Raw genomic sequence first — 70,299 nt, 5'->3', positions numbered from 1 at the left:
ATAAAAAAGAATTAATGCTTTGTTTGGTTGCTGAGAATACGAAGAAAGAAATACGGAATTTAGAATTTTTTTCATAGGTTTAATTTAGCACTTCGAGATCATTCATTTACTTATGATGCGGGAAACAGAAGCCTCCATCCAATTGAGCCTATTTCAAATAATTGGCCCAAGTTCTGAAAACCACGAGGATATTAACTATAAAGTTCAAACTACATATTCGTCCCTTTCTTCAGCTTTCTTAGTAACCAACCAGCAGGCGATAATTATGTAATAGATTCTATACTGGTGGAGGAAAAAGCATGTTCTTTTTCTATTATATCATTGAGGTTATGAGGAAATCCCAAACCCAAAAAAAAAATCCAACTAATAATCCAGAGAGAACAAAGATACCCACCACCGCAATTAACATCATCTGCCTGAAAATCCTCAGTTTTGCTCTTGATATTGAACCACTTCCTGACCATTTTCTTTGACCATGAGAGCTTCAACAAACAAAAAACAGATAATCAGCTGACATCATCCAATGATTAGAAATGAAAGGGATGACAGAAACAAATTTATATAATTTTCCCAAACATTAATTTCTTTTCTAGCAGAAGAAAGTGAAAAACCTTGCTTTTCTTGGAATTACCATCTCTCATTGTTTCACTACCACTTCATACAGCTCTCCTAGTATTCTCTGCTATTCTGGATATCCGGGTTTTACTTAGAATCGACCAAAGATGTCAGGAATACAAGGAATGGGACCTTGGTACCGGAGATTCTCCTTCCCCAGTTCCCGGTTTTTCTCTATATTGAGCTTTGAAAGGAGAACAAGCACAGTTGAACCTCAGTAGACTGTGCGGTTCCCAGAACTACCAAAAAAAGCTCAAGAGCTCAAGCAAAAAGACCAAGCAACAAAAGGGTTTTATGGTTTCCTTCTTATGGCTCTATTAAATGCACCATATGAAAGTTTTATGGCGCAAAGAAGCAAAATGCCAAAAACAGGGGCAATACCAAATCACCTCGACTGGAAAGAGAGAGAACGAGAGACAACGCTTTAACGCGTGGGAGTGAGATGAGATTCTGAAGCATAACAAGACAATGCGGCAGAGAGAGAGAGAGAGAGAGAGAGAAGGGATAGAACTAAGTATAGCCTGAGGTCCTCTTTCTCTCTCTCCTTGAAAGGGTCTCGGTCTGAGTAACAACAGCAAAGTATCGCATTTGAACAGAATAAAGTGCAGGAGAGAGAGAGAGAGAGAGAGAGAGAGTTCAGTCTTAAGGACTTTTATGTTTTTATTTTTGATTATTTTTGTTAGATTGTTAATTTTACTCCAAAGCACAAGACATGCCAAAGCATGAAAGGGCAACGGGCAGGCTGTTTGGCCATTAACTTCTGCACCTAAAACGACCCGGCCGGGCAGCCGGACAAAGACTGCTCTTGGTCAGCAAAGTGGAGGTAAGGATGAGAGAACTGTAGCAGACCGACCCTATTACTGTGCACCTGTGTCCTCCTTCCCCCGTTTTATGGTCTTCCTTCAAAGTAAAAGCAGTTTAAAGAAAGGGAAAAAAAAAAAAAAAAGAGAGAGAGAGAGAGAGAGATAAAGGGAATGTATATGTGTGTTGTAGTACAAGATTTTATTTTTATTTTGTTTCTTCTTCCGTTGGACAAAGAATGTTTGCAGGAGAGGAGGGTACAGTGTTGGGTTTTGTGAGGCTTTAACTTGTTATGTCCTCTGGGATTTTGCATTTCGAGTTTTTTCTTTTTTAATCTTTAGTAGTAATGAATAATTCATATATATTATATGGCCTCAAGATCTTCTTTTTTGTCATTTTTTCCCCCTCTTACCAACTTGGGTATTGTGAAGCAATGTGTAGATTAGTCAAACTTTTGTATATGTTTAGTGAAGGACAAAAATAATGAGCTGACGGCGGAGCTGTCCAAGTTGGGGCCGGGGTACCACATTGACCCAATTAGAGATGATTGAGATTTTCTCTTTTGATTTTTCTCATTATTTAAAGAGTTTTACTATAAATTAGTCATTGTTTAAATCACATACTCTACATCTATAACTTTTTATAGAGTATGCGTAGGGGCGGACCTACCTTGATGATTGCTCCAAAAATTTTCAAAATGTTGCTTAGTTTGGATAGTAAGATGAGAATTTTTTATTTTAGATGAAAGTTTAAAATATTATTTTTTTAATATTATTATTGTTTTGTGATTCGAAAGTTGAATTGGAATTTGAAAAAATTGAATTCTTTATTATATTTTATGTAAAAATTTGAAAAAATTGTAATGATGAAATGAGATGAGAATTATGTGTCTCATCCCACTTGCCAAACATACTTTTTAAAAATATCCTAATATAAAGATAATTTGCCCTCCAAAACATTTTTAAAAATCTCATTTGGTACTTAGTTGTCTAGATTTCTTTTAGTTTTTTAATAATTTTTTCATACAGCTTACACCTATTTTTTGTCATTAATAAAATCTCACATTCTCATTTTTATTTTTTTTACATCTCATAAGAGGCAAGAAAATATCTTGGTCTCTTTTTATAAGCTATTTGGTAAATTTACAACCTCATTTTTCCTATTTATTTACATTTTTCCTTTCAAGTCTTCCACTAGCTAGCTTGTTTAGATTAGTTTTGTTAGTAAGCATATATATAATACCATCGAGTTAACAATTAGGAGTGAATGTAACAAATTTTACATAACTATTTCTATCTATATTATAAAGACTTTACAATATTCAATTTTAGATTCAACAAAAAAATTTATTTTTATTTACTTAATTTTTATCATTTCCTTTAAAAAATCTTACATGGTTATTTCTACTTAATTTTTATCATTCACTTGAGACTAATGGAGCTCAAGTAATAGGTTTAGATGGGTGGCTGTAATAATTTAGTTTGTCCCTAGATAACAATCTTATATGATTAATGTTAAATGTTGGTGACACACTTTACTTCCTTAAATGTCAGCTACTGTTCACCCCTACATACGACACACTTTGCTAATCCTCCCCACACACCAAATCCCAATTACGTCATTAGGTGTGAGGGTATTTTTTATAAGGTGTATGACTATTTTTCATAGAGTGTGAGTGTGATATGTTAAATAGTGACTGATGAGAATAATTTTTCTTATTTAAAAAAATAAGAAAAAAATACAAGAGTTCTATTGTCTAGTTTTACTATATTTTTCTAATAAAAAAACTCATGTGTTACGAGTTCAAATTATCTGAAAGTTAAAATGCTAACATTTTTTTATATATTAATTGACAGTGGTCATGTATTCATGATCATAGGCTTGCAAATAAAACTTTTTTTTTTTTTAATGGAATTCAAGGCTTTCTGAAAAATACCACTTGGTAGACATGAGGATCATTTTGCACATGATGTACGTATAGATAAGTAGTGTTGATGAACAAAAATCTTTGAAGAATATCCTTTGGAGGTGACAACTGATCACTCGTACGTCCAGAAAAATGTATGTGCGCCTGCATATTGGTATATTCTGATATTCTCCATGGTCATGGGGGTTGAAGTATATACACAGAGAGGACAAGATCAGCTCAGAATATGGGAGACCGATTAAAATGCTTTGCCTCGTGTCTATTTTCTGTACATCATGTATAGACGTGAGTGGACTTCCATGATCTTCTTCAAATCAACCCTATCTAATCAGCATCAATATCAAATGATTTTCCTTGAATTCGTGAAAAAAATATATATATTATTGTTTGGTGACGACGTCGTTTTCCAAATTTTTGTATTGATCACGAGTTTACTAATTATGTGGACGAGTAGTACTACATGGCTACATGATTTTAATTTGTTTCATCTAATGTGGGTCGACTTTTATTTCATTTTGGTAATGATTTGAAGCATTAATAAAGGGAAAGAAATTAATAAAGTGATGAACATTGAATAATACAAAGAAACTTGTAAAGTTGGGAATTGTACCAAAGACTAAAGAGCAAGCTGAGCAAATAATGCGGGCCATATTTAGGTATATTTGGATATAAATCTAAAGGGCACAAATTAAAGATGTGGACCTACACATATGATCTTGGAAATTCTTTTAATTTTCTCTCTCCCCATGACCTCTTTTGACATTAACCTTGATATATGCAGCATTTCATGGCCGGATGGCATTAGTGCATGCAACCCAATGTGTTTGGATTCAACGAGTTCATGATGAAGCTGAAGGATGCGGTTTGGATGCGCATCAAGTGTCAATATTGTAAGGAGGGGATCAGAATCTGTCATACGAGAATGCTTTCCTCTTTATTAATTTGGTTTGTTTGTATGCATATAAATAAATAAAACAAAAATTCGGGAAAAAAATATCTAGAAATATATAGTACTACTTTTCTTACAAATGAAAAAATAGCTTAGAGAAAGAATAAATAAATAAATCAGAAGTTGCACATAAAAGAAAATAAGAGTTTATTGTCATGGAATTTTATCATCTGCATGTGTAAATTAATTAATAAAAACATATAAAATTTGATTATAAAAAAAACTAATGGATTTTGAAAAAATAGAATTTAAGATTTGTTTTGATATTTAGGGGAAAATGTAAGTATTTATTGAGTTAGATAAAAAAAAAGGCTTTTTTGAAAAATGGGAAGTTCTTTCAAATCTAGAGGCCGGTGATGGGGTCCGTTTGAGAAATGAATATGACATGATCCAAATTGCAAGGGATGCAAAGACAGAGGGAAGAGCCACCTTGAATTGAAAACTGATGAATTTTCAACGGAACACTAGTAGTCCAATATCAGAGTGGGTATCAAAGGGAACACCGCCGGCCATGGATTCAACCAATCCATTATGAGTTTTGGAATCTAATTATTTTCTCTAAGAAAAATAAAAGATTTAAATGGTATCTAGCTAGCTAGAATTTAGCGACGTCTATCATCCTTGTCTTTACAAGTTGACTATCAATAATATATATATATATATATATATATATATTATAAACTCTTTGGAACGGAAGCTCCATTCTCATGAGTTTAATTAACAGCCACAAATAAACTAATGACACGTCAGCAATGCACATAGAAGTGGTGTCTACGTGACACACCTCCATTGGAGGGTGTTATTTGGGAGCGATCGATTCAACCGGCTATAAGTTATTCTATATATATATATATATATAAAAATTAATGTGACAAATTTTAAGTAATTTTATAAATTGACGACTTAATTCAAATGTTGTTTAAAACACGATACATTATTCGACTCAGACTAGATCAAGATGAAGATTCAACATGATTTCTCTTATTTCGAAATATAAAAAATTTTCTTGCCCTCTCAAACACAATACCAAACATGCATGCAGTAGTACTTATAATTCCCTGAGAATGAGTTCAAATTACATCATATTCCGGAAAAGCATCAAGCTGCATGGTTTCTTGTCTTTTAAAGATCCTAACTACAGCTGTAATGTTTCAGCACATGCAAGTACTACTGGATGACTAAGATTGCGTGATTAATGAAAGGGACACAATCATGGACCATTAATGGATCATCCCTCACAGAATAAGAGACAAACACATCATTAATTAAGTAGGTCAAAAACATAAAGAACTCCCAAGAAGATTTGTTTGTTGCTTTTACTTTTTCTTCCCCCCGAAACCAGCCACCTTTGGTGAATCTAATAGGGCAAGCTAGCGCCTAAACATGATTTACGAGGCATGCAGTCAAAGGAAACAGCAAGCCAGCCAACTGCAATTTATTTATTTATTTATTTTTTCTTCTCAGATACTTTATTGCCAGCTTTTTCCGGCTTGGAGAGACCCCATTGTTTGATCTTTTTCTTTACAGAGGTATTGTATCGGTTTCAAGGCATGGTTTTGGGGTCCTTTGGTTTTTCAAAATGCGACAAAAGCTTTGCTCACTTGTCCTTATCTTTAGCATCTACCACAGTAAAGTGAATTATATATGTGCCTATGATCTATTGATGTAGACCACTCTCTCACATGCACATATGCATGATCTGCTGATATTTCTTCTAGGGTTTGTGTGTTTTTATTTATTTTTCCCCAGAATGTTGAACCCTAAATATTTGACATGCATCGATCCCACGTACAAATTAAAGACCGGATCATTAAATCATAGAACTAAATGATCAAATTACAAGACTAGTACTAAAAAAAGCTGCTTGGATGTGAGTTTTGGTAGCAATATATATAATATATCTAGGTTTTACCATGCATGATGATGATGATGATGTTGTTGTGCTCGAGCCAGTAGTACTACGTTAGGGATGACGTCCAAGGTGAAAAACGTTGTTATAACTTATATATAGTAGAACATTTTGAAGTAATTGATCATGTCGTTGTAATGTTTGCTTGAATATGAAAATACAAGGGAGTTCTCAAAGTTTTAAGGAGGGAATATCTTTTCTGTGATAATATTGTAGGACGGACAGGTGACCTAAATATATATTATGGGTAGCACATGAACCAACGATCGAGATCGAATATATTGTAGCCATCTGATCTTTTTAACTCCAGTACTTGAAGTTTGAGTACTCTATTATTTTGAATTATGAATTTTTATTTGATTTGGTTGGGTGAGATCAGTCATGATTTCATGAGTATTATTTTCTTGTTTATCAGTACGTATGCTCTTTTAGATTGATCATTTTCAGAATTTACTTCTTTAACTCGTGAACTTAAGACTGATTAATGCCTAATAAATTACAGGGTCCCTAGTGGATCGATTTTAAGCTCTAGATCAAGATTTTGAAAGTACTTGCCAACTATCGTTTATATGTTCTATATAGCTCAATAAAATAAAAATAAAAACAAAAGTCAAATAATTGCTAAAATCGAAGAAATTAATAAGGTGTCGATTCCCACATATTAATTGACCTTAATTTCCAAAGTATATTGGGATCACTTGTCAGCTGAGATCATCATGGTTTATGCTCGAGATTCAAGCCCGGACCACAATTTTTTTTCCTTTTTAAAAAGAAAGTTGGGATTGAAGAAAGAGATTTTGACCCGATGCTCCCAGCTTTTGATTGAGAAATAAATCTTAAGTTTATGATAGGGACTTGATCAATCTTATAATGAATATATACTGCATCTCAAGGAATTTTTGTTTTCGATCCACTCCCCCCCATTACAATCAAAAGAAACTAGCTAGCTAGGGAGCCAATATTAATATTTCAACCTCCTGATCATCCCATTAAGAGGATCAGAATATATAATTTGGAATAAATTTCAGGACCTTCTATATATATATATATGCTGCTTCCTGTCCAATATAAGCAGTTCGCAAAACCCATTCCAATTAAAAAGAAAAAAAAACAAAACGTCGATAAATTTTAATAATTTTATCGATACGATAAATTTGTCAATAAACAGACTTACAAGTTGATTTTTTTTTTCATTAATATTGGGAGGAGAGATCTCTCCTTTTTCATCATCATATCCCTTGAATATATATTTGAACTCATTGGATTCACCTCATAATTATCTGCACCAAAGCAATTCAACCAAGTATATATAGGCCAGATTCTGCTACTGAGTTCATGATGGGTGTGGGTCAATTTAACATGAAATGGGATAAAACTTGATATATATATATATTGAATGATTTTATTCTCAGCTAATTTTTTGTTTTTCTTTCTCAAGCCATGCAATTGAACCGAGTACTAGTACCTACAATGAATTCAAATTCTAAAATTACCTAATTTTTTAGACTCTAGCTGTAAATCAAGATCATATCAAAGTCCCTTATTAAGAAAAGAATGGGTGGTTGGATGGTTGAGTGTTCAATTGGCAAAGCCTAGCTCTTATTGCTGGATACAAACCTAGCTAGAAAGGCTAGAATCGAATCTTAATTACATAAAACAGACAAGAATTAATTCAAAGAATAAAAGCTGTTAACTACATGTTTGGAAAGCTTTTATATATATATAGGAGGGCCAGCATGATGGATCTATCTGCAGTGAAACAAGAAGGGAGTTTTCATATCAGAATGGATTCATTTACGATGTGAATAAATGCTGGATGTAGATATGGAGGGATGTTTGGTCCAGAAAACCAGAGGAGAAGAAAACCCACCCACAATTCGTTTCAAATATATATTTTTCTGTGGTGGTGATGATTTTCAAATTCAAGGCATTTTATACAATCACCTTCCATATTGCCTTTCAAATCATGAGGTGTCCGTTTCAGTGTCTTGTCCTCCATGAAAGCTCTCAAGTTAGCATTAAAGAAGAGGTGGGGCCAAAGGTCATGGTGGATATGAACAAGGTTTTGCTTTGGAACTTATTTCAAACATAAATGTCAATGTCATATTCTCTTGATCAGTACGTACAACCAACCAGTAAAAGTTGCATTAAATCCCCCATGCTATCTAATCTAATCTAATTAGCCCAACCCATGTAATTATTGGGGCTTAATTATGTTTATAATGGCATCAAATTAATACTCGTCATCCGGGTTATGGTCCGAAAATTTCGATATACCTAAACTGGAACTCGAGCTTCAAAATCGGACTGAAATTCGATTAAAACAGATTTTTAAAAATCCGAAATGCAGGTTCAAGGTTACAGCCGATTTTTTTATTTTTATTTTTATTATTAATCAAAGTAGGGTTTTTAAAGACTAGGGCAAGTGAAAAAAAATTGAATCCCAAGATTGAGATTCATTAGCTCCCCACACTTTCTAAACAGTACTGTGAATGTGATATGATTGGGCTTCATTTCCGTCACCATGAACTCGTAAAATAGTATTGCAATTTCTCTTGTATCCCCTTCCAGAGTGAAGCCTCCAAATACAGTATTCTATGATATGGCATCTTTGTTTTGGATGCCATTGAAAACTTTTAGAGCCGAGTCACTTTTATCTTTCTTGAAATACATATCCATGATAGCATTTGCCACTGATGAGCTAAATAGCATCTCACTCCTGATGATCAATCCAAGAAGCTGTTCACCATATTCCAAATTTCCCATAATCAAGCACCCTTTAAAAGCATTAACCCAGGTTTTAAACATTCAAACCGAAAAAAAACAAAAACTTGGTTTCAGGTTTAAAACCCGGTACCTAGACAATGTGTATTTGGGTTTTGCAACCAGAACTCAAAACCGAAATCCTGTTTTCTGAGTTCTGGACCAGGCCCAGAAAAAACCTCGCTCGGATAAACAGTCCTAATCAGGATTTGGTTTGTTCTGAAGCTAGCTCCATACCAACAGATCAAGCATGGGCATATATTTGTAGTACACACTAATATAAAACTAAAGCATTTCCATGTCTACATTAAAAAGAAATTGGAAAACAAACCACACATGTTCCTGCACAATTTCCTCAACATATGGGAGCTATTTAAGAAAAATATACACTTGGCATTCTTAATCTGTTAAGAGGTTTGCATTTTACACTTTAATTTACTAAAAATGATATATTGCACCATCCAACTATTAAAAATGAACACTTTTCACTCTCAAAATGTCGATTTTTAATAATTTGAGGATGTAATGTGTCGATTTTGATTAATTAAGGAGTAGAATTTAAAATTCATAATAATTTGATACAACTATTTAATAAACAAAATTAGTTGTCCGTTGAAAATTGCAATACCTTGAAATTGGGATGCTAGGCTTAGCTACCAAGCGAAGACATTGTGTAGAACAGGCCTTGCTGCCTTCTCAATTGGGCCATCTTGTTTCGATGGAGTGTAATTTGAGTGGGCTGGACTTGAGAACAGCCCAAACTGGGAAATACTTTCTTCTGCCTCCTAAACGACTCGTAGCACGGTTCTTCTGTTTTCGACTCCCCTCCGTCCCCATCCTCTCCGACTGTCGCCCCCAAAATATGGCGCTAGAAGCGAAGTCCACGAACCCTGAGAGAGCGGAGTGAGGGGGCACCGCTTGTTTCCCTTGGAGCACGATGTCTTGCATTAACCCCTATTTCTCATACTCGGGTTCCCTCTGAAATTATTGTCTCCAAAAAAGAAAGAAAAAGACTTTTCAAGTCCAGAAACAATGGCCTCGTTTTTACTTCGTCGAAGAGTTTTGTCTCTGGGCGTTTCTCGCACTCTCCGCGGTTCGTCCTCCAGACACTCTCTTTATTTTCCTTGATATATCTTCTGTTTCGTGTTAAATTCTTTTTAGTTTGTTTTGGTTAAGAGATGAAGAAGTCCAGGAAATTGATAATCGTGAGCTTTGTTGAGCGTATCTTATTGTTTTCTGAGCTTACTGCTACATGGAGCCAGTTGGAAGGGGGGGAGGATGTTGAATGTATGGTTGTTCTATCCTCGAAAAAGTAAAAGCAATTATAATCATTTGGATCTGGTGGCTTGACTTTTTTCGGGTTGAAGTAAAAGATAAAGAAAGCATAGATTTCAAAATTTTGTTCTTTTAAGGCTGTATAGGTTGTTTACCATTCCCTTGTTTTGTAATAGGTATAAATAACAAACATACACTGAACATGTGAACTATCCATAAAATTGCCCCAATCATCTATGTTTTTACTTTCGTAAGTTTTCTTGTAAATGGAAATTGGAAGATGACTTGTTTGAGTATATGTTCATTTAATCTATCTCTGCGCATTAATTACTTAGAGATATTCAATGTTTCATCAGGTGGCGCATGTAAGGTGCGTAATTCCGTTGTTGTGCTCATGACATGTTGGTTGCTTTTTGGATCGATACTTTGCTTTTTGTTAGTATGAGAATCCGTCACTGTTCATATCGATATCACTATCAATTAAAGGGTTTCAATGGATACATTGGAGTTTGTAGTTGTGGTTTCGAATTAATTGTATTGTTTTGGTGTTCTCTCACTACCTTTTCTCCCCAATATTTATCAGGAAATATGGAGCCCATTTGGCTGCCCATGGAATTGAGGATTGCAGCTTTAGCTACCATTTCTGATACAACGAGAAAGTACAGCGGTTGCACTGGTACCACAAAGTTTGACTTTACAGATCTCACGTAAGAAATGTGGCTCACAAGTTTTTTCTGGAAGACTTTGTTTTTGTGGGTCATTGCTCTTGATTTGAATGATCTCAGCTTCCATGATTTCCTTGTCAGTTGTCACTGTTTCTAGTTCTTAAATAGGTTTATTCACATGTATACTTCCAATGTATCTGGGCTATACCTATCTTTATATCAATAAAATAACTTATTACTTATCAAAAAAAAAAAATGTGGCTCACAGTTACTGAAGTAGTGTTGTCTTCATTTGGTGAAAATTACATTGACTGAAACTACATAGTACACGTCTGGATGCTTGGATATCATGACCTTTTCTTTTGTTTTAGCATTAGCATACCCTTTCTTTTGATCTACTTTTAACATTATTGAAATAGAACTCTCATGTTACTTGGTAGAGCTAACTATTCTATGTTTAGTTTTTGGTTATATGAATAGAAATTATGGGGCTTGAAACTATAATGGACTTAACTAGCTGGTCTTTAAATCTCCTGATAAATCTGACATTCTTCAGAGTTAGGTTAGTCATGTTATAGAATTTACACCACTGAAATCAAAACTGTGAATTTACCAAAAATAATCTCCTTGCTCTGGTATCAGCTTGCATTGAACTTTATTACAAAATATTTTCAGCTAGACAAAATGACCGAACACTCTCTCTCTCTCTCTCTCTCTGTGTTGTGTGTGTGTCCTCACATATGTGTTTGTGCATACATGTGCAGATGGTTTTTTGAGTATCTCTTTTTCCTTTTTTTGGGGCAGTGGCAGGGGGGAAGCTTTATTTTGAAAGTGAATCTGTTACTTGGTGTATTCACTCCTTACTAGTTTGGACTTGATCAGCATTTTTCTAATTATCCATCAAGTGTCACTCATCAAAAAGGAAAAAAAAAATCCAGCAAGCATATTGCTCCCATACTCAAATTCTTAGGATCTTGGATGATTCTTGCTGTAATGCTTATGCTAATTGTGAATGCCATAGTTTCTTTTACCATCTTCTTAGAATCCTCACCACCGATGCTTTTTTATTTATTTCAGTCGTCCTCATACATGGTACCCAAATGCTCGAAGGAAACATCGCAAGGTTATCCTGCATATGGGTCCCACAAATAGTGGTAAAACATACCATGCTTTGAAGCAACTTGAGTCAAGTTCGTCTGGTAAATTTCTTATTTTTAAATCCTCTTAGTCAAAGGAGGGGAGAATTATTGCTGTGAGTAGAAATTGTTTCAAGTATTTATCGTTACTCCAGGCATATACTGTGGTCCATTGAGATTGTTGGCATGGGAGGTGGCAAAACGGTTGAACAAGGCAAAAGTTCCTTGTGATCTCATTACAGGACAAGAGAGAGAGGAAGTTGATGGTGCAAAGCACAAGGCCGTGACAGTTGAGATGGCCAGTGTAACCTCGGACTACCATTGTGCTGTTATTGATGAAATTCAGGCATGCCATTATTTGTTTGGGGACTTTCTTTCTTCGTATTTGGAACGCTCATATATAATATATTAATGCGAAATTAGTTACCGGTAAAAAAATTAATGTGAAATTAGTGAATGTGCCCCTGAATGCATATGATTTAGATTCTATAGTATGTAGATGGGAATCAGCCAATTGTGGGATGGTTGGGGTCTGGCCTAAGGTTGCATGACATGGATTTAAAGTATGTATAATGCCATTTAAAAGCAACTTAACCATCTTTTTTAACAAAAGTGACATTTTTCAGGTTAAAAAAGGACCCTTGTTTTCATGTTATATAAAAAAAATTCTTTGCTTATTTTACTATATTCCTCGAATATCATGATGGCCAATCACATGCTTGAATACAAGACCTAGACGGAGCTTATTGGTGAAATGATATTGGTTCATACAACCCCAAGCTGTTGGATGATTGTATTTATCGATGTTTTATATTCCCAAACTTATGGCATATTTTCTAAGCTGGGTACTTGATATTTCTTTTTGTAAGCTATGCAATTCATATATTCCTGTATGTGATTGATTGTTTTGTTATCATTATATGCATATCGTTGTTATCCCCCCTCTCATGAATTCATTGGCAGTACAGATGTTGGGGTGTAGGACAAGGGGTTTTTCATTTACTCGTGCTCTATTAGGAATCTCTGCTGATGAGCTTCACCTTTGTGGAGATGCAGCCGCTATTCCTCTTATCCTGGAAATACTGAAAGTGACTGGTGATGAGGTTGAGGTAATTTCTGTGTAATTTTGAATCAAGTTATTCTTGTTTTAGTTCATAAAGAATATACTAATGCTACTTTCCTTCTCCAGTACATGGATGGGATCTTTTTATTTCCTGAGTTTGATATATCTTATTCTAGGTGGCTTTTTTAGTGAATTTTCCTACCGTATCATGCCGGTATGAGATCCACGTTGTTTCATGATTTGAAAGAGGGGGAATGAAAATTGAAAATAAAAATGCAACATGACTTTCCCCCCCCCCCAATCCCTTTCTTTCTATTTTATCTTTTCTGATAATTTGACCACAAAGCTGCTATCTTGCAAATTTTCTGAACCTCTGTGGATGACCTTCCATAGACTGAAGGGTTATTTCTTTTTATGATAAGTTTAACTGGAAGTTTGTTGTTTTTGTTATGGAACTTTTCTTTTCTCAATTTTATATGGATTCTTGTTGACCTGTTTTGGACTAAAATGATCCTAAAAGTTCATCTTCAACAAAGTTTTTGGTTTACCTAGTGGCTTTTCTTGAATGAGTTGCAATTGCTGTAAATTGTATGTGTAACTAGTATCCCCAGAACTTTATGTTTTGGCGTACAAATAGTAATACAGCGATTATTATTCTGAATTTTATTGTCTGATTCATAATGGATGTACCCAATCCACACAGAAAGAAATGAAGAAAAAATCTGGTAATTTGTTATTCAAGCCTGCCGTCATGTGGTTGTCAGTTCTATGCTAATTTTGTTGTGTCTGTATGATGTTACTGATTATTCTGTGGAAAGCAATTTTAATAGGTTGAATTTTATGAGAGACTTTCACCTCTAGTTCCGTCTAAGATTCCTCTTGGATCCTTCTCTCAAATCCAAACAGGCGATTGTATTGTAACCTTTTCACGCCAAGAGATATACAGACTAAAGGTCAGTAATTACTTCTCCATTGTTTGTTTAGTAAATTAACCTGTCTAACTGTATATGTATCTTCTCCACACCTGTAGAGGAAAATTGAAAATGGGGGAAAGCATCTTTGTTCTGTAGTTTATGGCTCACTGCCACCAGAGACTCGAACTAGACAGGTATGCCTTCCTCTCTGCGTCTTAAAAGCTCTATCTTGTCTCATTATACGTATGCCTAGTTCATTGCAACAGATGTATTCTCTCAATTGACGTCACTTGCATTTCCTTTTTTTTTTTTTTAATTCTATGTTTCTTCTGCTGTTATGAATTTGAAAAAAGATATTCCTGATGTGAATTATGCGTTTCCCATATACAGATGAAAATTTTCATTTGACACTGTTCAGTTCTTTTAGTGGGTGTGATTTTTCTTATTGCTTTTTAAAGAGTTTTCCCCCCTTTTTAAACCCGTCCTCTCTCTCTCTCTCTCTCTCTCTCTCTCTCTCTCTGTGCACACAAAAACCTTCTACTTTATTTTGAATATCAATCTATATTAACTCTCACTTCTCTGTTTTTTCTTCTCTCCTGTGATTTAAATGTTCTTTAGATCTGCAGGCAACAATGTTCAATGATGCAAGCAGTGACTTTGATGTTCTTGTGGCTAGTGATGCCATTGGGATGGGTCTCAATCTGAACATTTCCAGGATCATATTTTCAACTATGAAGAAGTTCGATGGTTTTGAAATGCGGGATCTTACTGTACCTGAAATCAAGCAAATTGCAGGTAGCTTAGTCCCACCTAAAGTTTGACATTTTTGTTTTGGTTGTAGCTTTTAGTATGGTTGCAAGTAAACCTGTTAACTTTTTATTAGGATAAAGTTCATATTAATGTGAAAATTTGGGAGGAAAACTATCTGGGAAAGGATTTTCTTTTGTCTTTTGGTGATTTTGTAACGTTTTGGCATCAGTGTCACACCAGACTTTTGCCTTTCTTTTAATTATTAGCTCCCATATGTAGGTGGGTAGATAGTTTTGTAATCCACATTTTGAAAGAAGCTCGCAGTATGTAGAGCTCGAGATCATTTAGATGTTAGGCCTGCTATGTTATATAAGATATACTATATAGAAGTTGGATTCTTTCTTTTATACTTATCATATGTTCTTCTCACTGGAAGTTTGGAATTAGTGTGGGGATTGCCATTGAATTGAGCCATTAGGTGAGGTTAGAGAGGAAGTGAGCGGTTTGGGTGAGTCTAGAGGGGCTTACCGAATGGTCACTTTACCTATTTGTATGCTATCAAGTTATCACCTGTATTGCCATAATGTTATTTTTTTTATTTGTTTTCTTACCTTGGATATGATCTGTGCGTTTGGGTCCTCCATGAATGCTTTGGATTGCTAATTGGATTTTCTTGTAGGGAGAGCTGGCCGGTATGGATCAAAATTTCCTGTTGGTGAAGTGACTTGTATAGATGCAGAGGATCTACCTTTACTTCATTCTTCACTCGAATCCCCTTCGCCCACTCTAGAGGTTATTCAACCATGTTGGTGAAATGGCTACCGCACATCTTTTGCAATCTACCACTACGTTCTTTGCAGTATAATTACGTGATTTAGTTTCATTTTATATGTTGCATCCTTTACTTCCTTAATTAAAGAATCTCTTGGAATGCAGCGTGCTGGATTATTCCCTACCTTCGATCTCATGTTTATGTATTCACGTGTACACCAAACAAATAGTCTCCATGGGATATTGGTAGGTTTCCAATGACCATTTCTATTCCTATGTGTCTTCTATATCCATCTATTTATTTGTTTCTTCTGTATTAATCATGTTTTCTGTCTATTTATTGAAGAATACAATTTCTAGAATTATTAAATATGTTTGCATCAATGATGCTAAGGATTATTGCACTCATTCCAAAGAAATATGGGGCGTTGAATATTGTGGATTTTCACCCAATAAGTTTGATTAGCAGTGTCTATAAGATTATTTCAAAGGTCCTTGCTAATCGGCTTAGTCTAGTGCTGGAAAATATTATTTCCAAGCCTCAAAATGCTTTTATTCATGGGAGATATATACTTGATTCGGTGCTCATTGCAAATGAGTGTTTGGATGCTAGATTGAGGGAGGGAAGTCCAGGTATTCTTTGCAAGCTAGATATGGAGAAGGCTTATGACCATGTGAACTGGGATTTCCTTTTGTATTTATTGAAGAGGTGTGGTTTCGGAGATAGGTGGATTTCTTGGATGCGTTTTTGCATTTCAACGGCCCGGTTTTCAGTGTTAGTTAATGGCACTCCTGCAGGTTTTTTTCATAGTTCAAGGGGTTTGCGACAGGGTGATCCATTATCTCCCTTTCTTTTTGTCATAGTTATGGAGGCATTGAGCAAGATGTTGCAGGCTACTGTTAGTGGGGGGTTTTTATCTGGTTTTCAGGTGGGACATAGCTCTGGTAGCTCTTGTATCATTTAACATCTTCTTTTTGCAGACGACACTCTATTGTTTTGTGAAGCGGATAGGAGTCAGGTCCAAACTTTGCGTGCATTATTACTTTGTTTTGAAGCAGTATCAGGGCTTAAGGTGAACCTTGACAAGTCTGAGTTGGTTCCGGTGGGTGTGGTCCCTAATATACGCAATCTAGCAAGTCTTCTGGGTTGCAGGGTGTCCTCGTTCCCAATGAAATATCTGGGTCTTCCGTTAGGTGCTACTTTCAAGAGTAGAGCTATATGGGATGGGGTGGTAGAAAAGATAGAGAAAAGGTTGGCTGGATGGAAAAGGGTGTATCTATCGAAAGGAGGTCGTCTCACTCTTATCAAGAGTACCCTTACAAACCTCCCCACTTATTTTTTATCCCTTTTTCCTATGCCTGCAGGGGTGGTGAATAGAATTGAGAAACTCTTCAAGGCATTTCTTTGGGGAGGCTTAGGGGAGGAGAAGAAAGTTCATTTGGTTAATTGGAAGACAGTATGTTCTCCAGTTGAGTATGGGGGGTTGGGTGTGTGTAACTTGAGAACTTTTAATAAAGTGTTGTTGGGGAAATGGCTTTGGAGATATCATATGGAAGAGGGTTCTTTGTGGAGGGAAATAATAGATGCTAAATATGGGGTTGATTGGGGTGGTTGGTGTTCTAAAGAAGTGAGAGTGGGGCATGGAGTGGGGCTATGGAAGTTTATAAGGAAGGGGTGGATTATTTTAGTAAATCATATTCGTTTTGTCGCAGGTGAGGGTGACCGAATCAGTTTTTGGCGGGATGTGTGGTGTGGAGATCATGCATTGGAAAGGGTGTTTCCAGCTTTATATCGTATTGCAGTTAACAAGGACTTTTCTGTGGCGGAAGTGCGATTATTTGCTCATGGTTCGCATCAGTGGAATATTCTGTTTAATAGAGATATTCATGATTGGGAATTATCTATGGTTTCAGATTTTTTCAGCTTGCTACATTCTTTAGGGTCTACTATGGCGCAACAAGATAGCTTGAAATGGAGGTTCCAGGATCATAAGAAATTCTCAGTAAAAGCGTATTATAAAATTTTGATTTCACAGGATCACACCTCATTCTCTTGGAGGAACATTTGGAGGTCTCGTGTGCCCTCTAGAGTTGCTTTCTTTGTTTGGAATGCCGCCCTTTGGAAGATCTTAACCACGGATAATTTGAGGAAGAGAGGATGCGTTGTATTGGATTGGTGTTACATGTGTAGAAAGAGTGGAGAATCGGTAGATCATCTTTTACTACACTATGATGTAGCAAGAGGGTTGTGGGATGAGATTTTTCGACGGGTCGGTGTGGCTTGGGTAATGCCTAGGAGAGTGGTGGAGCTGATGGGTTGTTGGAGGAAATTGCAAGGCAGTCATCAAGTGGCAGCAGTTTGGAGAATGATTCCGTTGTGTATCATGTGGTGTATTTGGACGGAAAGGAATATGCGATGCTTCGAAGACAAGGAAAGAACAATGATGGAGCTGAAGAATTATTTTCTGCACACTTTATTGCTTTGGTTTTCAGCTATTGTATTAAATGTGGATGATATACATGAATTCCTATCTTTAGTTTAACGCTCTTAGAATGTATCTAGGTGTTCAACTGTATACTTCCTGTGTACTAGGTATATGCCTATTTCATTCACATCAATAAAGTTTATATCTTACTTATCAAAAAAAAAAAATTATTGAAGGTATCTATCAATGACGTATATTTTGCTCCCAAGAAAACTTTATTCTGCTTCAAGAACTCCCAATTTATTTTCCATTGCTCTGATTGTTTAAATTTGGAAAATCTTGCTGAAGTTCAACTTTTTTTCTGCATTGTGGTATTAATTTATTCCCAACAATGATACTTAAAGGCCTTTTCTGGCAGGAGCATTTTCTGGACAACGCAAAATTATCTGAAAATTATTTTATTGCTGATTGTGAAGGGACATTGGTAAGTGTTTATCTTGAACATCATGTTGTTCTACTAAAATACTCAAATATCATGGTCATTTTACTTTCATAAATATGTATATATCTTGTATCAAATTTTACTTGGATGTTAATTACACAATTTTATATCAGAAAGTTGCTGCTGTTATTGATGAGTTGCCCCTGGGGTTGCATGATAAGTATCTGTTTTGCATCAGGTATTATCTTTTGCACATGTTAAAAGGTCCATTTTTTTTTAAATTTTAGTGTGCCCCCAATTTTTTAGAATATGATTTCCGAACTTGGTGGACTTATCCTTGAACTATAAACTTGTGGGACTGAGCAAGTTAGTAGTTATATTTTGTCGCTAGTCACTCAGTTTCAGTTCCATAACTTTGTTTTGTGCAGTCCAGTTGACATGGATGATGATATTTCATCTCAAGGCCTTACACAGGTAAGATAAAATATTAAAAATTGTATTGATGTCTTTTTAAACTATGAATAACTCCGATCTGCCATGATGCACCAGTTTGCACAAAATTATGCAAACAAAGGCATAGTTCGGCTGCGAGAAATATTTACACCAGGAACACTGAAAGTGCCAAAAACACAAGCTGCTCTCAAGGAGCTTGAATCCATACACAAGGTAATTTTTGTTTTTTGAGTATCATTATGGTCCTGGTAGGAAAACTTGTTTCATTTCCATATTTCATTGTTCGAGAAATTCCAATCATTGATGAAATATTTTTTTTTTTATCGATAAACAAAAATTGATGAAATCTTCTTAATTGTAGCATGTTGTGAAAACAGTAAATAATTTTTTTGATAAATAAAATAGAATAGCAGATTTGGGACCGAGGGTCCTCATGAAAAGAATAAATAATGCCTAGTAGACATCACAAATGATCTGGAATTTCATTAACTTTGCAAATGCCTATATCTTCTTAAATAGGCATTGCTTGTTTGTATAGTCACCACTTCTAATGAACCCAAAGAATAGAGAATAGTTGCAATATTAAAATCCCAAATTTCAATCCCGGTAATTAATAATTTTAGAATCCAAAAGGTACCTAAATTTTATTGGGAAACAGAATCACTGGAGTTGATTTTGATTTCAGGCATTGCACGACAGAAAAAAAGGTGGGGCACATCTCTTGTCTGTCTGGAAATAATCAGATAACGTAGGGACTGCTATTATCTAGCATTTCCTAGTTTCGAGGCATATAAGCTCTAGATCTTAGCGGCATATAATTGGATCAAGATGTGATTGTTGTTCATTGATGCTTTATATGTTAGAATGAAGTAAGAATGAGGGGTATTCCCGCTTTGTCTAATATGGAGCATTTGGAATGAATGGTAGAATTTTTTAGGGTGTTGAGACCTTGATTCCTAAGACAGTTTTTCAATGAATGTTATTCTTCTGACTTTCTAGTAATTGATTCCTCCTTATCTCCCTTTGAATTTATGAACTGTTAATTTGTAGGATCTGATGATCACTTTAGCTGGTTAGTAGCTAATGTGTAATTTGGATCACTGTAGGATCTGATCCACAACCAAATTTGATCTTAGTTTCTATTTGGAAATAAGTCCAATTGTCAGAGGTTTAAAAATGAGGAAATTTTATGACTATATAGTCATTTTGTTCGTAATTTTTTAATTGAATTCTTATGTTAAAGTCAGAAGCTGAACATATAGGTTTTGTCGCTTTAGCTTCTTCAAAGAAGATATGTTACTGAAGTCAGTTTTTCTTATTATTATACAAGGTGGGTTTGCTACTGAAATTTCTTTTTTGGTACCAAAAAAAAAAAAAAAAAAACTGAAGGTGTTGGATCTCTATGTTTGGTTGAGCTTCCGATTGGAGGATTCCTTCCCAGATCGTGATGTGGCTTCATCACAGAAGGCCATTTGCAGTCTGTGAGTTTTATTTATTTTTACGTGTTAATTTTCATTTTGCTCTTTTATCATATTGGTCTACATTGAATTTGTAGGTTGATCGAGGAGTTCCTGGAAAGACTAGGGTGGCAGAAGCCAAGGGCAAGGAGGTTACCGTCACGTAGAAGCTTAGGTTCTCTGCTATCCAAAGACATCAGGCCATACTTGTGAGATAGTTCTGATTTTCGCCATGCAACCATTCCTTCTCTTAGATCTTCGACAGCTTTTAGGATAAAGAAGTTCAACAGTTGAAAACTCCAGCTTTTCAAGAAAGTTCCTTTACTTCATCATATGTTCTTTTAATTCAATCAATTGCTCTGGCAATCATTATACTATTTGTCAAACAGTAAATGTAAAAATCTGGTGAGAGTAATGTGATATAAATTGATGGAATTATTATTGAATAATGCTACTTTGTCATCTCATTTTGACTTCTCACTTTATCCGCTCATGTATTTAAATTTTTTTTTTTTTTTTTTTTACTTACCGATTAAGGAAATGACTATTAATGGATTGATATTTTTTTATTTTTCAAAAAAATGTGAAAAAAAATAAATAAATAAAATACATGAATTTTGTCTAGACTGCCGCCAGCATGCCTAGGCAGCGGCAACTAGCATTACTCATTGTTATTTCCTTTACAAAAGTGACGTGTTGCGGGAAGTATACTGATTTTGACTGGCCAAAAATACGAGTAACGAGTTCCGGTGGCCGAAAATATTAGTAACGTGTTGCGGGAAGTACAAGTTCCAGTGGACCAGTAGAACTTGCAACTATAATCTTTTTTCTTATCCAAAAAGGAATTTGCATCTACAAGCTCTCCACAATTAAAAAGTGTGCAAGGAAAATAAGCAATCTACTTGGTTTGCATACTAATTAGCATGAGTAGTGGTTTAAGTTTGCTTGGTCATGTGAATAAAATGGCCTCATCTTCTGGAAGGCTAATGTGGTGTTCACAAGACGAGGCTATATGAAAGTAAAGTCGTGCAACGTACGTCAAAGTCACACTAAAACTGGAATTGGACGAAGAAAAACATAATTTTGAAAACAGAGCAGCTGCTAAGGGGTCCATCCGCTTTTCAAAGAATAACAGCCCTCCAATAAGAGGGCGCCACATCAGAAATTACACCATAATACAACTAGACTTGTGCACATGGGATTAAATCGTGTAACATTGCAGAATCGGCTTCATCTACGCACGACTTGAAGCTGCTCATCTTAACCCCGCGTGCGTCGCCAACCAAAGCACCACCACCAGCATCCGCCACCAGCATCCGCCGCCACCAGTTCACTACCTTAAGGCCGGCTGTCGTTTTCCTCCTTGGCCAATTTCGCAAACACCCATTTCGCCCACTATGCCGATTTCGCCCACTACGCTGCCATTGGTCCATCCGTCGTCCCCCACCATAGTTCGTCAGCAGCTAAGAGTTGTTCATGGCTGACTCCAATGACCTTGGTGTTGCTCAGGTATTTCCTCTTTTACATTATAATGTACGGTGGGGTTGGTTTGAAAAAACAAAATAAAGGAGTATTTCCTCTTCCATAAGCTATACTTTTCAGAACGACTATTTATTTGCTCCAGTTTATTTTTTGATAAGTTCTGCTCCAATTTATCTCTGAGTTGATCATTTAATATATCAGAATTTCGGTTACTTCTCCAAAATTTATACCAATATACCATCTGGTTGAAGAAACCTGGACTTGTGCTTGAGTTATTACCATAAGCTTTACAAACTGTAGCAGTTTTGCTGTCTATAGCCGACCCATTATTGGCAGAAGAATATGGCACCTGACATATTGGTTTAGCATCCAGGCTTGTTGAGTTCACACATTTGTCCTCAGCTTTTGCCATTTTTGAGCCATTAACAGTGGAACCATATTCAGCAGTTTCATGACCTTTTTTCTCAGACATAACACCAGAAGTAGAATATTTTTCTGGAATGCTTTGAATTTTATTCATGGAACCACCATCAATTCTGCCAAAACATTTTCTCCAAACTGTCTTAAAAAAACCCACTGCAGATGCAGAAACTTGTTAATACCATGTTGGGAACAAGGCTGGATTGGACTGAAATGGTTCAGGGGTTTTAGAGGTGATACCATGTACAACAAATCGACCATCATGTTCAGACTGAAGCTTTAAAATGTGTGGCATTGATAGAAGAAAGAGGGAAAACTTTTTATACCCATAAAAGTCTCTGTCTATGTTCAAAGTATTTCCCAACTTGGAACGAAGTTCTCTTTTTTTTTTTTTTTTTTTTTTTTTTTTTTAAAAAAAAAAAAAAAAGAAACCACCTTGACGATGGCATGCACTCCAGACATGCTCTTCTTTATTTGGGTTGAATTTGTTGCACAAAGTTTGAGACATAAGAGAATCTAGTTCTAGTCATAGTTTTAGTCTTATTTTTATTTTTTCTGTTATGCATTTTCTCTTGTAAAAAATCTTGTCTGATCTTGGATTTTTCAGTTCTAGTCTTATTTTTAGATGGAACTTATGCATCTTGCATATGTAAGTTGGTGATTTTCCATAACTAATAGATTTATAATCATGTGGTTTTGTATTGAATGAGCCAATTTATAATGTTGATAGTGATGAAGTTGAGGCAGAAAGTGAAGACATTCAATGTGATGTGAATGTTGAAGATAGTGTCAATGTCGAAGATGGAGTGAATGTGATTCCCTCTTCAAGTAGTGGTCCATTAGAGCCATTCATTGATATGGTTTTTAAGGAGGTCGAAGACGCCCAAGCATTTTACAAGCATATGCAAGGCGACAAGGATTCGCAATCCAGACGAATCATACTCGATTGTCAAAAGATGATAAAACTCTTAGTGCAGTAGACTATGTTTGCACAAGGGAAGGATTTTGGCAAATGAGTCAGAAAGACACAAATCGAATAGTCCCTGAACCCGCTGAGACAAAGATTGGATGTAAGACAATAATGGGAATAAAGAAAGATGGTGAAAAGTGGATAGTCAACAAGTTTGTAGTTGGACATAATCATATTCTACTTACACCGAGAAGTACTAGTTTCCTTCGTGGACATAGGGGAGTTACTAAAGTCCAAAAAAAATTCATTATGACTTTGAATGAGTCCGGTGTACCGACAAGGAAGATAATGTCGGTGTTGAGTAAAGATTCAGGTGGTGAATTTAATGTCGGTTGTATTGGTAAGGATGTAGAAAATTACTTGGGAACCAAAAGGAGAAAAATATTTGAAGAGGAGGATGCACAAAGATTATATTCATACTTTCTTGATCGACAACTCAAAGAACCTGGGTTTGTGTTTTTTATGCAAGTTGACAAGGATGGATGTATGAGAAGTTGTTTTTGGGTTGATGCGAGATCAAGAGCTACATACCAATATTTTGGAGATGTTGTTACATTTGATGCCACTTACCTGACCAATATTTATAAGATGTCATTTGTGCCATTTTCTAGAGTTAATCATCATCATCAGACCATAATGTTTGGTTGTGCTTTGTTGATTAATGAAACTGCAGAATCATATACATGGTTATTGAGAACATGGAAAGAGGCAATGCTTGGGCGTGCCCTTTCAACGATAATTATCGATGATGACAAGGCGATGGCTAAGGCAATTGTAGAGGTACTCCCGAATACAACTCATAGGTTGTGTTTGTGGCATATTTTACAAAAGTTTTCCGAACACTTGGCTCATGTATACAACAAATTTCTAGACTTTCAGAAAGATTTTCGTCATTGCATACATGAGACAATTACTATTAATGAGTTCGAGCAGGAATGAGCTTTGATTGTGGTGAAGTATGAGCTAGGAGAAAATACTTGGTTGCAAAATCTGTACAGCAAACGGGATATGTGGGTACCGGCCTACTTGCGTTCAACATTCTGTGCCAGTATGTCAACAACTCAGAGGAGTGAAAACATGAACACATTTTTCAAAGATTATGTTCGTTCAAGCACTATGGTTAGCGACTTTGTGCATCAGTATGAGAAAGCTATAGATGCACGTTACTTTAAAGAGAAAGAGAAAGATGTGCGGACAAAATCTACGCAGGCGATAATGAAGACACCTTTTAAAATTGAAGAGGAGGCGGCAATTGTTTATACAAGAAAATCCTTCATAATTTTCCAAGATGAGTTGCTTAATAGTTTACGGTACCAAGCAAAAAAATTGTATGTGAGTGGTGAGGTCAAGACATATGGAGTGACAGCCCATGGCAAAGAAACATCTCTTTACCATGTAACGTTATCGGGTGATAAGGACATGCTACATGTACATGCCATATGTGGGAGTTTATGGAAATTCTTTGTAGGCATATCTTGTGTGTTTTTGGCAAAAGGCGAAGTTAAATATATTGCCACAACATTATGTTCTAGACAGATGGACTATTAATGCTAAAAGTCGACTCATTCCCGACATACCATGTTCTGATAACCAAGTGCAGCAAATACAAGATGAGCCAACGATGAGAAAAAACAAGTCAATGATACTACTTTATGACATTGTTGAACTTGCATCACAGTCAGTTGAAAAACACAATCACTTCACACTTGCTTTAGAGAAGGTTCACAAAGAGTTGCTTGCAATGGAAGATCATGTACAATGTTCACAAACGGTGCCCACCAATGATGATCAAATATTTAAAAGTCAAGTTATATCGAACTTTTCACAAACGGTGCATGATCCTCCACAGGTGCCCACAAAAGGGTACCTAAAATCTTTGAGATCGAAGAACCCAAAGGAAACACAAACTACAAAGAAAAGACGTTGTAGTATTTGCAAGAATGAGGGACATACTAAAAATAATTGTCCTTCAATGAGGTATAATAGCTTTGTAGTTATTTGTATTTTGTTAGTTTTTAATTAAAGAAAGTAATACAGTTTGTTTTTATTTTTGTAGGGATTTTGGGCCAACAATTGACAACATATCGGAACACTTGGATTCATAGTGCAAATTTGAATATATCTCGTATGTGATATATTTCCTCTTCTCTTTAGCTATATCTTGATTGCTTTAAAAATATTAAAAATTTGAATCCCCTGTGCGTGCATCAATGTTCAGGAAGGTTTTTGAGAACGAAAAGGAGAAGCGAGAAGCTAAGGGTTTTGAGTCAGACGAGGAGAAGCTAAGGGTTTTGAAAAAAGCTTTTAGAGCCATTTTGTTAATTGTAATGAAACATGGATATTGAACTATATTGTGTTTTTTTTCCAAACATCTTGTATTTCTATTGGAACCATCTTGTATTTCTTTGGAATTGAATATTTTAGTTCCAACAAATTATTGTGATGTGCAATATTCAACTGTTAGGACATACTGATGCCAAAGCAACTTCACACTGAGATAAGTAAACATATTGTGATGAGTAGTCATGACATTACTAAAAGTAGGTCATTACATCCATAAAAGTAGTCATTACATTAATAAAATAAAAGTAGTCATTACATAAGAGAATGTAGTCATTACATTAAAGTAAAACGGGTTACATAAGTCGTAGCACTGACTAAGATACATTGTAATTTTTTGGATACATAACAATTACACGACAAACTATTATAAAAAATAACCATGACAAGATTAACACTTTCAAGACTCTCTTGTACTTCTTCTCCATTGCTTTAAATTTGAATTCTTCGATGCGTAGCCGCTTATTAAGTACCCTATCATTCCTCCGTTCAGCTAACTCCAATGCCATCTTACAACAGCTATTTTGCTCTTTTTGAAGATCAATCCACTCAAAAAATCCACATTGTTTACCCATCTTATAGTTTGGACAATTGTAAAATCTTCTACCAAAACTATTAAGTTTTCCAAAAATACGTAACTTCGCTTGGCAACCAAAATAGCAAAGTGGTCTCTCCAAACTATATCTTGCAGTCCAAGAACTTGAATCAAAATGAGAGCCCGAACTTCTCCTTGTCTGTCATCATATAGAAAAGTCATGAATTTTAAAAGAAAGTGGCATGCTCACAAAAGAAAATAGTGAGTTGTTGGTGCAAAAAAAAAAAAAAAAAAAAAAAACTGGTGCATGCATGCTCAGAAAAGAAAGTAGCATGTTGGTGCTGGTTAAAAAAAAAACTGGTGCATGCTCAGAAAAAAAAACTAGCATGTTGGTGCAAAAAAAATTAAGTGCGAAAAAAATTAAACTGGTGCATGCTCACAAAAGAAAATAGTGAGTTGTTGGTGCAAAAAAAAAACAAAAAAACTGGTTCATGCTCACAAAAGAAAGTAGCATGTTGGTGCAAAAAATACTAAAAAAAATGAGTGTTGCACAACTCACTAAAAACTGGGTGTTGCAAAATAGAAAGTGCTTGAGGCATTATTTATCATAGCATCTGGAATGTACATATATCATCCCCCTTTACCCCACAATTGCAATAAGTTTCTGATATGGTTCTCAATTGCAATAAGTTTCTGGAATAGTATCTGACGTGGTTCTCAATTGCAATAAGTTTGGTATTTATCAACAACCCACTAATAAACCAGTTGAATATAAACATTCATTCAGTGTAAAATAGAACTATTGGCAGTTGGCAGTGTAAAATAGAACTTCGCTTGCGGCATTATTGGCAGTTGCATTCAACCAAATAGACCCAAATATCATTCATTCAGACAGATGGACTAATATGCACAACTACATGTTTGTATATGTGTATTACTACCATTTCATCCAAATAGACCCATGGCAACTCTAATACAATGTAAAATAGACAATTTGAGCATAATTTTTCTTCATAGAACTTTTACCAAACACTTTCTGTGCATGGCATTTTCTTAGGCTTCCAACGTTTTCTCCTCTTTCTTGAACACCGGTTTACATTAATACCTACAACCAAGCAGCAGATTCACACTTGAGCTAACTAACACAACATCGCCCAACCATTGAGAATCTAAAGTTAAATTTGTATTAACAATTTTCTATTTAAACTGTGAAATACCCGTAAAACAAAAATTAATGCTTTTTATGGAGATCTCAGTCAAGAAGCATGCAAAAATACTCGTAATATTGAACAGCTTCGAAAATCAACTTGGTACATAGGTGGAGATCTCACAGTTTTCTCTGCAACTCAATTTTCCTCCATGCCCCTGTTTGGGTCGAGCTCCGTCGGGGGGTCGAGTTGCCGACGAGATGAGTGTGGGGTCAAGTTCCGTCGTGGGGTTGAGATCGAGTGTGGGGTTGAGTTCCGTCGTGGGGTCGAGATCGATCCTTTTTATCTGGCATTAACTTGGAGCCACGTGCATCTAAAACACCTTTTACTAAGATAAATGTAGTTGTATGTAAACCTAGAGCAATAGCATGATGAACTAAGAAGTCTCCAGGCTCTATTGTTAAGAATAGTGAATTACTATTCTCATTAATTGCATTTATCTGTCGTGGGTCGAGGTGGTTTGGGAATGGAATTGAGGGGAAGACGAAGAAGTGAGGGGGCTGTATCGGGTGTAGACAAACTCAAAATAAGATACATGCGTGGCGCCTCAGTATTGGACGGTTGTTTATTGAGGAATATCAGCCTGACCGGTCACCAGGTTTTCTCTTTTGAAAAGCTTATACGGTCAGCTATCATTTGCTTCCTAAAAACAATTATAGGAGCACAAATCTTCCAATTGTGCAGCTTAAAATTTTTGGAATTGGACATTCTCGTACCCTATGTTAGGGTTTGCATCACACCCACAGTTGCTCCGGTCATGGCCTTTAATGCGGCATGGCGTCTGAGGTGACGCCATTAATGCAGCGTAGCTCCCCAAGTAGTCTCGCCGGTAGGCGATCGGCCTGGTCATTTCTTGTTCCCATCATCAAAGAATGGAGGGTTGCTCGTGCTTTCCATTCACTTGCCGGCATACGTCTTTTAATGCTAGGTGTCACAGGTGAGTGTCAGGATCGGCGTGTCCCATCTTTCCCCTTTGACTTGTTTCCCGCATAATGCATTTCCTTTCTGCTAACACAGTTTATGGGCCAGGTTCTTTTGGTGATTCCTGGGCCGTGGAAAGGTAGGATCTAGTCCAAGATGGGCCTCAATATCTAGGCCAGGCCCAACCCAGTGGATTGGGAGGGAAATATCCCTTCCTATTTCTATTTGAGGAGCAGAATTTGTAAGTTTCGGCAGCGGTTGAAGTGGTAATTTGTCGTCCAAGGTTTCTTGAAAACTGGAGATTATAAAGTTAATTTCTACCATGAAAAGCAAGCATTCTCAAAGTCGAATTGGACCCACATCACACTTCTGAGGATTTGTTTACTTATTAGGACGGAATGATTTATTGCTCATCTGCCCGAAATTCATACAATTGGTCGCATCCATGATCTAAAAGTGAGTTAATAAAACAGTTGCTTTCATCGTAAAATCGATGGAAAAAAACTAGATGGGATGAGAGATCCTACACTGATGGAGATGTATTCAAAACTTACACACAACATCGTATAGAACAGCTGAACCAATTCATCCTGAGCTGAACAATAATTACAGAAAGATTTGCTAAATGTTTCTTTCCTCTTTTGCCTGTGACATCAACTTTTCACAGTGTTCCATTGCATTTGTCATCTTCTTGCCCTCGAGTTCTTTCATCAGCATCTTGCATGTGCAGTCCTTCGGAACCATTCCCTTTGACACCATCTCTTCAAAGAATAAGCAAGCCTGTTCAAGTTTCCCGCCCTTACATAACTCGCTCACCAGAAGCGAGTAAGTCCCTACTTCTATGCTAATGTCATTTCTGAACATGTGATCCAGCAAGAAGTATAGCAGCTTCATTCTCTTCTTTCTGCAGCACATCTTCAATAGAGGAGCATAGGTCTTAAGATCTGGCTTGCAAGAATCCTCTTCCATTTTCTGAAGCAACTTCAAAGCTGTCTCTTCTTGCGAATGCATGCAAGAACAAGAAATCAAGGTATTGTACGTCAAGACATCCCGACTAACTCCCTGCTTCTTCATGTCCTCGAATAATTCGTGTGCGTCTTTTAGCCTACCGGCCTTACCAAGAATGAATATCAAACAGCTATAAAATGAGGCATCAGGAACACAGTCATTCCTCTTCATCTTCTCATAAACCTCCAAAGCTTCATTCACCTGACTTGCCTTCCCAAGAGCATGCATCACAATGGTGTAAGTCACTACATTAGGCATGCACCCATTCTCTTTCATTTCATCAAGAATTTCATCCACTTTGCGAAAATCCTTTTCGCGACCATATGCTTCGACAAAACAATTATAGGAGAACACATCAGGCCGAAACCCGTGTTTCTCCATATCTTCCATAGCCTTTTTGGCATGGTCAAGTTTCCTAGCTTTGCACCATCCATGAATCAAAATATTGAAAGATTGAGAATTTACCGGTATCACTTCCTTGAACTCCAAGAAAACATTACGGGCATGCTCAACACTATTCTCTTTCACCAATGCATCCATTAGTACATCCATGGCTGTGGTATCTTTGTTCACACCAAACCGCACCATATTCCTAAATGCCTCAACCGCCTCGTTGTACCTTCGAGCCCTTGCAAGCCTTCTCATGACCTTACTCATTGTGACCAATGTGACATAACCTCCTAACTGATTCATTTCCTCTACCAACTCCCACATAGAATGGAACTCCTTCGATTTTCCTAAGATGTCGACCATGAAGTCATATAGTTCTGGAGAATGCCTATATTCTGTTTGCGCTTTTGCCCATTTGAAAACTCCAAAGGCCAGTATCCAATCATTACTAAACCTCTTCAGAAGCTGTTCAACCAAACTTTTAGACGCAATAAAACCAGAACCACTTAGAGCTTGAGCTACATTATCAGGCGATGGGTACCGATTCTGGAGGATTTTGCTGATTTTTTCTACGTCAGTTTCGGCAGCTTCGCTTAGCATTCGCTTAACAACTTTGCCGTGATCATGAAGCCTATGATTCTCAACCCAGTGAGCAAGTGAAGGAACCACAAAATCCTCATCCGAATCTGCGGCGACGGAGCTCTGGGTCGCGCTGAACTTGACCCAGCTTGGAAGCTCCGGTGACTCGGTGATTTGGGTTGAGTCAATTTTGGTGCAGAAATGGTTGCATAAGAAGTTGCAAGGCAGCGCATTGAAGCCGACTTTTCTTCGGCAGGGTGAGTACGAGAGAAGCTTGGAAATTTGTAACTCTGAAAACATTTTGGGCTTGGACGATGGAAGATTGTTGGGACGCAAGAAAAAGGTGATGCCCCGAGTATTCGGAGAGAAAGGGTTGCCTCGCGTTTTTATGCTTGTTTGTTATTTGTTGTAAACTTGTAAATTTCTAGCATCCATCTATTTCAATCTCAATTTAAATAATAAAATAATTAAACCCATCTTGGATTGAAGCCTAAAATTGCAGTGTTCATTCTTTGTGAATAATTGGAATATAATCGAATGATATAAAGAATGAATAAATTTGTTAATGGTGAAGCTTACAATTAGCTTCAAAATAAATGGCCTAGGAGTGGGCAAATTAAAACTGAAGGCTTTACTTTTCCTTTATCAGTTTAATATTTCTACTACCAATAATCACAACAAGAACAATTCCCCTGCCGGAAAAAGTGGAACCTGTTATTATCTCGAACTATAATTTCCCTTTCATATATTCTTGACACTAGTTTGGTAAACGAGTGGCAATCAGTGCACATACGGAGATTCTTAGCAACACGAATTGGCGTGCCTTGAGCTGTACTGATAAGGCCAAAAGCTATGGCTAATTTCTCACTATGTTGGCTGAGCAAGTACTCTTTCTCATGCTCATCAACGTCAAGCATAATATTTGTTAAATCAGGAACATGGCCTTCATCTCTGACTCTGTAGTTTATTTCTTGTAGCATTGATGAGATGTGGGTCTTTTGTGGGTGTGATTCATCACAAGAGGTAAACTCATGGATTATTCCATTAATGATTGTTGAGCTCGATCCCGGTACTTTATGGACACCTTTCTCCTTCAATTGTAGCCTCACTTTTGCAACTTCAGTCCAATTCCCAGTAGATGCATATATGTTTGACAGAAGAACATGAATGCCAGTCCTCTCAGGAGCCAGTTCAGTTATCCTTTCAGCTACATATGCTGCCACTTCGACCCTTTTATGTACCCGGCAAGCAGCTAAAAGAGATCCCCATATCACATCGTTAGGTTCCATTGGCATGCTCTTAATGAGATCAAGAGCTTCTTCCAACAACCCAGCTCGGCTGAGTAAATCAACCATACACCCATAGTGGACAATTTGAGGGGAGATTCCATGGATTTCCTTCATTGACCTGAAAAGATGCCGCCCTTGATCCACAGACCTGCCATGGCTGCATGCTGTCAATAGCGCAACAAAGACTACTTCATCAGGTTTTACCCCTAGCCCAAGCATCTCATTGAAAAGATCCACCGCTCGTTCCCCATTTCCCTCCATGGCCATTGCTCCAATGGCTGCAGTCCAAGCAGAAACATCTCTCTTAGGCATTTTTCTGAAAATTTGCATTGCACTTTCAGGTTCACCACACCTAGCAAACATGTCAACCACGGCTGTGCCAAGCCGCATGTCACAATGAATATCATTCTTTTCAATGTAGGTAAGGACCCACTTAGCAAGATCAAGAGCTCCTAAATACCCACAGGCAGATGCAACACCCATCATTGTCACCCTATCTGCTTTAATCCCTTCATTTTGCATCAACCTGAAAAGTTCAATTGCTTCCTCAAACATGCTCTCTTGGACCAAAGCAGTGATCATCGTGTTCCAAGACACGAGATCACTCTCTGGCATTTCATTGAAAATCTCCCAGGCTGACTCCACATCGCCATTTCTAATTAAACCTGAAATCAATGAGTTCCACGACACCACATTCTTCTTTGACATACAGTCAAAAACTCTGCAGGCCATTTGTTGTTTCCCGCACTTCATGTACATGTCTACCATGGCATTAGATATGTTATCCCAACCTCCTAACCCATTCCTCAAAACATAGCCATGACACTGCTTTCCAAAGAGAAGATCACCTAATTGTGCACACGCGGAGATTGCAGATAACATGGTAACTCTGTCAGGTTGTGGTCCCCGTTGCAGCATATCACCTAACACAGCAAGAGATTCTCTCACCAGCCCCTGGCGCACATAGTTTGACATGATAGTATTGCATAGAACCAGATTTCTATCAACACATTCATTAAAAAGCCTCTTTGCAGTATCAATAGCTCCACATTTCATGTACATATCAACAAGCGCATTCATCATAAGAGTGTTAAGCTTCACCCCTGCCTCACTCATATAAGCACTTACCTTCTCGCCCAATTCATGATCCTTCAACTTTGCACAGGCTGAAATGACACACACCATTGTGACAGAATTGGGTCTAATACCTGCCTCCACCATTTCAAAAAACAAAGAAACTGCCTCCTCCGGATGACCCGTCCTAGCATAACCACAAATCAAACTAGTCCATGACACAACATTTCTATCAAGCATCGCATCAAACACCTTTCGTGCATAATCCATCTTCCCACACTCCGCATAGAAATGAACCAACGAATTCCCAATAAACACATCCCCCTCTAAACCCATCTTAACGACCACTCCATGAGCTTGAACTCCCTCACAAAACCCCACAACCTTCGCACACCCGCTCAGCATAAACGGAAAGGTAAACTTGTCGGGTACAATGCCCGCAACCAACATTTCTACAAAAAGAAAGATAGCTTCATCACCAAGCCCAGCAGAAGAGTAACCTCTAATTAAAGAATTGTACATGTACAAAGAACAAGTAGTTCCCTCGTCGTCATTATACAATTCGAATGCCTTTATAGCATAATCTAAGCTTTCTGGGGTGCCCATTTCGGAGCACGCGGCAATAAGCTTGGCCACAGAAGAGGGACTGTGACCGAGGCCCTTCTTTGTGATGCGACAGTGCCATTGCCTGAGTTCTTTTATTGTTTTGCAGTTTTTAAAAGCCCCAGTTGGAGTGGAGTCCTTGGCAGTGGTCTTCTGCTCATCTTGGCTAGTTGGAATTATGGAGCTTGGGGTGGAAGAGACCAGAGGATATAGAGGAATGGTTACAGCCATTGGGGTCATCACAGTGTCGGCTGACTTGGTATTGAGACCAACGACTTCAAATAGGGAAAAGAGGGGTACAAAATACAAATATCATGAGGCGGTGAGGCTAGTGGTCTCACTTTATTCCTTCTATTGCTTTCCAATAAGAAAAACTCTGGGAAGAAGCGGTGCAGCCGTTGCACACCTTATGTGACATAAGTCAAATGATAAAAATATTTTATAATATTTATCTCTTAAATTTAAAATTACTGTAAGCTGAGAGAGTTGATAAGAGAGAGACCGACAATGAGAGAGAGAATCGAGGAGAGAGAGAGAGGATGAGAGAGATATGATGAGAGAGAGCGTCGAGATGAGAGAGAGAAACGATGAGAGAGACGAGAGAAGCCGTCTAGTGAAAAAAAAAAATTACATGGACCAAAAGCATCCACGTAGTGAGTGCATTGTGTGCACCCATTATAGTGGATGCTATGTAGCAGCTCTCTTCCAATAATAGTGAATTTTAATTTTAATTTCTCTGTTAGGTTTTTATTTTTATTTTTATCAAGGTTATATTTTCATTTTAAAAAACAAAAGTTATATGCATTAATTTTTACACCATATCCTTCAGTATCTGATAATTTTTCAACTTAGGTGCATTTGGATAGATAGATGAGATAAAATAATTTTAGATGAAAATTGAAAGTTAAATAAAATATTATTAAAATATTATATTTTTAATATTATTATTGTTTTGAAATTTTAAAAAGTTGAATTATTTGTTATATTTTATGTAAAAATTTAAAAAATTTGTAATGATAAGATAAGATAAAAGGAGATAAAACACTTGTACTATACAAACGAAGCCTTGTGTAATAGCGAACCGAAAATGGAAAAAGTTAAATGCAATTAACGTCGTATTTATTTACTCATGACATGCCACTTCTCTAATGTATTAGATAAGACGCTCTAATGTATTAAAAATTAAGAAGAATGATAAGACTGAAAATAGAGCATCAAACCGAAATCATAGCAATCAAATCAATGCCGAGATCTTTGTCTTTTGTCAAAGAGAATTTAATGCATATGTTTTTATTCATTATCTCTGTAAGAGTTGTACATTTTCAAATCTTAGATTTTGTATTATGTCCTAAAATAGAGACTAAAGCATTGTATATATATTACTCTGATCAAATCAATATATCTTTGAGGAAAGTTTCGATCAATATGCATTGTCTTATTTCTCAAATATGGTATCAGACAACCTACGTCTAACGAGATTAAGATCCAATACTCAAATCATGTCTTTCACAACAGATTCAAACCCTCCTCCTTCATCCACCATCGAAAATCTCTTGGTTGTTTTCAACATTACTGCTCAGATTAATGAGAAGCTCACTCCTTCCACTTTTTCTTAATGGCGTGCTCAATTTGAAGCATTGTTAATTGGGTATGACCAAATGGACTATGTTACTAGGAATTTACAATGTCCTCCATCTGACAGCACATCCACAACCTCCTCTCAAACAACTCATTAGGTTAGACAAGACAAACTTATCTTGAGTGCTATTCTTGCATCCACCTCTCCAACTATAACCCCACTCATCGCAACAGCCAATACCTTTCAAGAAGCATGGAAAAAATTTCAAACTATGTATGCTAGTCGTTCACGGACCAGGGCCATGTAGTTGAAGGAAGAACTAACCTTGATTCAACGAGGAAATCATCCCAACTATCTTCATGCTATCAAAGCATTGGATGATGAAATAGCTCTCATAGATCATCCAATATCTGAAGATGATCTCACTCTCTATGTTTGAAGAACTCCATGATCTCCTTATCGGTCATGAGAGTTATCTTCGTCCTTTGGAGGCTACTTAACAGCTGCTTTTTGCAACTGCTAACTTCACGGCAAAGGAGAATGGAAATGGCGACCAGCAACAGAGGCACTTCTCCAAGCAAAATGGGTTTCCTAACCCTAATACAAACAGCTCAGGACACACCCACTCAAAGGAGAATAAAGGTAACAAATGGACCTCGGGCCGAAATAACTCAGCCCAAAAACGTTTTCAGCCCAAATGCCAATATTGTGACCAGTTGGGTCACACGGTAAAAGGATGTCCATAGTTACAGCCCACTAAGTTCGCTGCAAACTGTGCCGCAACTTCAAGTACTCAGGAATCAAAATGGCTTCTTGATTCTGCAGCTTCACACAATATTACTAGTGATCTTGGAAATTTGTCCATTCATTCTGAATATGATGGAACGGACGAAGTAATGCCTGGTGATGGTACAGGTTTGGCTGTTTCACATATTGGTTTATTAACCCTAAAACCTCTCCAAAAAATGTTTTATCTTCGTGATACACTTTGTGTTCCTAATATTTATAAGAATTTAATTTTTGTTCATCATTTCACAAAACAAAATAATGTTTTTGTTAAATTTCATTCATCTTATTTTCTTGTGAAAGAACAAATAACGGGGACGATACTACTCAGAAGTGCATGTGAAAATGGCATCTACATGTTTCCAACTTCACTGGCGACATCCAATTCCACAATGGTTTCTAATGTACATAAACGAACTTCAATAGATGGATGGCACAAGTGTCTTGGTCATCCATCCATAAAAATTGTTCAACAAATTGTCAACTTATTCTCTCTTCCGCTTTCCACAAAAAATTACCATCTTCATGTATTTCTTGCAATATTAATAAAGCACATCAACAACCATTTGGCTTAACTAGTTTTCAAAGCTCTGCACCTCTTGAAATCATTTATACAGATGTTTGGGGTCCTCCTCATGTTACGAGTCTTGATAGTTCTCAGTATTATCTCATTTTTGTTGACCATTTTACAAAATATATGTAGTTTTATCCTATGTCATCAAAGTCGGGTGTCTCCTCTATTTTTCCACAATTACTACTTAGAGGTGCATGTGGAAATGGTGTCTACATGTTTCCAACTTCACTGGCGACATCCAATTCCACAATGGTTGCTAATATGCATGAACGAACTTCAATAGATGAATGGCACAAGCGTCTTGGTCATCCATCCATGAAAATTGTTCAACAAATTGTCAATTTATTCTCTCTTCCACTTTCCACAAAAAATTTACCATCTTCTTGTACTTCTTGTAATATTAATAAAGCACATCAACAACCGTTTGGCTTAACTAGTTTTCAAAGCTCCGCACCTCTTGAAATCATTTATACAGATGTTTAGGGTCCTGCTCATGTTACGGGTCTTGATGGTTCTCGGTACTATCTCATTTTTGTTGACCATTTTACAAAATATATGTGGTTTTATCCTATGTCATCAAAGTCAGGTGTCTCCTCTATTTTTCCACAATTCAAAAATCTTGTTGAAACACGCTTTCAATCAAAAATAAAAAGTTTCTACTCTGATAATGGTGGTGAGTTCTTAAGTCTAAAAAAAACTTGTTCATTCATAGAATAAGTCATTACACCATCGATCCATATACTCCACAACAAAATGGAGTCTCTGAATGTCGTCATCGACATATTGTGAAAATCGGACTTACCTTACTACAAGATGCATCTCTTCGTCTCACATATTGGCCTCATACGTTTCAAATTGCCACATATCTCATAAATCATCATCTCACTCCTCTTTTGGAAAACAAATCATCATTTGAAGTGCTATTTGGTCAATGGCCCAATTATCTTAAATTAAGGAAGTTTGGGTGTCTTTGTTATCCTCTCACAAGGCCATACAATACTCACAAAATGCAGTCCAAGTCCATACCTTGCATTTTTCTTGAATACTCTCAAAATCAAAATACATATAGGTGCATGGATCCTCTTACAAAAAGGCTCTACGTGTCACGGCATGTAACTTTTGATGAACATCAAAACCCAGTCAACATAACTGGCCCAGTGACTCATGGTAGCCCAAACACAAGTCCTCAAGCTTTTATTCTTCTTCCACCGAACACAGTTCCAAATAATTCTAGAAATTTCACTTTCCTGCAAGTGCAAACTCGCATCTCCTCTCCCGAATCTTCGCTGCCCGTGACGTGTAAAACAGTTGCCGCCATTGACACATCACCTCCAGGTAATATTTCTTCCGTTTCTGTCCAGATCACACACGCACATCTGATGCCCTAAGTTTTGCAGATTTAAATCTCATTTCTCAATCAAATGATTCCAATTTAAATTCTGCACCTACGCATGCATCCCCATTAATTCCAGCTTCAATACCCTTGACTTCTAGTTCCATGCCCACTGCCTTACTAGAAAACCCACCCTCTCGGACTCACTCCATGACCACACGGTCTGAACAACATCTTCAAACCTAAACAAATTCATGTTGTCACAAAACATCCTCTTCCATCAACCATTGAACCAACATGTGTTAGCCAAGCTGTAGCTCACCCACAGTGGCATGAGGCTATGTCCAGTTAGTTAACAGCTCTCATGCGATATGCGATATGGAACATGAGATTTGGTCTCTGCTCTTGAAAATTGAAACCCAATAAGATGCAAATTGGTTTTTAGGGTTAAAAGAAAAGTTGATGGCTCAGTAAATCGGTTCAAAGCCAGACTTGTTGACAAGGGGTATAATCAACACCCTGGCCTTGATTATAAAGAAACCTTCAGTCTGATTGTTAAGCCTGTCACTATTCGGGTAGTTCTGTCAATTGCTATTATGAATGGCTGGGTGTTGAGACAAATGGATGTCAATAATGCTTTTTGACATGGAAAATTAACAAAAACAGTTTACATGGTGCAACCCCCTGGGTTCAAAGATCTTTCAAAAGCTAATTATGTTTTTAGATTAAAAAAGGCAATCTATGGGCTTAAACAAGCCCCTCGTGCATGGTACTCAACCTTGAAGAAGGCACTTATTGAGCTTGGATTTCAGAATACTAGAGTTGATTCTTTTCTATTCATCTATAGACATGAATCGGTTACTTGTTATTTTCTTATCTATGTTGATGATCTTATCATTACGGGTAGTAACAAAAAGTTTGTGGGATCAATTATTGAAAAACTAAGTGTTGAGTTTTCATTGAAGGATATGGGTACTCTTCATTTTTTCCTCAGGGTCGAATGCATTAACACTTGTGCAGGCTTGTTTCTATCACAATACAAGTGCATTCGGGATCTACTACAAATAACAAACATGATTGAAGTACTCAACAAGTACTTCACTTCATCTGGTAGATGGTACTGTAGCTATGGACAATACTGAGTTTAGGAGAGTAATAGGAAGCCTTCAATATCTGTCTTTGACTCGTCTGGATATTTCTTATGCGATTAATAAACTCTCACAGTTTATGCACAAGCCGACCATCACTCATTGGACAGCAGCCAAGAGGCTTCTCATATACTTAAAGCAGACAATATTCCATGGTGTTCAACTCAGAAAAACAGCTGCTTTATACTTAACAACTTATAGTGATGTTGATTGGATAGGCAACAAAGATGATCGCACTTCAACTTTAGCATATATCACTTTTTTTGGATCCAATCCCATTTCATGGAGTTCAAAAAAATAAAAAGTTGTTGCACAATCTTCAACGGAAGCAAAATATCGTGCATTTGCAAATGCAGCTTTGGAAACCATGTGGCTATTAGCTCTCTTTCAAGAAATTAGTTTTTCTCTCAAGGAAACGCCTATGCTTCTTTGTGATAATTTTGGAGCAACCCACTTGAGTTATAATCCAATACAACATTCAAGAATGAAACACAATTAGATTGACTTGCACTTTGTGACTTAGTTCAAAAAGGCACACTTAAAGTTAGTCATCTTCACATTGAAGACCAACTTGCAGATATCTTGACAAAACCACTCTCAAAGCAGCGCACAGAATATCTACGAATCAAGATTGGTCTTGCTAATGGTAGCCAAATCTTGCGGAGGCGTATTAAAGAGAATGATAATGCTAAAAAACATAGCATCAAACTAGATCATAGCAATCAAGTCAATGCCAAGATCCTTGTCTTTTGTCAAAGAGAATTTAATGGATACGTTGTTTCTATTCACTACCTCTTAACAATTGTACATTTTCAAATCTTAGATTTTGTATTATTTCTTAAAATAGGACTCTAAGCATTGTATATATATTACTCTGATCAAATCAATATATCTTTGAGAAAAGTTTCCATCAATATGTAGTGTCTTATTTCTCTTATATTAGATAAGACGTGTCATTTTATGAATTTATTTTTACACAATCTCTTTATATAACAAGTTGGATAAACAAAAAACAAAAAACTTCCAAGCTGCTTATTGTCAATACATCTCAGCCTTGAAAATGTAGGGTCAACACAAGTGTGATGTCCAAGCTCGATGTTGTTCATATTTTGCGCTACTTTTTCAGTGGGAATATTGGTTCCCGTTTGCACTTAAACTGCATCGATCATTAATTTTTATCAGAGACAAAGAGCGCCCTGGATATGCCTCTAATGGTTTTAGGAGTAGTCCTGCAGCACCCTCCGAAAAGAGAAGCCCCAGCCTCCCTCCACTTCCCTATATACGTCACAAAATCTTCATCTACATCATCCCCACTTGATTTCTGTGAAAAAAAAAATGGACAACATAGAACTTCAAACATTATCACAGCTTGCCATTTGTGGAACTTCAGCCTTGCTGTAGCAGAATTTAGAGTACCAGAGCAGAAAACTCACCACCCATTGCTTGGTTTGACCATCGTACGTCTCTCCACTGTTGGGATATATCAGCACTGGTTTACTTGTTAGCTGCCAATTGGAAACATCATGTTAAGAACTCTTTAAAGGGATGTTTGTTCAGTTGACTGCTCATTTGAAGAGGGATTATATCAGCTAGCTGTGTTGAACGTAACGAAGAATGATTGGTCCAACAATGTGATAAATCGTGCAGATCCAGTACTGAACTTGAGGGTTGTGAGGATTGCAATTTGCAGGGGATATAAGATTAAATTGCAATGACTTAAATCCCGTAATGACTAATAACCCGAAATACTGTATACCTTCCGCATAGATGTAATCAGTCCATGGATAAATCTGGGAGGGGTACAGTTGATTCCGACGGAAACAACCTGCTTGCATGAATCTGCAATGGAGGTACACTCTGCAATAGGATCACCGCTAACAACATTAGTTCCATCCTTGGAATTGAAAGAAAACCATGCCGGGATTTCCATGCCTTCTTCCTCAAGAAGCTCAGCATATGCCTGCATTAAATAAAAGGACCAACAAAAATGTTCAGCCAGAGCCAGAGCCAGAGCCAGAGCCCATGCTGAAACTGGTGCCATTAAAGTCACAGTACTTAAGATGTTGAAGTCTCAGTACAAAAAACAAAACATGCATGCATGCCTTGCACATGATACAGTTGATCAACAATTGAAAAACGGAATTGATATAAGCATGATACCTCCGCTTCTAGCTTATTTGGAATTGTTTCAAACGCAATTAGATCAGCCCCCGAGTTTGCTAGAATCTGCACCCTTCTTCTGTGAAACTCCTTCAACGTGTCTAAAGTAACTGCATCACCGTAGTTCCCGCTGTGACGAGGGAGAAAAAACAAATCATATAGAGACATGTAGATGAATCACGATAAGATCATACTATTAAAGCTGAACTGAAAGGAAAATGAGCCACAATGCGTGGCCAACGAGCCTGGCCACTTATGATACAGACATCATACTTCCCAATCAAAGATGGGCATAGCCATTTGCGCGCAATTGTCCAATTTGATCGCATGGTCATGTACGTGATGTCACATATGCAGGGGTCACCTCAACCTTAAATTCCAATTGCATGATTCAAAGCAATTAAGCATTCGAGTAAGAAATGACACATGATGCATCAGTTAATGAAAACCAACTTCAGAAATTACTCCATATTGGACATGACCAAGTTCACACACCTATACTCAGACCCATCCGCTAAATAAGCTCCATAGCTTCCCACAGAAGCTGCAACTAAAATTGGACGTTTCAAATTCGTTCCACTTTCCATGAAATCCCAAGAATCTTTTGTGCACCGGTCATAGTAAATTTCTCGTGCCTCGCATGCAATTTCTACACTTTTTCTAAGCAAAGCTTCAGCTTCTTGCTTGGAGAAGCCTTTAGCCTCAAATCCCTGAATGGTGGCCTGTGACATATATGGTTAATCTGAGTATCAATAAAAGAAAGTACCATGGGTGAAAACAGAGGAAGATAAAAGGCTTAGGCGGGTATTAAAAAAGAACCTACCTGATAAGATGCTGTCGATATGATGTTTGCACCGGCATCAAGATAATCTAGGTGAACCTATTCAACGAACCAAGAAAATTCACAACAAAATGCATAAATTAGTCGTTCTTCGCTTTCTGTGTAAATCATAGAACAATCATTGAGCTAGTGTTGTGATTGTGGTATTTTAGCAAATCATATTCAAATCATTTATAAACAGTGAATTAATTTAGGATAATTTAAAGTTGATACGATCTCTAGATCAATATATCCAGCTGATTATTGACATTTTGATGTCGTTCAGCTGCCCGCACATCATGTGCACTGTTTTCAGAATGAAAATACTCTTACTCCTTTCACTTCAATTTCCCTCTCTTGCATGCAATCTTGTGCTAAACAATAAACAACTGTTTTTGTTTGAAGTGGCTTTTATTGCATGAAAGAGACCTGTCATGAGAATCCGACAGGAGACATTGCACACGCACTCGTACATGCACTGGAAAACTTTAGGCACGAATGGGAAAGTAATTTTATAAATCACATTAAATCACATCTAAAATTATTTTTATATAATTTCTTTGTAACTATAATATTTTCTTATATATAATAGATGCTACTAAGTCTCATGCATCTTCCTTCAAAATTATCACTAACGCAAATTTTATTTTTTTATTTTTCTTTTAAATATTTTTTAAACGTCTTTAACTATTAAGAAAAAAAATCACGACTTTACTAATATTTACTTCTTTAATCATTTAAAAAAAAACTTCAAACTATAAGAGCAAATTCATGAGCTAAATATCATTTTTCATTATATATAATACACGTACTGTATTTATTTTCGACTGCCACTGACTGGGAATATTCTTGATTATCTTCTTTTTTTAATCTAATATGAGATGTGATACCCCCACGTACTGCTCTGCAATTTTCACTGATCGATGAAGATCAAGACGAAATTCATAAGCTAGCTTACCTGTGAAGATACAATTATTACACTTTACAACCAAGTGTTCACGTGTATGATTGATCTAGACTTGTGAGAATCAAATTTAAACTTTACATGCATATATATATATATATATAAATATATATATATATATATTTATATATATATGCGTTGCTCTTATTTATAATATTGTAATATTCGTGTGTCAGGAAGTCGATGTCATGAGGACCGACTTCTATGTTTTTCTTTTGTTTTAAAGCAAATTAACCTTAATCAATATAGTTCAATTGCTAAGTTACCATAATGAATAATAAATCCAGTCAAACTCACCAAAACTCCACCTATCATTAATTGGAAAAAAAATAGATGAATCATGGAAGGGATGATAAAAAAAGATAACATGCTCTAATCATTATAAACACTTGAACATCTTCTTCCTTGTTTTAATTTACAGTACACAGAAAAGGAATCCATTTTACAATCTTTTCCTTGCATTTTTCTCATATTTCCCAAGCACCAGAGAGAAAAACGAGAGAGAGAGAGAGAGAGAGAGAGAGAGAGAGAGAGAGAGTACCCTTCTGACAAGATGAGGAGAATCAATAAGGCACTTGGCGCTCCAGAGAGGGTCGTTGAGGTCAGCCCCATGTCGTTCGAGCTCCGTAGCAAAGCCGCCGTCTAAGACAACATATCCACCGCACTTTTGTATGAAACCGGACATAAACGACGATGTCTCCTCCGCACCACCTAAACCCATGTCTTAGAATCCCAAAAATGAAAGAAGCTCGATCGGGGAGATTTCAGGGAAAGAATGCGCATGCAGCAAGTTTCGAGGCGGTTTCTAGTGAAACAGTAACTGAGGCAGCAGAGGTACGTGTTCACTTCGCCATGGCTTGAAACTAATATATATATATATATATATATATATATATATATATATATATATTTACGGAATTAAGGCTGAAAAATTTAAATATTTTATATAATGCGTTGAGATGAAATGAGTTAAGATAATTATTTAAAATTAAATAAAATATTATTTTTTAATAAATAAATATTATTATTATTTAAAAATTTAAAAAATTTAAATTATTTATTATATTTTATATAAAAATTTAAAAAATTATAATAATTAGACGAATAAACGATATTTCTTAGTCCAAAGACACGATTATGCCTCTACGTTTATGTCTAGGTCGAACAAAAAGATTCTCACGCCAACTGTCATTATCCTTAAACCAATGAAATTAAAAACTCCATTAACAGTTACATTTGCAATCTAAATATTCATTTATAAAATATTTTATCTAAATAATTGTATTTCTAAAGTTGGGTCGATGATGTTGCAGTAGTACTTTAAGAATGTCTATGATCTCTCTCGTGATGTTCGGAATATCGAGATCTTATATATATATATATATATACCCTAATCCCTTTGCAAAGACAAAACACGTACAACATGTATCGGGTCACATTAAGAGCCACATTCTCTGGAAAGGAAAAGATAAAGAGCCTTTTGAAATTTCTAATGAACATGAGGATCAGACGTAGTACCATATATAACGTCGGCATTCACTTGTTCTTTTCTTTCTTTGCAATTATTGTTGTTTAACTTGTTTTGCCTTTGCTTTTAGGGGTGTTTTTTTTTTTTTTTTGTTCAACCTTTTCTTTTAGGTCTTGTTTGAGCCAAGAGAGTATCTCAAATCATCAAATTTCATTTAATTATTATAATTGTTTTAAATTTTTATATAAATATAATAAATAATTTAATTTTATCAAATTTTAAAATAAAAATAATATTTTATTATAATTTTATTTCATCTCAACTTACTATACAATTCGAAAACGACAGAAATGGATGACAAAGACGCCACTACGTTTTGTTAAATTATAATAAACGAAAATCTGCAAAACAATAAACGCCATTTGGACAAATTAAGAGAGTTTGGTGAATCTAATTGATTGCCTTTTGCAACATCAAGATGAAAAGTGCTTTTGGATATTTTAACAAAGGAAAACGAAATTGATAAGATTTGTGTCTGCCATTAGAGTATGGGATTAGGATAAGATTTAAAACAGAGAGGGAATGCAGCTTTTAGTACTTTGTGCATTTTTCTTACGTACCAGCTTGCCATTAGATGGGATAAGTTTGAAAAGAGGTAAGACTGCCTTCACATACGCCATTACGTGTACGTTTTTAGACTCCACCGATCCTTACGTGCAGGCAAGCTGTCTCCTTCCAAATATTTTTTTATATTTTTAAAATAACAAAAAAATTAAAAATAAAATAAAAAATCAATTTAACCTAATGGTTACTTGGGCCTGAGTAGCACCGCTCTAGAACAAATAAGCTTTGTCCAAAACATGCACATTGGGCTTACGATTTTGTCGTTTCACATGGCTCTCTTCATCTTCATCAAAATTAAGACTGATTTGATTATATAAAATTAAACTATTTTATCTCAGATAATCATTATAATTTTTTTAAACTTGTACATAAAATATAATAAATAATTTAATTTTTTTAAAATTTTAAATAAAAATTATATTATAATAATATTTTATTCAATTTTTAACAAAATATCTAATCTCATTTCATCTTAACTATATAATCAAAAGATACCTTACTTGAACAAATTAATTCCATTTCTTGTATGGATCAATACTCCCATTGATCAACGTCCATGGCATGCATTTTGTCATCATGATATCATTAACAGTACTCGTGGAGTTTGTCATAAAAGAGAGGCGACCTTGTTTAGGTTATTACGTTATATATTAAAGTCTCGCATATTTAAAAAAGAAAATAGATAAATTTGAGATTTATATAAAAAAATTATATTTTTAATAGTGAAACTCACTTTTTTTTTTTTAAATGATTATAAAAGACTTACTCACTCTAAAATGTCAAAATTTTAATAAAAATAAATTTAAAGATACCAATGAGAATGTCATTGCATTTGTTATGTTATTTGTGTGGCTACCGAATGGCCTTTTTATTTTTCTTTTTGTTGTTTTTTTTACTTATGATTAAAAAAATATTTTTTAATGAGTTTGTAAATTTTATATTTAAAAATGTTTAAATGGGTATAAAAAAATATTTGAAAAAAAAAAGAAAAAAAATTTTGTACCGTTGGTACAAAAATTCAATGAGAATCTCGGTGACCGTAGCAAATATAAATATTCTTGATACTAGTTACTATGTTTAATAGGTAAATAGATTTTTTTTTTTAAATTTCTAGTGTGTTTTATGGATAAATAAACGATTTTATTTTTTATTGAAAAAGTCATGGACTCATAGTTGATGAAATGTGTTGGTTGAGGGAAAAGTTATTGGATGAGTGGCATGGCTGTGGAGAAAAGAAAATAGTAAAAAAAAATAATAAAAGATTTGAATTATTGAATAAAATATTATTTTATAATTTAAAAAAATTAAATTTTTTATTATATTTTATATAAAAATTTAACATAGCCATCGATCATTGTAACGCAGATATCCTGTTATTTTTGTACAGGCTACCCTTGCTTATCTTTCCGGCCACTAACCAAAAGATTTTTAGTACAGGAGACGCCAACCTGTACAGCATATTTCGGTCCCACCCCAAACAAAACCGGGAAACTGGAAGACATGTCACGTCGCCACCAATTTGGTCGGACTACAAATCCACTTGTTGAAGCTATTTGGAGGAACTTACGTTACGTAGCAAATGAAAAAAAGGCTGATCATGATGTAATATTCCTTCGTTGAAGATAAGCGTAGAAATTTTGATGGCAATGCGTGGCATCTAATCTATCTAGGAATGATGTTGATGTTGTACCTACATGCGAATGACCGCATCCACTCGGGTTATTTCCTACCTGGACTTCATTAGGAGCATCGATATTCCCGCTCACACGCATCTCCATGATGCTCTTCTTTTGTGGATGCAACTTTACTGTTTTGGTAGCATAAAATTAAATTATTATCTTATTTTATCTAAACTATATAATCAAATAAAATCAGATAATGAATTGAGATGAGATAAGTTAAGATAAAATTTAATAATTAAATAAAATATTATTTTTTAATATTATTATTATTTTAAAATTTGAAAAAGTTATATTTTTTATTATTTTTTGTATAATAATTTAAAAAAATTATAATAATTAAATAGAATGAGATAAAATGAGATGAAATATTTCTTATATCCAAATAGGGCCTTAATGTGTTTCACCGGCTCCATGGATAGCCAAGTAAGCTTCATTTGTTAAAAATAAGTTATCTGAGTGTTACGTATTAAATTATTTTTTACTCTCAAATAAGTTAAAAAATACATTTGTAAAAAATCATTATTTTGATATTTTCTCTCAAACTTACTTTTTTAGATAATATGAAATATTGTTTCAATTTTGAAAAGGTCGTCAATAGATAAAAATATCTATACAACTTTTAAAACTTTCGAGGATATGGTTATAATTTTAAAAAAAAAAATTTTTATGTCATTTCTATATAAAAAACACTTTTTAAATTTTTTATTTCCAAACAAATACAATATGAATAGTTACCAAATAATAAATAAATTTCTAATAATAGAAATTAATACTTAAATTATAAGTTACAAATCTTAAAATTAAAAATTATATTTTTTACCGTAATCTCAAATATAGACTAAAATATGCTACAGGTGTTCAGCTACCAAATCCAACATATATGACGAGCCCAATAAGAAGAAGAAGATGCTTTGGGGCCCTTTTTCAAGAGCAAAATGCACTTGGGCACCGAGTCTTTTACAGCTTTAGGGTCCTTTTCTTCGATTCTAAATTATTGAAAAGGACATCGAAACCATTCAGTCACTGGGTTCAGAGTTATTCGGGCTAAAAAATAATGCACCCAACTCCACAACTCTTTACCCAATTCTATTTAAATACACATTTTAATAAAATAATTAATTAAAATAATATTATTTTATAAAAATACCCTCAATTTAAAACATAATTATACAGATATTAATATGATATTGCCCTTGGCCACGATTAGGTGTCACAGTTTCACCTTTACCCATACTCCAAAAATATCATTATTTTTGTAATCTATACTTTTACAGAATTTATTTTAAGATCCAACAATCAAAATCATGTCACGTATTATATGTAATACATCTAGGAAAGAAACTATAACTTATGTCTAAACTTGAGAGACTAAGAATTTTGATAGTTCGATTTTCCATATTAATACAAAAATAAAGAGTATTTGAGAAGGTAAAGTGTTTTCCCCAACATTATTATTGTTTTGTGTCTATACAAATTACGAATGTTTGGTTTCCTAGAGAGGGACGACTACTTCCAACATGGCCCTCCACCAGACCACGATCCTCCGCCCAGATGCATGAGTGACGACCATTAGATATAGCGTGACTCAATCACCAAGAGCAAACCCATAGCACAGAACATCTGACTGGGAGTACAATTTGATTCAGATTTCCATACACGTATCGGTGCATGCACTACCGATTCCAAATCTTGAACAATATTCCTAAGAGCGATAAATCAAATGGACAGCACCATCAATTTTCTACATCTTCCCGTCATCATTAATGCAACAATGCATGCAAATAGAGAATAAAAATGCTCAGGGACCACGAGCAGGGGAAAAACAGAAACAGCCCGAGGCCTGATCTTCTGGTATCATCCCTCCTCCTCTGCTGGTATCAATTGCTTCCAACATTCTCACCACCTCATCCATTTCGGGGCGTTTATCCGCATTGGCATCCCAGCATTTGCGCATGACATTTGCTAATGCACTTGGACAGCATCGGGGGATCTCCGGTCGTAAGTTCTGTCAATATAAAACCATGCAGTATGAAATACCCTTGAAGGTTTACATGTCAAATGTTCGTGGTATACAAAAAGTATATTATTAGAAGGGAGTTACCGCAAAGTTAATTAAACAAATAGATTCATAAAATTCATTTGCCATTCTAGATTTTAAGCATTAAATAATAGTATATAAGCATGCAAACTTCGTGTAACCAGCATCATATGAAAGACAGACAATGGAGTTTCATTGCAAAAGCAAAACAATAGATATGGGGCAGATAGTGATCCTCGTCCCTTCTATGTTTAACATAGTTGGCTGCTAGACTCCTTTTCTCATGGGTTAGTTTTGCTGTCGGGGTCAAAAAAGTTTTCCTAATATACAACCAAATATCAATGTTTTACACACTCAGAGCTAACAACTGTAATGGCTTTCTTGATATGTTCAAACCAAAAGGAGCTTTGAGGGCGTACTTCAAAAAATTTTGAACTTAAAACTTGCATTAGTCATATAATGTCTACAGGGTCTTACCCTTACAGGTAAATCATACGACTCCTCACTGATGGCAGTAGCATTAAAAGGCACAAGTACATATTTGAGTTTACAGGATGATCCTACACAATACACATGTTGAAAGTACCCCTACATCAACTAATATTGAGAATATAGTGTTAGTCCCAACGCTTAGAACGGTACCATTCATCCTCTGAAACCCACTAACTATACACTGGAAATTGCCAAAAGCTTCATTAAGCAACACTAGTGCATTAAAGACAAAAAAATAAGAACACAAAACAAAGCAGAGAAAGGGCAGAATTTTTGTGGGGACATATAATTATTCTCCAAATGGACTGACCTGTCGCACAACAGCAGACGACACATCGGCAAAGCTAAGATCTGGGTAAGGCATATCACAGCAATAAATTTCCCATAAGCATATGCCAAAGCTGTACACATCACATCTTCTGTTATAAGGTTTACCATCAAGAACCTACACAAAGATCTCGTTAGTTTTAGAGCTTTCCATGAGAATCTAGACAATCTCCTCAATTCTTAACTAGATATCTGGCTGTGTGTGTCTCCATGTGTATGAGGGAGAGGGTAACAGACAGATAGACATTAAGAGAACACATAATTCAACTGGAGCTAACAACATGAATCCATATACTTTATTTTCTTTCTTATTTTTCTGTGATACCCCACAGTGTGTGATGAATGTAGGTGGTCTATAAAATCCCACATTACTTGGAAGGGATAAGTTTTTGCTCTTTATAATAATTATAATGTGGCTCCAATTCTACCATTGATTAGCCATTTTCTAATATAGGCCCAGGTATGAGCTGTTGACTAATTATGCCTCACAAAAGATTTAAGTTAACATATACCTCTGGGGCCATGTATCCAAGGGTACCAGTTTCGCCAGTCATGTCCCTTGGATTCTGTGCTTCAACACGGGCAACACCAAAATCAGCAATTTTTAAAGTTCTGTGAGCATCAATTAACATATTTTCTGTTTTTACATCGCGATGCACGATCTTCTTTGAATGCAGATAGTTAAGACTGCATAAGAGGAAAGAAAAAAAAAAAGATGCATAGTACTGATTAGTTTGTCAATTTAATTTACTTGTATCACCAATCAAAAAGAGAATTGGTCATGAAAATCTGGAGCTCACCCTCTAGAGAGGTCCAAAGCAAGTTGGATCACAACCTTAAAGGCAAGTTTCTTTCGCCTATTTCTTATCAAGAACTGTTTTAGCGTCCCACCAGGGAGATACTCCACAACCACACAACATGCCCTAGAAGGAAGGGAATTGTGACCATCAATTGAAGGGTTTTTAGAAGGAATCTTAAGATTTGAAGTTCCCATTGAAGCTCCAACAAACTGTAATCAAAATTTTAAAAAGAAAAAATATATCATAAGTGAACATTTAGAACAACGGTGAACTACAAGTTTACGTTATACCATATTCGGAAACTAAGATGAAACAATTGTATTACAGCTCACAAAGAAGTAGGTAAGATAAACACAATAGAGATCATAATGTAAATATTTTATAAGTAATACAAAGTAGAAATAGTGGAGTTTGGAACAGCCCCTTGATAAATAACGCTATTCATCATCATTGTAATGTCAATTGAACATTAGAAGTTGAAGAGTATGGTTTTACTTTTGTAACATTAGAATGGTCAAGCTTGTGCCAAACAGCAACCTCTTGCTGAAATGATGTTCGCATAGCAGCCGTTTCAGCAGATGTGGCAAGCCCATCCTCACCCCAGTCCAACAGCTTCACTGTAATATCAAACATGACAGTGCTGTGAGAATTTGAATCAAGTGTTATACGGCTAGCGTCATCAGCCCGAAGTGCTGGCTAATGAAAACAAGCAGAACCAGCATAATTAGAAATCAAAATCATTAGTGTTCCTTCAGACGAGCAACATTTAACCATCCACATGCCAATGTCATCAGCACAAAGTTCACACAATTTATTGCATAAACTCCCAACGTCATCAGATATACTTGGTACACCATATATGTAACAGATGTTGCAACATAAACCTTCTTCATCCAAGCCCCACCAAACCACAAAAAAGAAACATGATCGAAATTCCTTCCTAACCATTTTAACAGCATAATAACTTGTCCACAAGTTTATAATGAATTCCTAAAATTTCAAGAACCATTCTATTTACTTCCAAGTTCAAGATTGTCCAATGCATGCTAACTTGTGACATGATGAATGGATAACTGGCTACAGAGAGCAATTAACTCCAGCCAAATTATTTTGGCATCCAAATGTAAAATGCAGTGAATAAAATTGTCTATGAGCAGGGTTTAATGTCCGTGCAATGACAAAAAGAAAACTACTCTCTATAACAGACAAACATGTCAGTCCCCAAAAGGTAGTCAAATCTGCATTGGTAGACGCTGCATATGATTTATATACTGGAACCTAACATAACTGAAATGTTCACCATGTATTCTCAAAGCTAGGAAACTAAGCACAAGCTTGAACATAAAATATATGACAGACATGCACGCACACATTATCTTGCACAGAAAAGCAAAAATCCAATTTCTTTGAAAGAGAATATTCTCTTAATAAGTACGATGATTCTATTAAAACTCAATTTAATACCAGAGGAAGCTGATAGAAATCCAAGGTGCAACTTAAAGGCCAACTATCAAATTAGAACTTAAAATGTCATATCCATAACTTTATGACAAGGGTTACGTAGTGGAGTGTCCTGCAAATTCCCCAACTTTTCCGCTACTCGTGCATCAAGAGCTAGAGCACATAATATGGCAATAGGCAATCATAGCAAGATGTTCGGGCCCCAAAAGAATGCATTCTTGCTCATTGGTCAAGAAGTATGAAAAAAGCCTTGGAACTTCACAAAAATCTTTTTTTTTTTTTTTTTTTTTTATAAGTACTTCACAAAAATCTTAACAAGCTAAAAGTCTCAAACACCCTATCCTTGTCCACGTCTTCTCGGCAACCAAGCAAAAGCAAAAACCCAAATCAGGAGAAAAGAAAATTGACATAGATTACCTGCAACATCTTGGCTATCATAAGTACCCCTGTATACAGTGCCATAGGTCCCTTGAGCTATAACATATCTGATATCCAATTTGGACAAATCGATCTCCCACTCTTCTTTAGGCCTTTGAATATCGATGTTTCTGGACCAAACCCGACTCAAGTGCTTCTCCAGCTGAATATCCAAGCTTTTCAAATCAATTTGATCTGCTCTGAACATCATATCTTTGCTACTAACACTTCCTGCTGCCTTTACTGTAGAAGTCATGCCTGATTCTTGATTTCCCATCTTTTTTGGTGTCTTAATACCTCCACCATCCTCACTCGCCATCAAATCCATCATAAATAACCCAACTAGGAAACCTCAACTACCCAATTAGAAGCCTTAATTTCCAAAGGGAAAAGAAAGAAAAGGGCAACCCAGATAAAATCTTTTCCTTTCTGTTTTCATAAAAAAAAATCATAATCAAAATAAATGTAAATTGTTCATCATCATCAAAACGACAAAGCTCAAACTCGAAAAATATGTTAGCCCTCTTTCAGTCAAAAAAATATTATTCAGCAACGAAGGTTTCCAGATGAATGAAATGGGGAAAAAGAAAATGACACAATTGACTCCCAATTACTACGACTCAATTCTTATTCCAACTCCGATCAATATTGAACTGACGACCCAGAGATCAAGATTTGTAGAAAGCCCACCAATAGGAAAAGGATAAGAAAGAAAAGCATCCTAATTAGACATGAGAAAAAAAAAAACACCCTAAATAATATTATTTGAAAAAACTAGCCTTTTCTAGTTCAAATTCCCCTAAATTCCCCATCACCAACCATAATTTATTTTTCCCAAATAAACTTCACATGTGCATGGGTATTTATACCAAAAGTAAAATCTAGGAAAGCGATCCAATTCCCACCATTCTACGACCAATGCCAACGACTAGCAATTTGAAATTTAAAAAAAATAAAAAATAAAGAAAAAAAAGAAAAAAAAAAAGACTTCAGTACAATCCGAACCACGAATAATGATCACCCCCAACAAGCACAAGTACAAAACCCAAAAACCAAAAAAGCCACGCAAACGTAAAGCGTAAAAAAATACAGAGAGAGAGAGAGACGAAAAGGCTGACTTTGAACGTTATAAAATCGAATAATGAGTACTGAGTAGAACGAATAGTCGGTGGGAAAAAAATATTTTTGGTAGGAGTCAAAGGCAAGGGCATTGAAAGCAAAGAAGAAAGTCGTCAGGGTCCCACGACTTCGTCACCGCCATCATCAGCAGCAGCCGCCGCTAATTTCTGGAAAATCGAATGAGAACTTTTCAAAGAAATTCTGCCCAGAAAATGAAAATGAGTATTAGGGTTTTGTGGGAGAGGGAAGGAGAGGAAAGCGGACGGGTTGCCTAGAATATATAGGACACTGATTCTCTCCTAGAATATATAAGGGTTTTTGGAAGATGAGAGACAGACAGATAGACAGACTGTCATGAAATATGAGGAGGAGAAAGCAGCGTACAAAGAGCAAAACATAATAAGTTTTTTTCCTCGCCCCGTCTTTTTAACGAATTTACCTGAATTTTTCATATAGATCATGTTCTCCCTTTCCCATTTAATTAAATTCTTACCCTATATTTAAATAACAAAAAAAAAATTTTTTTTTTTTTAAAGCAATGGTATTTTTTATCTTCAATTATAACAAATACTTTTTCAATAAAATGATAAGAAACGATTTTTCAGCTTAAACCCGTTTAAGCGTAAAACATAAGTTCGTATCATCCGTTATTCTTATTGCTTCCGAGGTTTTGAAGTTAATACCAACAATGAAGAATAAAAGACGTTTACTTTGAGGCACTGTTTGGATTGAAAAGTAATTTTAACTTATCTCATCTCATCTCATCATTATAATTTTTTTAAATTTTCATACAAAATATAATAAATAATTTAACTTTTTCAAATCTCAAAATAATAATAATATTAAAAAATAATATTCTAATAATATTTTATTCAACATATCTAAAATCATCTCATCTAAATGATGCTATCTATATTGGAGGGGGTCCCTCGTCGAGCTAGGCCCGATCCACCTCGTCGAGGCCAAAAGCCCAGATATTGCTAGCCTATCGAATGGCAAAGAAGAAGAAAGTCTAGGTTGGCACAAGGAGATGGGACAGCACTCGCACAAGTATGCCATAAGTCATGCCGTATTAAATGACCTAATATGGGTCGCAAAAAGGAAATCTCAACAGGAGATCTTACTCCTGACAATGGCTGCCGCATTAAATGTGACGACATGCCACCCAAGAACAGAGAAAACATAGATTAACCAACAAATGAAGAAATAAAAGCCTTGATATAGGTACAATTCAGACTCATATATTATCACAAACTCTCTATCAAAAGATAAAACTAATGTAGACATCATAAGTGTTTTCTGGCACTCCAAGCCACCAAGCTTCCTTGATATAGATCAGGCAAAAAGGCCGATAGGATATGAAACACGTCATTAACATATATATTAGATATGTCATTGCCAATTTGCCATTAAGACCCCGTTTGGATAAGTAATTGATCTCATATCATCTCATCTCATCTCATCTTAATATACAGACACTACTCAAATATTAATACTTTTTAATTTCTCTTTCATACTATTTTATCTAATCATTACAATTTTTCTAAATTTCGATATAAAACACAAAAAATAATTCAATTATCTCAAATCACACAACAAAAATAATATTAAAAAATTAGATATATTCTAACAATATTTAAATTTATAATTTTTTTATTTAATTTTTTCTCTCATTTTTCAAAGAGTTCTATTATGTTCACTAAGGATTCTCACACTGAAAATCCTCACTGAACATGTAATTTCCTTCTCTCTTTTTTTTTTATTTTTATTTTTTTTTTGCTTTTTTTCATACATTTTTTAAACCCTCTAAGCATTTAAAAAATATTCACAAAGTCACTAAAAAATATTTTATTAATCATTAAATAAAAAAATACAATCGGTATCTACTCTCGGTGGGTATTCTCGAGAGTAATAGCTTTTTTCTGTTTCAAAATCTAATAAAAATCTTAATTCAAACTATTTCATTACTATTCACAAATCATTTCACTACTATTTACATATTTTTCATCTCACTCATCTCTAAATCCTGGCTAATTTGCAGACTTGCAATTGCTTGCAGTGAAGCTGAGACCAGATATTTGAACTGCCATTGAGTCAATGACCAATTTCACTGCAGCAGGAAAGTGCATTTTTTTTTGCCAAAGTTATCAAGCGATTTTGCATTTTAACCTAAAATTATAAATGATAAAAACTAATGTATTATATCCTTCAATTACCAAAAGCTGATAAAATAATGTCTCCACAATGTCCACATAATTATTATGACTATTGAGATGAAAAAAATAAGATGGTAAAATCCTATGGATTATATTTTAACAGAGGTGATCACCAAGTTTCTGTCAGAGTTTAGGATCAAACTCTACAATTTGATGAGTGAGACATATGAAATTTATCTGTAAGTATTTATTAAACTTTTAATGATGTATAATAAAAACATGCAAATATTAATAAATACTGTAAAACCAACTTATGTATTTATCTATATTTCTCATATATTAAGGTGATAAAGTCCCGACATTAGTGTAAGGATCCTAAGTTTGATAAAGGGTATAACTGCTCGTTTGGATTGTCAGATGAGATGATTTTAAATGAGTTAAATAAAATATTATTAGAATATTATTTTTTAATATTATTATTGATTTATTGTTTTGAAATTTGAAAAAGTTGAATTGTTTATTATATTTTATGTGAAAATTTAAAAAAATTGTAATGATGAGATGAAATGAAATTGTTTTTTATCTAAACAAGCTCTAATAATTTTGCTAATTTAGGGTGTGAATACATAAATTCATGTAACGGTGCATAGTCACGGTTGGCATAGCATTGTTCAGCAGGTACAAACTTCATAGCAGCCCTCAAAGCTTTCGTGGAACAAATGAGAATGTTTACTTCACCTATTTATACTTACTAAAACTAAATGATAAGGCACTTGTAACTTTTATGAATTGGTCACAATAATTTAAAACTAACTCCATAAAAAAAAAAAAAAAAAAAAAAAAGGAAGAAGAAGCTTGTTTATATGAAAATAGATAATTATATTAACATGTTAGTATATATGAGGACACACTATGTAATGTACGTGTTTCACCGTTACTGCCTCATGATCACCTGTGACCACAGAGTAAGATAGCTTAGGAGGTTCGAGGGAATACATCCGATGCCTAAGTCAGTGATCGAATAAACTCCTTAATACCAATGAATCAAATACCTTTTACATACCTATGTTATTCTCTTATATAGAGCCTTTGAACTGTTCTGTTATTAAGTGACAACATACACATTTGTTATTAAGTGATATCAGACACATCTATTATTTGAAATTCAAACCTGGAGATGAGGGGTTCATCTCATAGTAAATTTGAATGATAACTGTTTTGATCTCATGCCACCGTCAGATAGTTATCCAGTTGATATTGGCGATGAGCTGGATCCTCTTAATACCGAGCTGGGCTTCAGGTTGTGAGGTAGACTACAGGCTTGAATAACGGCCCAAGCCCATGTGGGATTAACCGGTTAGAATATCCTCTATATTGTTGACATGTCATAATTTGATTTGTTAAAAAAAATTTAAAATTAAACTTTTTGACAAGTCAAACTATAACATTTTAACAAAGTATATTTTTCACACCGACTTACATATAACTAGCATTGTTCTAAAAAAACAAGAACAATTCAAACAAATGTATGAGCCTAAACACGATGCAGACTCATTTGTAAGATCACTTGCGAACGATGGAGGGCTTAACTCCCGTAATATGTATAAAAAAAAAATTATGAGTTATGCTATATATAATCACTTTTGCATATTTTTTATACATTTCATTGATATGATTGGTCAAAATAATTATTTTATATTAAAAAAATGAAGTAGTCAATCATATTAGTGGAGTGCACAAGAAATACGTAAAAGTGATTGCATATAGAGTTTTTTTTTAAAAAAAAAATCCACCTGAACTCTCACAAAATAAATAAGATAAACAAGTCGATCGGCTGGATGATTTAATTAAGATTTTAACCACTCAAAAATTCTAACACAGACAATATTGCAAGTGAGACAGAGTAGTCCAGCTCTTGAGCAAAATTTAAACACTTTATTAGCAATGCATGCGAGTTTGAGTTTCATGATCATCCAATAACATAGCGTACGTTGATCAAACCAAATCAATGCATATATAATTTCATAGTCTCTGGATAATTCTAACTATAATTTGTTGTTTAGCAAGAGAATGTCGATTCGACCTGAGTATGATGAATATATATATATATATGTATGTATGTATGTATGTATTCTACTATGAGCTGTTTAATCCAATTTAAATGATGTGGCGACTTTTGGATTATCAACTAGTTTTAACGTGCATGTGCTCTGTTTTTTAGAAAACCAGCGAACTTATCTATTTTTATAATCGATTTAAGCTTTTGAAACAGATATTAGTGATTTGATATGATATTTGATCAGAGGTCTTAATTTAAAATATATCTTGACTAATGAGACTCGAGAGTGAACTGCTACGGGTTACCCAATGTTGCCACTACATTTTCGGGTAGACTTTCGGATAAGGATTGATTTGTTATTAAACCTCCACTTAGGCCATGTTTGGTAAAACATTTCCAAGGTTTTTGGTAACCAAACATGACCTTTGGATCCAATGTTTACCTAGGAATGGCTTGTTTACCAAACATTTGGATCGAGTGACGTTTTCACTCACCAAACATTTGCATCCTAAGTTTTACACCAACTCCTTCCATTCCCTTTCATGTTTGTTTTTTCTTCCTTTTCTCGCATTGTAATGGTTGGCTTGGAGTGTTTCTAGGATACCCTGTCTCCTTCTTTTGCATCCTACTGCTTATATAATTCACTCTAAAGTTTAACCACCCCCTTCCCCTCCCAAAAAAACATGACTTGAGGCCACAAATATACTCAGATTTATATGGGAAAAAATGGGTTTCTTTCAGCTTTTTGCTGAAGTTGGTTTGGAATCATGTTTCTAGGATACCTGTCCTTTCTTTCATATGGGCCGATTCTCTCTGCAATTTGAGTCAAACTAACAAACAAAAATGGCATCCTTCCCTTGTCTTTGACCGCCAAGGCTCCCAATTCATCCATATTTTAATACTCGAAAACTTGGCTCTATGTGATTATAAAAAAAGAAAGAAAGAAAGGGAAATGGATGGCCTTACATTGTTTGTAACTGATCTCAAGAAAGATCCATTGAGAAACTAAACACAGTAAAACAAGAACCTTGGCAAACCCCAGGAGCTAGAACATTACCAAGACACAAAAAAACTCCGGAAGAAACATACCAACTCTGACCCAGCACTACTGCAGAGCATATAACTACAAGAAGATTGGCCATATATATATATATATATATATATATATATATATATGTCTACACGTGTAATCTGCACCGCTCTATATACTTTCGTGATTGATTTAAGTCCGTCCTTTCATCTTTTGATCACTTCCAAGTTGCAAGAGCATCCTCATGAACTGAGTAATAAATTCCCAACCAGTTTGTCAACTGCAAGTTTTATTCTATTCATCTGCAATCTGACATGCACAAAAGGTCTCGAAGACTTTGGCTCTTTTCTAAACCCCACATACTGACATACGATAATTATATATAAACATCAAGCTCCGTTGGTATTAAAACAACCATACTTTAACTCTCATGACACCGTATGTTTCGGTTAACCTTGTAATTTGTCAGATAATTAGGTTAAAACAAAGAAACTACTCTTTATTGCAGAAAGGTAAAACTGTCATGTGGCACGTGGTAAAGTACGCATGTAGTAGACAGTATGATTAAGCATGAACTTTCCTCTCCTGGCCATGAGAATGTAGGGAGTTGAGAAAGATCAACAAAAACGAGTCATTATTCTGTGAAGGTGCATGCTGCTTGGCAGCTAGCTTGCTTGCTTGCTTGCAGGGTTCTTTATTTACAACTGGGTGGGTGAGTCACATGACATTTGCCTTTATGCGCAAGGGACCACACAACCCAATTGAATTGGCCCCAGTAAAAGGACACGATAGTACTACTGCAGCCTTCAACTTTGGAAAAGTGAACAAGTTCAGAGGTTAAAAATAGGAGGTTTTAGATCAAGCCGGCCACCACCATCCTAATTTTCCTACAAGTAACTTACGACCTGAGCATTAGTACTGTTAGAGAAGCGATGGATTGGTTGTTTGAATTAGTTGAGATGCGTTCAATTTTTTATGAATAATAAGTTAAGATGATAAAGTGAGTTTTGTGAGATTTATCTAAAATGAGTTTACATCTATTTAGATGTTAAAATAAGTTTTAGATAAAGAACTGCTACATATATAAAGAGATTACACAAAAGTAAACTCATAACTGATATAATTTTATGTGGTCCGTTAGATCTACTTTATATTAAAAGTAACTTTACAATTTAACGTACTGTATCAAACCACGTCAGTTTGTAGATTTACTTCTGTGTAATTACTTTGTGACTAAAGTATTTCTCTTTTAGATATATTTCTAGAAAGTTGAAAAGGTTGTGGATTTTACGTGCAAAAATGAGTTGAGTTGAAAAAAGTTATAAGTCCCATATGTAAAGAGATTTTGAATTGAGATGAGTTTAATGATTTGAGAATTGAGTATTTAGATGTTAGACTTAACTTAAAATTAGACTGAATTGAGTTGATTTTAAATTGTAATATATCATTACAAGAAAATTGTCTATTTGTAGCTAGCTATTCTTGCAAAAATGATTATTTTTTGTCAAAATGAATATATTTTCGTTACAAATTATATGTCGTAAATACTCTTTTTTCTTATAATGTATATATTAAATTTAAAAACTACTCTACACACATCGTACTGATGACTAGTCAATGGATATCAATGCATGATAGGTGGGTTCAGGCCGCTAAGAGGATTTATAACTTTGATGTGAAGGATCGATATTAATTACTGAGATGAGAAGGAAAAAGAAACATCTTAGATGCGAAGTTAAGGCCAATTGCAAACCGGCCATGTAAAGATTAAATACTTATTGCCATTGCTGGACCTCAAACCTAGCTAGCTTAGAATTTTCTTTTCGAAACAAACCCAGCGCGCCAAAACTACAGAGCTCCTTTGTCATTATGTCGCTCACATCACATGAAAAGTGCATAATATATATATATATATATATATATATTATGCACAGGAATAAACTCAGTAAAGCCGAAAAAAGAAAAATCTCGAGAGAAAGAAAAAGTACTACTGCACGAGACATGATTCTCTAAGTTGCCCTTGTAATTTAATTATATATATTTTAAAAAAATATAATATGTTTATGTTATTAATTAGGTTAAAAAAGCAAACGACCACATGCATGCAAGATCAGTTTAATTTCTTGCTCACGTTCTCCTTGTTTTTTGGCAAGATATAGTAACTATTGTCACGCTACTATATATGCATATATAATGTTTTATCCAAATTGGCGCCATTATTGCCATTGGTACGTAAAGATCATCAGTGTTAGTACTTAGGGTTTTATAATTCTCAACCTCATATATATATTTCTACATTTTTTTAGTATTATTGTCGGTGAGTATATCATCATGTCATGAAAATATCAATCATATATACTAGCTTGATAATATATATATATATATATATATATATATACATATCTTTCATCAATATAGACTTCCTTGTCTCTTCAAACCCTGAAAAAAAAAAAAGTTTGAAGAAATTCCTCCAAACTAATTTAATCATGATTCGCATGTTCAAAGGATACACGATGAAAATTTAATCTAGATTAATATAAAAGAAAATTTATTAATTTCACGTTTAAATGTACATGTTATATTGCTTTTGACATAGAGGAGATCGAGTGGATTCCATATATGATGATCATCAATATTCTCTATTCTCTTATGAATATACATTTTTTTTTTTTATGTGATATATGGTGTTTTCAAGAACATAAAAAAGGAAAGAATTTGTCAGAAGAAAACTAATCATGATTTACACCAAATGAATATATAATAACGTCCTCTTAATATTAATAATCATGCAATGAATTTGTTTGGGAACTGATCACTTTTAGGCGATTGCCAATTGATCATGTTAATTTAGAGACGTTATGTGAGTACTCTTACTTTCCATCGATCATATATATATATATATATATCATCATCAATGTGAAAATCTATGATTGATCATTAACACCTAATTGCTTTACGGTTTTAGCAAATTTTGCGATATCAGTTATATATAGATAATAAAAGCTCCACAATTTGCAATCTAATCGTCTTTAATTGTTGTTTCCAATAATTTCCATTCATTTTTTTTTTTGGAGGGCTAGAAAGGTAGATATTTGTCAGTTTTGGAAGTTAATTGCAGCCGGTGGAGCATCGATCATATATAATTACATTACTAGAAAATTGCACATTATTATATTGTATATATATATCACATTAGTTTGAGACGAAATCTGAGAAAAATAAATTGAGGTTCAATGCACTGGTCCCAAAGGGTACTGGAATATTTAGCCGATGAAATACCCATCAAAGCTCTAAGATATCAACTTTTTTATGCAGGGTAATCATTTTTATTTTATTGGTTAATTATGTCGACACTAGTTGATTATTATACACAGTTAGACTGTAGCATTTGTGCATATGAGTAATGCTATATTTATAATTCTTAAATAAATAAGTTTCGTATAAAATTTTTTTTTGGTAAAACAGTGGATTCTATGAATAAAAAATAGTTTTTCACTACTTTTTTTAAGGTAAAGATCAATTTTTTACAAAAAAACTTATTTATTTGAGATTTATACAAAAAGTATTGGTAGCGTTATCGCTGATGTGCCTGAGAGTTTTTTCTTCTATTTTCTTTTTAATATTTTTTTAATATCCTTAATTATAAAAAAAATACACAACTTCATTTCTTAATCATTAAATAAAATAATTAAAATAATCAAATGTAAGTTTGAGGAGTACACCGGCATTTTTATTGTACAAATCATTTCTCTTGTACAGATAGTCCAAAATGAGGAGGGTTTGTTTCGGAAAAGGAAAAGGGGAACGGAAAGTTGCAGGAAAGAGGAGAGGGGTTAGCATTTCGAGTCTCGACTTTGGTTTTTACAGCAATTAAAACTATACGAACTATTTACTACACAAAAAGACATACACATTCCTATAAATAATATAATAGAAGAGCTGTGGGAGGCTCCGTGTGTTGGGGTGTGGGGCTGGGTATTTGGTGGTGGTAGGGTCCGGGTTATCCCCACGAGAAAATCTACTCCCACTCCCGCGTTCCCGCTTCTTCTTGAATCTCATCTGCTAGAAAGTCACTGTGGGAGAAGGAAAGTGACAGAGAGTAGAGAGAGACCGGGACACAGAGAGAGAGAGAGAGAGAAGGAGAGGTATGTGGAGGAGCTTCTTCTCTGGACATGGACACTCCAGAGAGGAACCAGATCGGGACACCCATCTCTAAATTCGAGGTGAGATGCAGTGACCCATTTGGTTTTTGTTTCTGGTACTTCGAGTGGTTTATTGTGTTGGGTTTTGTTTTGTGGGTTTCTTGGTGATAACAAGCTTGTCCATTTTTGAGGAGGTTGACTTGGTTTCTCTATGTGCATGAGCTTGATTTGGTTTCTGAGTGGGGGAGTGGGGTTATTGTTAATATTTGATTTTCAGTGGGACTAGGAATTATGTTGGCAAATGGGTTGTTATTCTTTTACCTTGAAGTGACGAATTTGATACTTTTGTTTCTTAAGTTAATTCTTTACTTTTACCTATAAAAAAAAAAAAATTAATTCTTTACTTCTTTTTTTTTTTTTTTTTAATTATGGTTTTCGGAAATGCTTATTTTGTATTTATTTTCAACTGGATTAGATCTCCAAGTTCAGTTAAATTTTTGCTATTCTGATGGTTATTTGCCTGCTTCTGGTTTCTGGGTTTCATCCGGGTTACTTTACTTGCTAACCGAAAAAAGAAGTTATGTATATTATTGTGAGGAACAGTACTAGTCTCTGGTTGGATTCTGCAAGTGTCTTGAAAGATAATTTACTTGTAAAACTGTTTTAATTTTTGCAATTTTAGTTTACGCTATTTATTTATCACGAGTTTACTTGTTTATCTTGTGTATTTAGGTTAATTCTCTCTTTTCAAAATAAAAATATTATTCTCCAGAAGGATTTAGGGTTATATGAGGGAAATATATGGTGGCATTGCAGTTTTGGACAAATTTTGTTCATGTGTATCTTGCAGTATTCATGGAAAGTTCTGATGTTTATGCGAGGTTTGATTTAGATCAAAAGATATTTTGTAGGTTACAACAGTTGATGCTTGAGAATATTTGAATGTCCATTTTTCAAAATGTTTGTGATTCCCTTTTTATGTTTACTTCGTATCATGCTCTTAGAAATGTTATTTACCACTGCAAGCAGGATTCACCTGTCTTCAACTATATCAACAGTCTTTCTCCTATCAAGCCAGATAAGTCCATACATATTACTCAGACGTTCAACCCGCTTAATTTCGCATCTCTTCCTTCTGTGTTCACTTCACCCCATGTCAATTCTCACAAGGAATCTAGGTTCCTGAAAAGGTAAGGGATTTTTTCTTTCATCTTTCATATTTGGCCTAAAGTTACAATATTCACCGATTTCTTTATTTTCAAAATTCTTATTTTCAGACATAACTGTTTAGATCTGTCAAAACCTGAGTCTTCATCTGGAAATGGGAATAAAATTGGCACAAATGAAGGAACTGGTGTGGATGCGGCTCAGTTGCATGATAACTCGGCTGAGCTACAAGAAAACTTTGATTCAGAGGTTTCACTTAAAGAAGCTTCTGTTCAGCCACCAAGTGAACATTCAAAGTTTGTGATTGAGCTTCCATGTACCTTAAAATATGATTGTGGTAGTCCTGAATGTGGCGTAACACTTAGTTGTGATTTCGAGATTGGTTGTATGTCGGAATTGGTGAGCAAGTCAGCATCACTTATTCAATATGGCCAAGAGGCCTCCGGAAATGGTTCATCTGAAGGTGAAGTGCATCTATCTGAGATGTGCCGAATTGGCCAAAAGAAAGAAGGGATGGAATGTGATTGGGAGAGTTTAATTTCTGATGCCACTGATTTATTAATCTTTAATTCTCCCAATTACTCAGAAGCTTTTAAAGGGTCAATTCAGAAGTCAACGGACCCCCGAATAAGATTTTCTACTTCTCTTATGTCAGAACTCCATCAAAATGACATTAAAAACTTGCAAACAATGCAAATTGTTGATCCAATTGGTTCTGGTGAGCAATATGAAACAGATAATCCTTCTGCTGAAACTGGAGAAGGCAATGAGCTTCAGGAAATAGAGCAGACACAGGACAATGCTGCTGAGAGTAATTTGAGTAAGGGTATGTCTAGCCATATGAGGGAGCAAGTGGAGAGTGAGGTGGCAGAATGCATTCCATATGCGTCTAAGGTAAATGACACAGCTAGGGTCTATTGCAAACTTCTGCAGCACTAGTTGTAGCTGCAAAATGTATTTAGTATCCTAACTTTGGATATATTTTTTTTACGAGTTTCCCTCAACTTTACCTTCCAATTTGAAAATCAGCAGATTTTGAAGTGGTAATATAAGTGATATATATCATACGCAGTTTACAAAAAATAATCAAATGCTACAAAATTGTAAATGTGATAATTTCCATATGTCACATCTTCAGTTTTTGTTGCATATGTAATTATTAAATGTCATACTAACTTAAGGTAACCTATTTACACTAATATACACTAGGTTTATTTACTGATAGATTGTTTTTCTAAGTCTAGACATTCATTTTTCATAACACATTTGTGTTGTCTTTGTATAGGCCGTCTCTAATTTGCACCGTGGTATGCGAAGGCGCTGCCTAGATTTTGAGATGGCAGGAGCTCGTAGGAAGGCTTTAGGTGATGCTTCAAATTTTAGTTCTTCAATGCTATCACAACCTGATGAGAAGATTACCTATTATGATAAGCAGCTGGTTGCAATTAAACCTGGTGGAGATTCCTCTCGGTGCATTCTACCTGGAATTGGTTTGCACTTAAATGCTCTTGCAACAACTTCAAAGGATCACAAAAATGTAAAGCATGAAAGTTTATCCTCTGGAATACAATTATATTTACCGAGCTCCACTGCTTCATTGCACTCCCCTACAAACAGTCAAGAACCACTTCATAAATCCTTGACCTCAGTCTCTGCTGAGAGAGACACGGATCTTGCTGAAAATGGGGTTTCTCATGTGGAAGATGCATCTCAGGCATCGGCATATTTAGTTAGTGAAGAGCTCAATCAGAATAGCCCCAAAAAGAAGAGGCATGTGCACCTATGTATATAGTAATTATTCTCATTTTGTATTTTGTTTAGTAGATGTTTTCTACTTTTCCTACCTATCAAAAGATTTTTTTTTTCTACTTTTCCTGGCTTCTTCCTTTTTCATTTGATAGTTTGAATTGGATTTTCAGGCGCAGATTGGAACATGCTGGAGAAAGTGAGTCCTGCAAGCGTTGCAACTGTAAGAAATCAAAGTGTTTGAAACTGTAAGTTTTAACAGTTCTCTCTTAAGTCAACCTGGAATGTAGAAGTTACCATGCTTGCTGATTGGTCTTAACTTTTTAAAACCAAGTGTCTCTGATTGACTGAATCTTATTTCTTTGTTGAGTCTCAAGGTGAGAGATGTCAAGGCTATTGCTTCCTGTGATGGTTTAATTGGGCTACAAAGTCCACAGGCAGTCCCTAGAAGGGCATGGTGATGGTTTAATATGCTTGGAAGAAGTTGTTTACTTTTGGAAAAGAGGGTTGAGTGGGAAGAAAATGAAGGAGTTGACTAATAAGACAAAGTGATGGAGGCAAAGGGTTCCTTTTTAACAATAATGTGATAAAAACAGAATTAAATATTTTGTCATACTTGATAAAGTAACTTGATGAGTACCTTTGTTTTCAATACTTCTCTTCCACTAGTGTGAGCATTTCCCATGTGCCCGGCTGACCAACATGTCCTGGGAGTTTGGGAAACCGATGGCCTACTCACGGGAAAAAAAAAGTTTGCAGGAGATTACATGCTTGAGCAAGCCTTCCCAAAGCTCGAGCTTGTTATAGTTTGTGCATTTTTTTTTTCCATCTTCATATTTTATGATACCATTATATTGGATAATATTCGGTTCTGCTATCCAACTTTCTCAAGTCCCTGTAGCCATTTCCTTCCACCTTATCTTCTATTTCTAGTTATGTTGCTTAGATCTTGCATTAGTGGTAGTGGATGTGTCATAAAGGTTTGGGTTGCAAATTAAATGGTTTCTTAGTTTTTTGTACGTAGCTTATTATTTTTCTCCTCATACTTTTTCCATCCAGTTATTGTGAATGTTTTGCCGCTGGTGTATACTGCATAGAGCCATGTTCGTGTCAAGAGTGCTTCAACAAGCCTATTCATGAAGATACTGTTCTTGCAACTCGCAAACAGATTGAGTCCCGCAACCCTCTTGCATTTGCTCCAAAAGTGATTAGGAGCTCTGAATCTGTAACTGAAATTGGGGTTAGATAATAAGACTGGCCTTACTCTTTACTCAATATGCAAGTTGGACTGCAATTTAACCTGCAAAATCTTCTCTTGCAGGATGAATCCAGCAAAACCCCTGCTTCAGCTCGGCATAAAAGGGGATGCAACTGCAAGAAATCAAATTGCCTTAAGAAATACTGTGAATGCTATCAGGTTTTCCCTTCGGCAGAGTCTGTGTGCTTTTGATTTCCTATATAATCTAATTTGAGAAATGGTTGTTGTTTTCTTTGAAGGGTGGAGTCGGATGCTCTATTAGCTGCAGATGTGAAGGATGTAAGAATGCATTTGGTAGAAAGGATGGTGAGTCCGAACCCTGGTGTATATTGCTGCTTGCAACCATCAAATTATCTTTTTTCCCCCTTAATGGTTATCTTTCCTATTAGTATTTCTATCAAAGTTATGCATACTGCTGCTGTTTGAATATTGTATGTTCCAGCCATTAGTTTTTGTTTTTCTAAATACAGGATGTGCTCCAATAGGTACAGAAGCTGATATAGAAGAAGAAACAGATGCATGTGAAATGGAAAAGGCTATACAGAAATCCGACATTCAGAACAATGAAGAGCAGAATCCAGCTACCACTCTTCCCACAACTCCACTAAGGCTAAGCAGGTTCATTTTTCATACTTTTTGTTGGCTAATAAATTCATATTCAATTTATTAGATTTAAAGTAATAAATTTATGTGTCAGACCGTTGGTTCCGCTACCATTTTCATCAAATGGCAAACTGTCAAGATCTTCTTTTCTTACTGTGGGGCCCTCTTCTGGATTATATACCAGCCAAAAACTTGGAAAGCTAAATATTCTCCGATCCCTACCCAAGTTAGAAAGGCGTTTCCAAACAGTTCCAGAAGATGAAATGCCTGAGATTCTCTGTGGCGACAGCTCTCCTAGTACTGGCATCAAGTCTGCTTCTCCAAACAGTAAGAGGGTCTCTCCTCCTCATGGTGACTTTGGGTCATCTCCTAGTCGCCGGAGTGGCCGGAAGCTGATATTACAATCTATTCCTTCGTTTCCTTCTCTCACTCCCAAGGCACTGAAATGATTATTTTACTATAAAATCATTTTTTTTTTCCCGAATCATCGTTATGTCGAAAAATATCTTGTTTAGTTCTTGTCATCTTAGCTTGCCTCGGGCACCTGTGTAATAATATGGTATATTTTCCCCATAATGTATACTTCTCTTGTATAATATGTTGTCGTAGTTCAGTGCTTTAGTTTTTCCAATCGTAACCTGGTAGATTCTGTCAAGTCTCTCACCATCATTATTGGATCTTGCTCAAATGTTTCTTCGCGTAAATCCGTTAATTAGAATAGCCTGCAGTTGATGCATGCCAACTTTCAAAATTTGGAAGTATTGGAAAGTATATCATCCAGGTCCTGAACTAACCTCGCTTTGGTGAAAAGTTTCCCGGTGGCATAGTGGGAATTTCCCTTAAAGAGTCTTTCAAGAGATAACTTGGTATGGTATGTTGAATAATTAAGAACAAATAGAAGCGAAATTTTGACAATATAGTGACACTTCCGTGAATGTATTTGTCTTACAAGTTGGTGATAAATAAAGGAAATTGAGGATGCATTCATTTGTGCATCAATGACCCTTAGTTATAGGTCATCATGCACCAGTAGGCAAAGAGTACATCCATTGGTTAACTAATGGTAACTCAAAGGTCACAATTTTAAGAAGTGACACAACCTATTTGCAAAGGGCACAACCATTGATAAATCAATGGTAACCCAAATGTCACAACCTTAGAGCATCCACATCGGCTTCTTCAAAGTCTATTTCATCTTTAAATTTAAATAATTTTATAGATAATTGACTCATATTGAATTAGCCAAACACATTTCATATGAAATTTGATCTACAGTATTTTCATCTTTTTTTCCAAAGATAAAAAGAACTATACCACGTCTAAACGAATTATTTATTATTTTCGGCTCCCTCTCCCATGATTTTTTTTTCTCTCTCTTCTTTCTCTTCTTCTTTCCTCTCTTGCATCACCTAGGCATTTTGTATATCCTCTGGAGAAAACACGAGGGAGAAGAAGAGAAGAAGAAACAGCTAGAGAGATTCAGAGGGATTGCAATGTGAGAAGAGGCAATTGTTGGTAAACCCTCTTCTCACTTTATGCTCCAGATCTAAACCGACAGTTGGCTTGTCTAGGAAAAAAAATTAGAGAAAAGGGATTAACCAAGGCGAGGTTAAAATTCTGACTAGAGTTGATTTCATCCTTGAAGACGCAAGGGTTGGGGAAGTTGCAATTTCAAATCGAGGTTTGAAACTTTGAACACTGTCATTTATATCCACATATTTTGTTTTTATCTATTTATTTATCTTTTTGGGCTTATTTATCATGAGTTTGGACCAACAGAGATTCTAACAAAAACAAAAAAGATGCATGGGGTCGTATTACTACAAAAAGATTTATTGAGCACCGGATGAAACTGAAAAAAATGAAACGAAAAGAAAAGAGAACTTGAAACTAGAATCTCACTAGTTATCAGAAATCTTCAAACTAATTTATAATTATTACTACAAATATTATTTTTACGATTTCCTGATGTAACACCCCGTATTTTAGTGTATTTTTACTGAAGGAATTATTTTTATGTAATTAAAATTTATTCTCTTATTTTAAATTGGTTGGATTTTGAATGAGTTTATTTCCATGATTTTTATTTGGTGAAAATTATTTTTTATGTGCTTTCTTAATATTTATTTATTGTTATGCATTTAAATTACTTTTAATATTTATTTAATTACTGTGGGATTTAATTATTTCAATTTGACTTTACCATTACGTTTAAATTATTTTATTGAACTTGAGGTTTTGAAATCGTTTCCGTTGGATCATTTTTGTGACCCAAGTTATGAGGATTGGACCTCATTTCTTTTCCCTCTATTTTTCTTTTCCTTTTCTTTTTCTTTTCTTCTTTTCTTTTTTTTTCTTTTTCTTTTTCTTCTCCCGGTTTCCTCCCCGGGTGCGCGAGTTCTTCTCTCTCTCTCTCTCTTTCTCTCGCTGTGCGTGGCTTCTTCCCCAGCCCGCCGCCGTGCGCCGGCGGTGGTCGACACCGCCCGGCTCCACCGCTCCCCCTGCCGCCGGCGATCACCTCCCTCCATTTCCAGCTCCTCCATCGCCGCCGTTAACCACCACGAACCCATTGAAGCCGCGGCGTTCCATGCACCACTGCGCCGCCGTCGCGCCACCTCCGGCCACCATCTTTCTACCACTTCATCCCCGGCCTCTTGGCAACCAATTGGACCCAACCCCAGCTCCGATCCGTCACCGGTGAAGCCCCACCAAGTCCATCTCCGATTTGCACATTTTTTGCCTAAAACCACCCCTTGCGCCGCCACCCACGGCAAACCACCACTACCACTAGCTTCACCGACCTCCCTAGGCCCTACCCTATCAATCTTGGGTCTTCGTTTGTCCTCGTTGAAAAGTTGGTATTTGTGACCCACGGCCACAGTGTATTTTACACTGTGGTGTTGCTCAAACGTCGCCTTTTTCAACTTCGTGATCCTCGAAAAATTATTATATTGCACTGTAAGTATTTCTCCAAAGAACTTTCGTAATTTAAATTTATTTTTGCACTAACCCATTTCACTGTGTTTTTGGCATGCCGGACTGAGTCCGAGGAGTTCGGGGGTCGGATGGATTTGTGATTGGAGTTGTTTGGTTGATTTGGTTGAATTGGATATTGGTTGTTGATGGGTTGGTTGGATTTGTTGGTATTGTTCATTGATGGATGTTAGATATTGTGTTGGTACATGTGCATTTCATTATTTCATGCATGATC

General features: G+C 35.5%; 8 protein-coding genes across 13 annotated transcripts in view; 3 read left to right on the top strand and 5 right to left on the bottom strand.

The window, feature by feature from the left end:
* Positions 1 to 1,280, bottom strand: part of LOC121239780 (type IV inositol polyphosphate 5-phosphatase 7-like) — a 5,140-nt gene extending 3,860 nt beyond the window's left edge. For 2 of the 4 annotated variants that reach the window (XM_041137114.1, XM_041137106.1), the window contains exons 1-2: positions 612 to 1,272; positions 395 to 482 (exon numbers count right to left, since the gene is read on the bottom strand). In XM_041137114.1, coding sequence (XP_040993048.1) covers positions 395 to 482; positions 612 to 641 — 118 coding nt within the window. In that variant the 5' untranslated portion in view covers positions 642 to 1,272. Of the gene's footprint in view, positions 1 to 394; positions 483 to 611 lie in introns of all 4 variants that reach the window. The other 2 variants (XM_041137126.1, XM_041137120.1) reach the window with 2 other exon arrangements.
* An 8,493-nt stretch (positions 1,281 to 9,773) lies between these two features.
* On the top strand, positions 9,774 to 20,761 carry LOC121266784 (DExH-box ATP-dependent RNA helicase DExH16, mitochondrial). 2 transcript variants are annotated; one of them, XR_005940918.1, is made up of 17 exons: positions 9,774 to 10,057; positions 10,823 to 10,946; positions 11,982 to 12,103; positions 12,196 to 12,386; positions 13,009 to 13,149; positions 13,934 to 14,056; positions 14,134 to 14,211; positions 14,644 to 14,812; positions 15,447 to 15,559; positions 15,704 to 15,784; positions 18,383 to 18,448; positions 18,580 to 18,644; positions 18,835 to 18,880; positions 18,956 to 19,072; positions 19,545 to 19,607; positions 20,249 to 20,340; positions 20,415 to 20,461. XR_005940918.1 is itself a non-coding variant. In XM_041170607.1 (16 exons), exons 1-16 carry the CDS (start codon positions 9,997 to 9,999, stop codon positions 20,527 to 20,529), a joined length of 1,704 nt encoding a protein of 567 aa, XP_041026541.1. In that variant the 5' UTR covers positions 9,775 to 9,996; the 3' UTR covers positions 20,530 to 20,761. The 2 variants fall into 2 exon arrangements, 1 of the variants encoding a protein (XP_041026541.1); XM_041170607.1 differs by lacking the exon at positions 19,545 to 19,607 and having other exon boundaries at positions 9,775 to 10,057; positions 20,415 to 20,761.
* Positions 20,762 to 23,230: 2,469 nt separating this feature from the next.
* Positions 23,231 to 25,533, top strand: LOC121247339 (protein FAR1-RELATED SEQUENCE 5-like). The gene is made up of 4 exons (XM_041145705.1): positions 23,231 to 23,968; positions 24,254 to 24,616; positions 24,867 to 25,051; positions 25,407 to 25,533. Exons 1-4 carry the CDS (start codon positions 23,231 to 23,233, stop codon positions 25,531 to 25,533), a joined length of 1,413 nt encoding a protein of 470 aa, XP_041001639.1.
* A 3,120-nt stretch (positions 25,534 to 28,653) lies between these two features.
* On the bottom strand, positions 28,654 to 30,652 carry LOC121268199 (pentatricopeptide repeat-containing protein At3g22670, mitochondrial). Its single transcript, XM_041172353.1, has one exon. It carries the CDS (start codon positions 30,467 to 30,469, stop codon positions 28,814 to 28,816), a length of 1,656 nt encoding a protein of 551 aa, XP_041028287.1. The 5' UTR covers positions 30,470 to 30,652; the 3' UTR covers positions 28,654 to 28,813.
* Positions 30,653 to 33,455, bottom strand: LOC121268193 (pentatricopeptide repeat-containing protein At3g22690). Its single transcript, XM_041172340.1, has one exon. The coding sequence runs from the start codon at positions 33,373 to 33,375 to the stop codon at positions 30,832 to 30,834; it is 2,544 nt and encodes an 847-aa protein (XP_041028274.1). The 5' UTR covers positions 33,376 to 33,455; the 3' UTR covers positions 30,653 to 30,831.
* A 6,012-nt stretch (positions 33,456 to 39,467) lies between these two features.
* Positions 39,468 to 43,363, bottom strand: LOC121248920 (homocysteine S-methyltransferase 3-like). The gene is made up of 7 exons (XM_041147534.1): positions 43,041 to 43,363; positions 41,539 to 41,595; positions 41,211 to 41,437; positions 40,716 to 40,845; positions 40,312 to 40,515; positions 39,989 to 40,060; positions 39,468 to 39,876 (listed from the first exon to the last, which is right to left on the bottom strand). Exons 1-7 carry the CDS (start codon positions 43,218 to 43,220, stop codon positions 39,724 to 39,726), a joined length of 1,023 nt encoding a protein of 340 aa, XP_041003468.1. The 5' UTR covers positions 43,221 to 43,363; the 3' UTR covers positions 39,468 to 39,723.
* A 4,276-nt stretch (positions 43,364 to 47,639) lies between these two features.
* On the bottom strand, positions 47,640 to 53,305 carry LOC121248909 (serine/threonine-protein kinase STY13-like). The gene is made up of 6 exons (XM_041147526.1): positions 51,809 to 53,305; positions 50,426 to 50,547; positions 49,931 to 50,139; positions 49,643 to 49,817; positions 49,114 to 49,248; positions 47,640 to 48,278 (listed from the first exon to the last, which is right to left on the bottom strand). The coding sequence occupies exons 1-6, from the start codon at positions 52,137 to 52,139 to the stop codon at positions 48,072 to 48,074; spliced, it is 1,179 nt and encodes a 392-aa protein (XP_041003460.1). The 5' UTR covers positions 52,140 to 53,305; the 3' UTR covers positions 47,640 to 48,071.
* Positions 53,306 to 62,064: 8,759 nt separating this feature from the next.
* Positions 62,065 to 67,709, top strand: LOC121234127 (protein tesmin/TSO1-like CXC 3). Of its 2 annotated transcripts, none has more exons than XM_041129955.1 (10): positions 62,065 to 62,395; positions 63,344 to 63,504; positions 63,592 to 64,375; positions 64,767 to 65,251; positions 65,401 to 65,475; positions 66,287 to 66,467; positions 66,549 to 66,644; positions 66,725 to 66,791; positions 66,956 to 67,103; positions 67,273 to 67,709. In XM_041129955.1, exons 1-10 carry the CDS (start codon positions 62,345 to 62,347, stop codon positions 67,535 to 67,537), a joined length of 2,313 nt encoding a protein of 770 aa, XP_040985889.1. In that variant the 5' UTR covers positions 62,065 to 62,344; the 3' UTR covers positions 67,538 to 67,709. The 2 variants fall into 2 exon arrangements, with proteins under 2 accessions (XP_040985889.1, XP_040985882.1); XM_041129948.1 differs by having other exon boundaries at positions 62,122 to 62,395; positions 67,183 to 67,709.
* The last annotated feature ends 2,590 nt before the right edge of the window (positions 67,710 to 70,299 follow it).

Source organism: Juglans microcarpa x Juglans regia, chromosome 1D (genome assembly GCF_004785595.1).
Source record: "Juglans microcarpa x Juglans regia isolate MS1-56 chromosome 1D, Jm3101_v1.0, whole genome shotgun sequence".
In the NCBI taxonomy this organism is placed as follows: domain Eukaryota; kingdom Viridiplantae; phylum Streptophyta; class Magnoliopsida; order Fagales; family Juglandaceae; genus Juglans; species Juglans microcarpa x Juglans regia.
Note: the sequence above shows the minus strand (reverse complement) of the source record. Positions and strands in the feature narration are given on the sequence as shown.

What these genes read in the sequence shown, in the direction of transcription:
- LOC121266784 (XM_041170607.1), top strand. Translation starts at nt 9,997, where the DNA reads ATGGCCTCGTTTTTACTTCGTCGAAGAGTTTTGTCTCTGGGCGTTTCT. An exon ending in CTGTTATTGATGAAATTCAG is followed by an intron (nt 12,387 to 13,008) that starts GCATGCCATTAT and finishes TTGGCAGTACAG; the next exon opens with ATGTTGGGGTGTAGGACAAG. An exon ending in CAGAAGGCCATTTGCAGTCT is followed by an intron (nt 20,341 to 20,414) that starts GTGAGTTTTATT and finishes TTGAATTTGTAG; the next exon opens with GTTGATCGAGGAGTTCCTGG.
- LOC121247339 (XM_041145705.1), top strand. Translation starts at nt 23,231, where the DNA reads ATGAGTCAGAAAGACACAAATCGAATAGTCCCTGAACCCGCTGAGACA. An exon ending in GTGATAAGGACATGCTACAT is followed by an intron (nt 24,617 to 24,866) that starts GTACATGCCATA and finishes CTTGCATCACAG; the next exon opens with TCAGTTGAAAAACACAATCA. An exon ending in CCACAGGTGCCCACAAAAGG is followed by an intron (nt 25,052 to 25,406) that starts GTACCTAAAATC and finishes ATCAATGTTCAG; the next exon opens with GAAGGTTTTTGAGAACGAAA.
- LOC121268199 (XM_041172353.1), bottom strand. Translation starts at nt 30,469, where the DNA reads ATGTTTTCAGAGTTACAAATTTCCAAGCTTCTCTCGTACTCACCCTGC.
- LOC121268193 (XM_041172340.1), bottom strand. Translation starts at nt 33,375, where the DNA reads ATGACCCCAATGGCTGTAACCATTCCTCTATATCCTCTGGTCTCTTCC.
- LOC121248920 (XM_041147534.1), bottom strand. Translation starts at nt 43,220, where the DNA reads ATGGGTTTAGGTGGTGCGGAGGAGACATCGTCGTTTATGTCCGGTTTC. An exon ending in CTCCTCATCTTGTCAGAAGG is followed by an intron (nt 41,596 to 43,040) that starts GTACTCTCTCTC and finishes TTCGTTGAATAG; the next exon opens with GTTCACCTAGATTATCTTGA. An exon ending in GCGGATGGGTCTGAGTATAG is followed by an intron (nt 40,846 to 41,210) that starts GTGTGTGAACTT and finishes CCCTCGTCACAG; the next exon opens with CGGGAACTACGGTGATGCAG.
- LOC121248909 (XM_041147526.1), bottom strand. Translation starts at nt 52,139, where the DNA reads ATGATGGATTTGATGGCGAGTGAGGATGGTGGAGGTATTAAGACACCA. An exon ending in TGATAGCCAAGATGTTGCAG is followed by an intron (nt 50,548 to 51,808) that starts GTAATCTATGTC and finishes TTGATATTACAG; the next exon opens with TGAAGCTGTTGGACTGGGGT. An exon ending in GCTTTGGACCTCTCTAGAGG is followed by an intron (nt 49,818 to 49,930) that starts GTGAGCTCCAGA and finishes CCTCTTATGCAG; the next exon opens with TCTTAACTATCTGCATTCAA.
- LOC121234127 (XM_041129948.1), top strand. Translation starts at nt 62,345, where the DNA reads ATGGACACTCCAGAGAGGAACCAGATCGGGACACCCATCTCTAAATTC. An exon ending in GAATCTAGGTTCCTGAAAAG is followed by an intron (nt 63,505 to 63,591) that starts GTAAGGGATTTT and finishes TCTTATTTTCAG; the next exon opens with ACATAACTGTTTAGATCTGT. An exon ending in AAATCAAAGTGTTTGAAACT is followed by an intron (nt 65,476 to 66,286) that starts GTAAGTTTTAAC and finishes TTTTCCATCCAG; the next exon opens with TTATTGTGAATGTTTTGCCG.